At 39.0% G+C, this 60,948-nt stretch overlaps 2 protein-coding genes across 6 annotated transcripts; one reads left to right on the top strand and one right to left on the bottom strand.

Moving 5' to 3' along the window:
• The first annotated feature begins 9,696 nt into the window (after window positions 1–9,696).
• On the top strand, window positions 9,697–27,977 carry LOC102096306 (uncharacterized). The gene is made up of 13 exons (XM_065075902.1): window positions 9,697–9,935; window positions 11,324–11,390; window positions 11,964–12,028; window positions 13,233–13,260; window positions 16,077–16,132; window positions 17,035–17,074; window positions 19,814–19,875; window positions 21,048–21,140; window positions 21,866–21,947; window positions 22,863–24,442; window positions 24,980–25,043; window positions 26,218–26,305; window positions 27,301–27,977. Exons 1-13 carry the CDS (start codon window positions 9,864–9,866, stop codon window positions 27,362–27,364), a joined length of 2,361 nt encoding a protein of 786 aa, XP_064931974.1. The 5' UTR covers window positions 9,697–9,863; the 3' UTR covers window positions 27,365–27,977.
• Window positions 27,978–33,173: 5,196 nt separating this feature from the next.
• On the bottom strand, window positions 33,174–46,689 carry LOC102084577 (T-cell receptor-associated transmembrane adapter 1). Of its 5 annotated transcripts, XR_002413657.2 has the most exons (9): window positions 46,481–46,689; window positions 45,222–45,318; window positions 43,153–43,257; window positions 41,226–41,336; window positions 39,563–39,599; window positions 38,182–38,243; window positions 37,162–37,220; window positions 35,605–35,982; window positions 33,408–34,456 (listed from the first exon to the last, which is right to left on the bottom strand). XR_002413657.2 is itself a non-coding variant. In XM_021287710.2 (8 exons), exons 4-8 carry the CDS (start codon window positions 41,326–41,328, stop codon window positions 34,235–34,237), a joined length of 483 nt encoding a protein of 160 aa, XP_021143385.1. In that variant the 5' UTR covers window positions 41,329–41,336; window positions 43,153–43,257; window positions 45,222–45,318; window positions 46,481–46,689; the 3' UTR covers window positions 33,174–34,234. The 5 variants fall into 5 exon arrangements, 4 of the variants coding, with proteins under 4 accessions (XP_021143385.1, XP_021143380.1, XP_013222478.1 ...); XM_021287710.2 differs by lacking the exon at window positions 35,605–35,982 and having other exon boundaries at window positions 33,174–34,456; XM_021287705.2 differs by lacking the exon at window positions 33,408–34,456 and having other exon boundaries at window positions 35,279–35,982.
• Between the last annotated feature and the right edge of the window lie 14,259 nt (window positions 46,690–60,948).

Below are 60,948 nucleotides of genomic sequence, written 5' to 3'. Positions count from 1 at the left end.
TACAGCTCCAAGTCACACAATAAGTGCAGGTATTATAGCTAGGGGTGCTGGATGATGTGTGAAGAACCAAGCTGTAACGGTGGAGACTGGGAACAGGTCTTCAAAAGGGCCATTTTAAAGCATAAGTACCATGAGAAAGCGCTATCCTGGCTTGGGTAGCAGGGGCACAGCTGGAGCTACAAATCCATGAGTGTTAGATGCCAGATCAGACAAGTAGAGGTAGCTGAGGTGACTCAGGACACAACAGCTCTTCAGAGCCCTGTCATCTGCACTTGTCACTTTGACTATTTCATTCCCAGATAAATCAGGAGAGGAATTGGTCTAAAATCTTCCTGTTCATTTTGTGTGTGTGTTTTTTGGTTGTTTGTTTTGTTTTGTTTAAGTAGGGGGATGTAGTTTCTCCTCACTGCCATGAGAAAAGGCCCTCCAAACATCCACATTGTGTGCATATGTTGATGGCAAAAGGAGGATTTCCAGGCTTTCCTGGTTCCTCTGGGCCCTGCTTCTATTTGTACCCGCACCTCCCCCCAAGTTAACCCCACCAATACATCACATGTTTTTTTTTTCTACCTTAGCACTTGCTACCAGGTCTTTATCTTTTTTTCTTCTGCAACCCTATCCTTCAGCCAGCTTAGACCCTGTCTTAATTTTAAAGCCGTCTGCATATATGAAATTTCTTTGCACTTCTTTGAAGAGATCCCACCGAAGAAAGCAATTGAAGGGTCAGGGGCAAGAAACAGGAAGGTTAGAAATTCAGAACTCCATGAAACAATGCAACTGTCCATTGCACCTCAGAAGTGATAAGCCAGACAAGGAAAATTGAAGCCTACATGTCCAGAAAGGTTTAACTCCTCGCTTTGTGGTCGATGGTAGTCAGATGTCAGAGCTCTGAGACACGCAAGACATAACTGTAAAGCTATGCTGCCCACTGACTCCATTTGTAGCCATGAATCCCTATGAGCTTTGCAATGAGGGAAGGATGCCCAGCACACCTGATTTTGAGTATAAGTCAATATTATAACACATGGCAGTATATGCCACACAACTCTGATTTAGCCAGGTACCTGTTCCACAAAAATCCTTGAGAATACAGCAGCATGTTTGAGGGCTCCCAGGTGTGTTTAGGGGGAGCCCACGCTCTGTGCAACCCCACTGCTCTTGCTATTGCCAAAGTCCCAGCTATTTGGAAGTCCCTGGCATGTTCACATCTCCATTTGTAGGACAGACCCAGAAACACGTGACTTCCATAAAGCTTGCCACAGATGTAAGAGAAGCAGAGGGTGGAAAGAGGAGGGGAAATCATAGCTCAGGCATAGCTCTGTTATCTATCTGTTCTCCACAGCAGCACGTCTAGCTTAGAAGGGCGTGAATCTTCACAACTGCAGCCCAGAAAAAACACTTCCTGTTTTCTCCCAGCAAGCACTAACTTCTTCTGTGCTCTTACACCACATCCAGCATTTATAACCAGACACTGCCACAGCACTTGTGTCAACATATGCCATTCTGAAAAATGGCCTTGCAGTCTCTGCATAAAGTAGTTCTTTCAGGCAAGTGCAAATGTTTATGAGCAGTTTTCTAATAAGGACATGGACACATCCTTTTAACAAAACTAACATTTTCTAACGGAGGAACTGTTATAATGACCAGGTATATGTTGTTGAATCATACAGACCAAATATTTATTTTGGCCACTTCAAAAATACCTGGTGAGCTAACTCTGGTTTTCCCAGGTCTTTGTTAAACTATTGCAAATAGAAACATTAAAAAAAAAACACAGCTTTTTTATGCATAATTTGTACGCTCGCAGTAGAAAGGCCTCTGTATCTCAACTAAATCATTTGCAATGAATAATTCCACCATTCAGTACAGATGCAGAGCGTTGGAAGTTACAGAACATTATGGAAATGTATCTTCCATCCTCAGGAGATGGGAGAATTTTAATTCCTGGCACAGAAGGCAGGCTTGAATGAGAATATGATTAAACTTTTATAACTGCTTGATGTTTTCTTGGCTCAATCAATATTCTTTTCAATAAGCCCTTGGCCTGTTTCAGAACCACTGCCAATATTTGTTGTTGAGTAAATGTGGTTTTTTCACTCCCGCTGATCTGATCAACAGAACGACATTGATCACAATGAATGCTGTGTTCAAACATTTTAAAACAATTTAATCTGCTCATGCTGGACAGAGGGTAGGTAGCCATTTTTAGTGGCCTCTGTTACAGATGAATATGCTTTGATATCACCTCCCATGTATCTGACTGCATTCGTTCATTTGTGCAAGCTGCAGGCATGGATGGGGTCACGCAGAATGGTTGCTTCCTTTCCTTCAAAGGAAGACCAAAAGGGACACAACAGGCAGTCAAGTGCTCCTCAGGAGGACTCACATCTGGGGACAGACCCTGAGCCTTCCACCCTGATGTGGGAATTGGCTACGATCACTGACATGTTAACACTGTCAAGCAGAGGGATGCCAGACTAGAATTCAGGGTGTGCCTACGGCCTATTCACTGATCTGCCAATGGCACGTGCATAACCTTGGGCAAATCACTTAGCTCTGTGCCTTGGGTCATCTATCAAACAAGGTTAACAAATCTTACTATGTTTTGTGAAACAGTTTGACATCTATGCAAGAGAGGCATAAGTCATGGCATTCATTCAGCACATCAGTGACATTTATCAGTCTAGGCAGGAGCCACATCTACAAAATGTCAGAGAGAGCGAAGGGTTTGGAGCAAAAGCCAATCCAGACAGTTTCAGCTGGTGCTGAGAAATTGTAGAAAGTGGTGAATAGTGAAAGGGGCAAGCATTCCTCATTCCTTTGCAAGGAAAACCTCATTGTTTGCTTCAACGATAGTGCAATTCAACTAGGTTTGATTCCTGAGCTTTGTGCACTCAGTCTCCAACAACAAAAAGTTACCTTTGTTCTCACTTCTCCATCGCCACATGTAGTAGAAAAGAGGATTGACCATTTCAAAGTAATGGCTGCCCTAGTAGTTGCTTGTCCTTCTATTCACAGACATGGTGGTTGAACTTGGGATCTGCCTTTACAAATGAGCTTACAGTTGGACATACTTCAGTCATGAGAAGGCTTCAGAAGTAACCAAGTACTGTGGGTTGAGCCCTGTCACCAGACAAGACCCATACACACCCCCGTGGGCCAGGGGACAGAACAGGAAGAACAAATGCAAGAAAACTTGTGAGTCAAGATAAAGACACCTGAGAAGGTGAAGGAAAGAACAACAACAAACTCTACAAGAACATTGCAAAGGCAATGACTCCCTACCTCCTCTAAGCAGAGCTTGCTGAGCAATGGTCAACATGGAAGGAAAAAAAAAAAACTCATCTTCTTCTTCTGCCTAAGTTTTACTGCTGAGCATGACATTACATGGCATGGAATATCCCTTTGGTCAATTTGGATCAGCTGTCCTGCTGTGTCCCCTCCCAACTTCTTGTACAGCCCCAGCCTACTCATACTCACTGCGGGAGGAGTAGAGGGGGAGAGAGCAGAGTGGGGAAAAAGAGAAAGCCTCATGTTTGCAAGCACTGTTCAGCAATAGTCACATAATTAATATCTTGCCAACACTGTTTTAACCTCAAACCCAAAACACAGCACCACACGGCTGCTATGAAGAAAGTTAGCTCCATCCCAGCCACACCCAGTACACCAGGAAACTAAACAGCACAGTCCCATTCTGGCAGAGGACTGATTAGACTGGAACTGATTAAATTACTTCTTCACAAAATTAAACATGCTCTTGAACAACTGAGTTCAGTAAACAACCTTCAAAGAATGAGCAGCCCAGGAAGGGCAGCCTCAGAGCCTGCTCTGATTCCATTCCAGCAGGCCTGCACCCCATGTTTGGAAATATGGAGCTAAATAATGTTACTCTGCCCAGTACCACGCTTGGGAGCTTAGCAAAGTATTTGACTTGATGAGAGAGATTTGTGATGGCTTCCTGATGGCCAGCCATGGCTGGTTTGGTTTGGTTTCTTTTATGTTTTATATAAAGAGTTACGAGTGGTTGGGTGTGTTTAATTATGATAAGGTTTGGAAACAGTTGTCCATTTAACAGACACTCATGCAGGGACTGCCTTCTGTGACAGAACAAATTTGTGGCTTTGGTTACAGTAAAATACCATTTTCTGTCCTGCATCTAGAAGAGCAGGGAAGGCAGGACTCCACACAGAGGCAATGGTACATGGCACCTGCTGCAGCACCCGTGCCGACTAATTTACTGTGGTGTTTTCCAGTGATGCTCATGCTCCCTTTACCATAGGCTACCAGCTCTTCCACAGCTACTCCCCTCTCCACACTTCTCAGTCGTTTTTCACAGCCTCTGAATCTCTAATTATATTCACTGAGTTGACACAAGCTGAGCTGTGCAAGGGTTTCTGGAAAATAGCAGTTATTTTATGTTTTCATACAACCCTTTTGTACAAAGGGAGCAGCGTGCAATCCCGAACAAATGTAACGAAGAGACATGAGTTTGTCATTTCAAGAGTCAATGTGATGTTTTGGCTGTATCTGAAGATCAACATTTATAGAGAATAGATGTGTAAATCACTTTTTTATATGGTTCTTCAGAGATTATTTACTATTCCAGATGCCTACATACTCAAAGATATTGACTGTAAAGAGTTCAGAGTAGAACAGTAAAAATGATCACTTAGTGCAGATGTTTTGATTTATAAAAAAGTGATTAAAAGATTAAAAGGATAAAATACAGCTTGGGGCTGGACCAACTGATGAGCTAGAGTGGGCACAGCCCTCTGCAGATACGAATAAAGACCATAAATAAAACAAGTACATATGGCAGCATACCACGGGGTAAGCAATGGCACACACAACTCAGTCCCACAAATTATTCCTCTATAAGCCAAATTAATCCAAGAGAAGTTGAGGTTAAATCTTCTGTCAATCATTTCTGCACAGACCTACTCAACAGAATTGCAGAAGATGTGAAGCTCGGACAGAACTGAGGACAAGCTTCTAGCATTACACAGGCACCAAAGAAGTTTTCTTCTTGAAATGCCTGTGTTTCTGCATCATATTAATTAACAATATCATATTTTATAGCCAAAAAGTGGCACAATGTTAATTGTTTACTTAACCATAAGATTAAAAAGATGCTGGCTGTCTTTGCACCCTAAGAAATTTCATGTCGATGTCAGTATGGCCTTTCCCAGTGGCGGAGCAAGAGTGAGAACCAATCTAAAAGCAAAGCCTCAGAAGTCTGGCTGTGCACTGATGATGGGACCAGGACATCTTCATCTCTCTGCTGGTACCATCCAAAACCCACATTTCCTCATGCCACAGATTGCACAACTACAGCTTCACAACCCAGCCACCCCCACTCACATGAGGACTGCAAACCAGTCCTCCCAGTACTCGATTTACTCCTGACTCCAGAAATCATTTTAATGATTTATTGAGTATCTTTATGGGAGTAGAACATAAGACAAGGTCCCTTCCAATCCCTAACATTCTGTGATTCTGTGTGACTTTGTTAAACTAGGTGCTACATAAAGACAAATGGGTAGTCCCTGTTAATTTACAACTCAATTAAGCAAGGGACGGCAAGTAGCAGACGCAAAAAGAAGTACAGAGGAGCACTCAGAAAAGACAGGCCATTCTCAGGTCACACAAGACAAACGACAGCTGCTATTTCCTTAACATCAACATTTTAACATTATAGTTTTTCCTTGTTTCGTTTCTTTTGCTTGTTTATAGTTTGATGCACTATCTTGCTTTGCAGTCTGCATAAATGCATCCTCTGGGCTAAAGCATTAGCTAACGTTCGTTGACTTTGTGATTCCTAAGGTCATGGAGTTTGAAATTTTTCGTTATAACCTATCAAATATACCAGTTACTACTGCTATAGGATAGTTTTCATGTGCAACTGCTGAATGCCACTCTCATTTTCTCACAGGGGTGGTGTAAGAAATTCTTTGCAATTGAGGGCTCCTGTCAGTCTAGTGAAGTGTAGCATGAATTCCAAACAGCCAAAAGTAACTACTGGGTAGACTGGCTGAAAGACTGATCTGCTCCCAATGAAACTGAAACAACAGGAACATACCCTTATTTTCTCAGGTTAGTGATTACCTCAAATACAAAATGTCTGAGGCTACTTCTATTTCTAGTATAAAATTACATATTAAGAAATTAGAAGATGGTTGTAAACTGAGTGACTCCTAAGCTAGGGAATGTCAAAAGAAAGTAATTAATCTCATCCTGTGTGTGCACTGTATTTTGATATTTAATTACCAAAGCACTGCAAGGGGATCACAAACCACGATAAGAAAGGCCATGATGACCCTAAACCCTAGAGTCAAAAAAACAGAGACTTTATCATGCTTTTTTTTTTTCCCCACAAGTGACTTTATGATACATGTTTTCCCATGGGAACAGCACTTTGTTGAAAGAACTGAATAGTTCATTATCCAATACTTCTTTTTACACTTCTTTAAGTATGGCACCTCAGGTTTTATTTATTACAGATCATGTAAATTTTGCCCTGAACAGATACAGAATTACTTGTTTACTAATAAACTTTCTACTACTATTCTGACCTATCCCAATATTTGACCATGTTGAAAGTATCACAGAATTTATTTTTCCAGTATTTGGGGGAGTAAAAGTAGTAGTAGTAGTATTCCTCTTTTGCCCATGGGAAAAATTACAGGGACTTGATTCAAACTACTACATGCACACCAATTTTGTCAAGTCAATCTGAGCTACACAGAATCTGATTTGTTCAGGGTATTTACAATTTTTGGGTTTTTTTATCATAGAAAGTTTATGTATGCTTTTAGATATTCAAAGGCTATCTTCCATTAAAGTGAATAGCAAGAGAAAGTGCTGAGATCTTCTGCAAATCTCCTCCCAGATGGATATCAAGAAAATGAAGAACATGTAGTTAGGTGATTCTCAGTGATGCTCTGGTTTTTAGATTATTTGTCTTGCATTCATCCCAGTGGGAGAAGAGTGACAAATGTAGGACTGTGATCTAGTTCATCAAGATTTGAATTACCACACTCGTCTTTTCTCATCCTGCTAGCTGAAATCAACACTTTGCTACTCTCGTAAATGTGATTTAACCACTGACCACAGGGGCCTATGCAATGGTGGCAGAAAAATCATACCTTGAAAAACAGTAAGTCCTTAATGCAGAACCAGAAAAGGGGGAAGATCTGCTAAAAACAGGGTAAGGCCTTAACGCAAAACTTGTCAACTGTGTCTCCTGGTTTTGTTAAAAAACAAGTTTCTCTTTTAGTGACTTTGCCTGTCAGCTAAAGCCTTCATATTAGCTGCTTTCCTGAAAAGCTAGATACATGTTTTGGTAGACACAGCAATGGAATGTGAGGTCATTGACAAGGATGGATGGATGTTCATCTTGCTAGAGGGGCAACAAGAAACAGGTGACCAGAAACTGACCAACAGAGTATAACATCCCATTCACGTGAATACTTCATATAAAAGTGGGAGAACACAAGGATCTCGTTCCTTTTTCCTTATGGCTGACATTAGGAGAGGACATTGCGAGTCATCCCTGCGAACTGAGGCCTAGTGACAGACTGAACCCACTTCCAGTTGGCCGCAGAGTCCAGTCCAGGACTTCGGGTGCCAGCCCAACATCTGCCAGAGCAGTTGCCGGGACTTTCATAATTAGTTTTGTATATTTTGTATTGTTTTCCTCTATTTTATCAGTAGCATTAGTAAAACATTTTTAATTTTTCCAACTCTCTTCTCTCTGTCCTTCTTCCCCTCCTGATTGCCTGTCCTTAGTGGGAAGGGGGAGAGGGAGAGGGTGAAGGGGGAAGCGGGGAAAGAGGGGGTTAACAATACATCTGCCAGTTTTATTGTCACCCTGCAATCAAAACCTCGACACTGTGGAAATTTCACAACCACATAATACTAAGAATGTTTAAAAATGGATGAAAAAAGTATTTTTCTTTAGTTGTGTAATTTTAAAAAATAACATTTATTACAACTGAACACATAAAAAGTAAGTAGATAAGTAAAAGTCAGCTTTAGACAAGATGCCATTATGAAGACACCATTCTGAAAAGATGCATCTAAATCTTTATATCGGTGAAATAGAAAACGTTTTTGGAATGGGAGGTTCCAGGCAACTCGATGTACTGATAGCAATTTTAAAAAATTAAATCGTTATTTGTAGAAAATGGTTGGTTTAGGAACATTGGGAGAGGAACGGGATGATATCAAAAATACCAGTGCCAGCAGACTGGTAATGCTTTCGGTGGTGTCAGTTCCAGCCCTTCTCCTCGGTGGCCTCAGGCCTGCAACCCTCCAGGACCCAATGGAGAACAACCAGAAAGGGCATGCAACGTGGTGGCCGCTTAAAGTCCGGTTTTCCAGCCCTTGTTCCTCTGGCCATTTCTGCAGAACACAACAGGAAGTTTACATTCTGTATTGCTTTGCCCAGAGCTCCCCACTGGGAGCCACAGTTCGATATTAAGACACTAGAGAGTGTCCAGAAGAGGGCTACGAAGTTGTGAAGGGTTTGGAGGGAAAGCTGTATGAGGAGTGGCTAAAGTCACTTGGTTTGTTCAGCCTGGAGGAGACTGAGGGGAGACCTCATGGCAGCTACAGCTTCCTCACAAGGGAAGGAGGAGGGGCAGGCACTGATCACTTTTCTCTGGTGATCAGTGCCAGAACCCAAGGGAATGGCAGGAAAATGTGCCAGGGGAGGTTTAGGTTGGACATGAGGAAAAGGTTCTTCCCCCAGAGGGTGGTGGAGCACTGGAACAGGCTCCCCAGGGAGGTGTCACGGCCCCAAGCCTGACAGTGTTCAAGAAGAGACTGGACAACGCCCTCAGACACATGGTGTGAAGTGTGGGGTTGTCCTCTGCAGGGACAGGAGTTGCACTCAATGATACTTGTGTCTTACAGGACATTCTGTGATTCTATGACTGCCCAGTCCACACTGCTCCCCAGCTCGGGGGCAGCACAGCTTGCAGACCCAGGAAGCCCCAGCTAAGCCTGGCTTAAAACAAACAGAAAACAAAATCAAAACAAACAAACAAAAAAAACCCCACCTATTTTACATGAAGTGGCTCATGCTCTTTTTTAAAATATTGGCCTTTTGCCAACGGCAGGGCACCACTTTGCAGGGAAAGCAGAATTTCCTGGTCTCGGCACCCACTTTCACAGCACCCACTCCGCGGGGCCCCTGGGCCGCCACGTTCACCCCAGCAGCGTTCCCACTGGCAGAGCTCTCTTCAGAGCACCCGACCCCACACGGCCCACGACCGCTAAGCAGCGGCTACAGCCCGCAGGCGGGCCACGGCTCCAGGACCCACCCGACAGGAGGAGCCCGCGGTCAGGAAACAGCCCTAAGGCCGTGGCCGCCACCGCCCCTCAACCCAAGCACAGAGTTCGGCGGGCTGCGCCTGCGGCTGACCCCGCCTGCGGCTGACCCCGCGGCCAATGGGAGCTCACAGTGGGACACTGTTGCTAAGTAGAACAGAGACTTCGCGCCGCGTCCAACCCCCGATTCGCTGAGAGCCCCGTAGCCAATGGGAGGACCTTGAGGCGAGCTGGCGGTGAGGAGGGGGTGGGCCCTCGGCAGCTCTAGCAGCCAATCAGAATAAGAATTGCTCCTGGCCGCGTACTCGGATGGGCTGCGGCGCCTGTGCGAGACCCAATCAGAGGTGGGGTGGGGGCGGAGGAGGCGAGTCGGCGCGCAATTTGAATCGACGTGGGGCGGGGGGTGGGAGCGTCTGACGGCGGTGGAAGTCGGGCTGCGGTCGGGGTGAGCAAACGCGCACGGCTGGGTGCGTGTGCCGAGCGGCCGCCGCCATTCCCCCAGCGCCGCGGAGGAGCCCAGCCCGTGCGCCATGGCGCTGGAGGAGTCCCTGCGGCGGAGCAACGCCCGCTTCATGGCCACCATTAACAGCATCTTGGAGAGGGTGAGGGCCGCGCGCGCCGCCGTGGCCGTTGGATGGCGGGAGCCGTTGGCAACGGCTTTTTGTTTCCGTCGCTGTCCTGAGGCGGGCTTGGCGGGGACGCTCTGTCAGCGGCGCGATCTTCAGGCTGCTGCCGTCCGGCTTCGCCCCTGTCTGTCTGAGGGGCGCCGTGCGCTTTTACGGTCCCTCTTGCCGAAATGGTGTGCGGCGCGGCCTGGCCGCCCTTGTGCGTCTCTGTCCGCCTCTGGCAGGCTGCCGGGCAGCGTGGCCCTCTCTCTGCCCGCCTCACCTGGCGGGGTGGCCGGGCCCTCCACTCCGGTTCTCCCTGGCCGCCTCTTAAGTCCTGCTCTGTTAGTGCCGACACGTTCATTTTTCTTCCCGTGTGCTGATTTGCAGTAACTGGCACTGAAATCTCTTTGTCAATTAGTTATTTCTGGTTTCACAAGCTCCCGTTTTTCCTGGCTGCTGAGAGCAGCTGTCACCCGGGGCCTCACGCAGCTTCGCAGTTTGTGCTGAGCTTTGGCGTGAGCAACACTTAAATCAGGGGTTGCCAGGTTTTTTTGAACTTAGAAGTCCGAGTTGTCTTTGTAGTGCCCTTAATTCATTTTAGCTAGCATTAGATGAGGTATTTTCAAAAAAAATACACACAGAAGTGAAACTCCCTCCACAAATCCTCCTTACTTTAGAGCTATTTTCTGCTAAAGACGTGAGAACCATACACCTCCATCCAGAGATAGGTGTATTTATTCAGGGATGTCAGCTTTGCAGTTCAGAGAAATTGTTTGTGTTAATGTCTAGGTGCTGGCATAAGGCTATATTTATAGATACATAAGGCCATATTTATATACAAAGTACCTATTACCATATCAATAAACATTCCTTGGAACCACTCTAACAGCAGAGGTAAGAACAGGAGTTAGCCTGTTAGTACCTCAGCAATGGTTTCCAACAACTTAAAAAAAAAAAAAAAAGCTACAAGATTCTGTTTCTAGAATGTTTTCCTCATCCAGCATTAGACTGGATGACATTTTCATGTGTCATGATCTGTAGGTCTATGGTAAGTGGCTGCTTCCAGTTACGACAGAGGGAGTTTAGAAGCTCTGTAATTAAGTAACTTAACCATTTTTTGAAAACTCACTGAAGCCTCATTTTGTCAGCAACTGGCTTATGCCTTGAGATTGAACAACTCATACATATGCTTAAAATATGTATGTTTTTTCTAGGAATTAAAGTTTTGAGATTGCTAACTTCTAACTATAGCCAATAAAGCAGCATGTGGATAACTTCATGTTTTGGTCAAAACAAAATTGTGTTAAAACAATACTTAAAATGCATGTTAAAAACATCACTGTAAGCATTTATTCTAATCTTTAATGGTCCTTTTTATTTAGTATAATCATCCTTTTGAAGATGATCTACTTATCTCCATGGAAACTCTCACTTACAGTACACCTGATGGTAAGAACTTCATAAAGCTTCAATATTTATGTGCTGTATATTTATACTTAGTAAAACATGCAACTGATGGAACCTTTGATTTGTAAAGGCTGGCTTATACTTTTGGTTTACTAACCTCTATTCAGTATGGAATTAATATGGATCTCAGTCCTGTCAAGCCTTAACTATGGCTTTGACTAACGTCAGATACCATGTAGTCAGCATGCATTCAATAAAATTTTAAGAGTAAAACAATTTGCTTTTTTTCCCCTCTTCATGGCATGTGTGGCTGTAAGGCTCCTTGGATTTTAGCTTAGTGTTGTTAGATTTAGCATGTGATTTCTTGTTGTTGTTTTTTGGGTTTTTTTTGTTTGGTTTTGCCTCACTTCTCAATTAACTTAGAATTACAATTTTCTCTAGTCTTGTTTATCTATGTTTATCATGCTTCTACAATTGTACTGGAGGCTACTCAGATTTGATAATGTGTTGTTACTATGTAATATGTTCTTCCTAAATGTTTGTTAGAATGATAGTGGGTATATATAGTGTTATAAGAAAAGCTATGTTTATACTGATATCTCTTGTTATTTCTAGGACCCAAATCATGGGAGGATGTGTCAACCAATGACCTTAGAAAATGGCAGGAGGAAGTACTTGAGGTAGCTATTAATGTATTCCTACTATGCAGTTTGTAGTAATGTTTCTTTTTCCTTATTATATAATACATATAGGAATAAATTCAAATCTTGCTGTGCCATATAATATTTGCAAGAGGTATTAATCAATTAATTCAACATCTGTCATAAAATAGGGGTTTAGGATAAATTGGTTAAGACTGTCAGGTGAGACAGACTAAAATAGATGACCATTTACCAGTGCTAAGCACCACTAGTAAACCTGGAAAAAGAAATATTTTTTCTTTTTTCTAAATGCTGGCTGATGGGGATGTGTACTTTTGGATCTCAGCAGAATATTGTCATTGAAGTTAACAAGCGTTGGATCAATTTCTCTTGGTTCAGGTAATCAGCTCTTCAATTCCAGAGGGCTTACTGGTTTCATCATTAGATTATTTTTTTTTCCTGCAAAATAATGCTAAAGTAATTAAAGTATCTTTGCAGTCTCAGCACTTGCTGTCTTTGTCAGGCTAAAGCCATTACTGTTGTGTGATCTGTATTTTTTATTCTGAGTACTTACATTAAACAAGCAGTTACTTCTTTTTCTCTTTCCTCAACTCACTCGTAAGAACTCAACAGTGAATTTGTTCTAAATCTCAGTGTTTCTGCCATAACTGCAAAAAGTCACCCATTCTACATGCATTCTACATTCACCCATGCTACATTCCTAATATCTGCCTCAAAAGCTAAGTTATGTGGTGTGCCTTGGTAGTTAACACAGAAGCTGTTTTGAACCTCACAGAGTGAGGGGACAAGGGGTAAAATTCAGTCTTGGGAAACAGGAGAGTATTTAATGGAGAGAGCAAAGGGGCTGTATTTCCCTTTCCTTTTCCACTCCTGGGTAATACCTTGTGCATCATCTACTAATCATTGCTGCACAACTTTACAGGCTAAATACATTAAGGACTATAAGAGGAATTATCTGTCTTAGCCTGGGCCAAGGTAGCTAAAGCTTACATTCTTGTAGCAATTTTAACAGCAATAGTCTGACAAGAAGTAAGTGATCAGGTAACTTTTAACATGTATTGTATTTGTGGCTTTTCTAATCAGGCCATGGAAAACCCAATGGAAACTGAATTATTATTTAGGAAGTGCATAGTTGTGAGATGTACCAAAGTAAACAAAGGCATCCATTAATTACTATTGTAATATTCTTCTGATGTTTCTTCTTTTCCTGTTTTAATTGCAGTGTAACAGAAGAAGTGAAAGGAATGCAGGTAAAGTGTTTAAGAAAATAAGTGCCATAGATTATCTTATCCGAAGAGTCTTGACTTAATAGAAGACATCCTGGTTTTATGCCAAACTCTCTAGGATACTCACTGTTTTTTGTGGGGGGAACCACACAAAACCAATAATGTTCATAATTAAAAGTTTGAGTAAATACATTATAATTGATATTGCTGTCATCACAAGTTGTTTAAAATAATCTCACCTGATCAATTAAACAGATAGCTTTTTGTTGTATGTGTCAGTTTCAGCAAATGTTCATTGAATCTAAAAATTCCAGCCCTAACTTACATGGATGTTCAAGTGGACAGGTTTGGAAGTTGCTAACTTTTTGAAATAACTAGATAAGCGGGCATATTAGAAAATGATTGTTAAAAGAATCTCATGAAGTTGCATGATGAACTATCAAAAATTTAGCAGATTATTCTGTATACTGAATGAATCAGGCTGCTTGCAGGAAAAGGTTCATTAGAGATCAAGTATCACAATTAAAGTCAAATCAAGACTGCATACCTAAGTGTAATTCTGATACTACTTAGGGAGATGTATGACATATGAAGATTTTTCTCATTGTTCTGAAAAGGTCCTGTATGTTCCAATAAAATACAAGTTTTTACTGGAATAAATGATTGGGGGGAAAAGCTGATGTGTAGTACAGCACAGATGTGTTGGGCTTTATTTTCTTAAGGCATTGCAGTCTTTTTTTCTTTTTTTTGGTGTTGCTTATTTCGTGACATTTATCTAAGAAACTCTTAGCTGAACATCTGAGGACAAAACACAGTCTAGTGTCCCTGTCCCTCTGTAATCCTACCAAAAAGGTTTTCCATACAGGCTTCAGGTATACTTTGAATCAGCCTATAATTAAAATATTCAGCTGGGAAGGGTCTGATATAAAAAGATTCAGATGGTCCAGACATTTGCCTCCAGTTTTTAGAAAATATATGCCGAAGAGTCTGAAAACTACAGAAAATGACTGGTTACAATCTATGGTAAAACTCGGAAAGTAAGCATCCAGCAGTTAGTTTTTTAAAAGATACAGTGTTGGAAGTCTTTCAGAAGTAAGTTTTTGTTAATCTTTGTGTGTTGAACTAAGGTCTGAATACCTTAGAAGTTCTTATTTAAAGAATTTACTTGGAGTTTATTTAATACCATGAAGACTTGATCTAATTAATTTTAAATGTACTGCATTACAGATAAGGTAGAAAAGCAAAAAAACCCGATGTCTTACTTATTTTTTCCAACTTTGAATATAATTCGAGCAAAGTTTTTATTATTTAGTTATGTTTTAAGTTATGCTAGGGAAGATATGTTTAACTGAATATTGAAGGTGTTAACAGCTTTTGTTATGAGGAAAAACGTACTTTTACAGATTAGTATTTATACTTGTATATTTATATATGCTATAAAAGATGGAATCTCATAGATTTGTTCAATTTAAGAAAATCATATATTGTGTTGACTTTTTTAATTTGAAATGCGAAAGTAAATGGAGTAAGCACTTGAACTGGCTGATTATGGTTGGTGTAACCCTTAAAAAAAAAATAAGGCTCTGGCTATGGATTATTAAAGCTACTGTGTACATTTTACCTGTTCTTCTATATTCTTAAGTGGGCCTGATATGTGTTTTCAGTTAGGGTACATAAAGTTCTATGCTATTAAGTGTGAACATTTAGAATATCTTTATGAGATCCAAATACTTATTAGTGAACCCTTTGTTTAGTGACAGTTTTGAGTAGGGTAAACATACCTGCTTAAGCACATGTAGTATTTTTAAGTCACATGCATTCAATCATGAGAGGTCCTGCTACAGCTTTAGTACCAGCAGAGTCATATGTTTGGGGATACAGATCTTCTCTTTTGGGAAAGATCAAGTTTCTGTAATTTATGCAGCATTAGCAACAGATTTAAGCAATATTTTTTTATACACACCTTATAATCATATGCACTCTATACAGACTTGAGAGGTTGTGGCTTGCTATAGATATGTTTTTATATCTAACAAGGCAGTGGTTAGAAATGTAACTTTTTTTCTGCAATATCAAAACAGTTTTCAGTCGGATTAATTTTAATAGCAACAGTATTTGTCTTAGAGGTTCATAATGAAATAAATGTGTGTGGAAGTCACATTTATTTGAAGATAGCTGCTTCTCTGTGGATCTCTTTTCGGTTTTATTTAAATCCATTTGAGTTGCAGTAGCAAATGTAAAAAATAGAGGTCTCTGCTCAAATAGGCAGCCTTTACAGTCTTCGTATTTCTTCTGCTCCTTCTGAGATAAATGAAGGGGGAACAGCACAGAAAGATTGTGATTGGGCCTATCTGTGCAGGAAGACAGGCACAGCACTTTTGGAATGTCCCCTTGCCAAGAATCATTAAAAAGATGCAATAGAGGTTTGGGGCTCCATCCTCAGGCTTCACGAGTAGTACATCTTTTTCATATCCTTTTCAACACAACAAGAAAAATGCAGAAAAAGTCTGCAGTTGTCTTCCTTTTCTACAAGTGATACCAACTGATAAAAGGGTAAATTTTATTTTCTGTAATGCTTCATGGGTCAAGAAGAAAACAATATGGTAGATGTGTATTTCTGATCAGAATTAGTCTGCTGTATTTGACTAGAATATTGTTCTGTCACTTATCTGTTCTTTGTATCAGTCCTATGTAAGATCTCCATTTGCAAAATGTCAATGTTAAATATTTTTCCAAGTAAGAGTATATACAAATGATGAATTAATGAGTTTGGGTATAATATTGGTCTGTGACTTATCAAATTGAAATAGAATTATTTTTTTCCTCCTGTGCATGCTAAGAAATGTCAAAGCAACATAACAGTGATTTTGAGGATGGACATTCAACAGGACATCAGGTATGGGCACCACATTGCATCTACCGTTACAAAGCCTCTTTAGGAAGAAGTATTTATGTACTCAAAAGTTGAGAAAATAATCATGAACAGGTGATCCTGTACCATACCTATAAAGCTAGATTTTTAAAGGCCTACTCATTGCTAAATTGAATCACTTTGTTCTCCTTAAGTAAGAACTTCTGAAAAAAAATGAGGGCTTAAAGTATTTTGCTGCAGTTCTACTGCAGCTCTTCAAATTTTAGATACCTTATTAAACAATTGTTTTGTAGTTCCCCACATGTAGTTGCATTATTTTGGGAAAAATGTGTCTTTACTTGCTAGGTGCACAGAATCATAGAATTATGTTGGTTGGAAAAGACCCTCAAGATCATTGAGTTCAACCATTAACCTAACTCTGTCACTAAACCATGTCCTTAAGAACTTCATCTACACATCATTTGAATGCTTCTGGGAATGGTGACTCCACCACTTCCCTGGGCAGCCTGACAACCCTTCCTGTGAAGAATTTTTTCCTAATATCCAACCTAAACCTCCCCTGGGACAACTTGAGCCCATTTTCTCTTGTCCTATCACTTCTTACCTGGGAGAAGAGACCAACACACTCCATGCAACAGCCTCCTTTCAGGGTTGTAGAGAGCGATAAGGTCTCCCCTTAGCTTCCTTTTCTCCAGGCTGAACAGCCGCAGTTCTCTCAGCCGCTCCTCATCAGATTTGTGTTCCAGACGGCTCACCAGCTTCGTCACCCTCCTCTACACTCTCTCCAGCACCTCAATGTTTTTCTCATAGCGAGGGGCCCAAAACTGAGCACAGTATTCAAGGTGGGGCCTCACCAGTGCTGAATACAGACTAGTTAATATGGCTTATGCTACCAGGTCTTAAAATTCCTTTAATGTTCTTTTAAGGAATCTCCTGAGACCTCTTGTGTGAATACATCTGATACAGGTGGGTTTTTTAATTTACTTTTTAGATTTTTCTTGTTTTGTTTTTTGAAACTTGTATTACTCAAGATCTTTTTATTCTTGTGCATATAAAAACTTGCTATTTTGCACAAATTAAACTATGGCTAGGCGGTTACCAGCATGTAATGATGAACAAAGCAGCTGCAGCAAAATATGGTTAGCTGGTGTTTAAATACTCTGGTATATATTAGGTGCTTCACACGCATAGCTGTCACCAAGGGAGATGATTACTTCCTTCTTGAGGCAAAACAGAAAATAGCAATCTGAAATTTGTCCTCCTGTCATTTCAGAGTGTAATTTCAAATATCTATTTGAATGATAAAACAATTTCTGCAAAATTAGAAAATGTAACCTTGTGTTTTCTCAACCTGTGTAGTGAAATACAGGAAACAAATTTCAGAGGCATCTGTAGCTTAGCTTCTTTAAGTGTCCTTTATCTTTTGCACTCATGGGATAAATGAGTGATGCAGTTCAGACTCTGGTAGCTTCATAGCACTGTGCGATAATATGATTATCCACTCCTCCTCCTTCTTTTGTAAATGTTCTACTAAGAGACTGGAGAGGGTTTATAGCAGCCTTGATGAGTCCCAGCTATCTCCAAATGTAGTAGTTTCCTAGAGATGTTGGGTTGGATTCCTCACTTAAAAATTGAATTCACTTAGGTGTTCTGGTTTGTGGGGTTTGGTTTGGTTTTGTGTGTGTGTGTGTTTGGGGTTTTTTAATATACAGAAGGTTAGCAATAGGACATGCTAACTCTTAAGAAAAAGGAGTATTTCTAGCTGCTTTAGCTAAAATTTTAGTTTTAGCAGGTTTTTTCCATCTTTAGTATTCATACAGAGACACTTCTTAGTGAAGGCAGTGTTTCTTCCAGGTTTTATACAGTACTTTTGTTCTGAAAGTATGTGAAGCCTATCAACAGCAGGTACAAATAAACCAAACAGCTCTCACCTGTACATGAAAGTATTGTTCTTCCCTTAATCGGGAAAATTATTAGGTCTACCTTCTTTGGTTTCACAGGAAGTAGCATGGCAAAGTATAGTGATATCTGAACAATTCCTTGTATCTACTAGGATAGTATCACAGAATAATTAATTTGGAGAGAAAGGGGAAGGTTCAATCTGTATTGTATATTTATCGAAGTGTATTTAAGTTTAGAGGATTGGATCAAAGTCAAAACTTAATATTTACAGTAATCTCCCTACTAGTATGTTCAACTCTTATGTAAGATATCTTTTAGGTAATGATATATCTTTTAGATAACATTGTATTGAGTGCATTTCCAGTGAAATAACTTCCTGTATTATTGGTCAAATTTTTCAGAGAGAAAGGTGGAAGTTTTCATTTTTCCTCTCTCTCTCCTGCACTTGAGCAACAAAGGTGTTCCCAAATTTCCCTTTTGGCCCTTAAAAACACTTTAGGGTTCCCCAGAGAAGTTACTTGACTTTTTTTCTGTTTTGTGCAGTGCCATGATCCTCTGCTAATAATGTTCTAGTGATTTGAAGTATGATTGACAATACATTAAAAACATATTTAAAATTACACTTTTGTGATGTTTCACACCTAGAAGGATATTCAATTTGTATGCAGAACAACTTGTATGATACAACCTATTTCTAATCATTTGTAATTGACATGATGGAGTCAACCATTCTTGGACACTTGAGTTACCTTTATACAAGAACCTCTCATTTCTATAGCAGTCTAGTAATTTCTGACCGTTTAGGGAGCAGTATGCCAGTTTTGTGCCCAGTTCTACTGGATATAGAATACTGAATTGTGTTGTTTCCCACCAAGATACAGTTTCTTTCATATGGGTCTTTATTTTAGCTCTATGGCAGCAGGTGTCCACAAAGCTTTAGGTGATGACTGCAGTGACAGGGGACAAAAAAGGAAGATGGGATAAGTTGGAAAATATTTTCATTCACTTTTTAATAATTTAAGAATAGTGTCAAGAGGCAGTGATGTCGTAGGTATCATAACCAGATCTTTTTCACTCTTTTTTCCATTTTCATGGTTATTCTCCTTTTCTCTTTCCCTCCCTGTGATGAACATGATCATAGGACAAAGATATAACAGCCAGGGAATTTCAGAAATGAGGACTTACTATGCAGCTACATGTTTTCTGATCATGAAAGACTAAGGCTTTAGCTAGTGATGAATTGGAAGGTCTGATACATCTAGCAAAGAAATGCTTTATTGTGTTTCATTCACAAACATACCACATAGAATACCTAAAAATTAAGTTGGAAGATTTGGACTTGCTTTAAGTCTGTCTTAGTTCTTGCCTTGGCAGTTTTAAGGCAGTCTTGATGAGAAGCAACTAGGAAAAGGAAGCATAGTAGAAGGTCCTTTCTATCTTTGTTGGGAAATTTAGGAATGTATTAGGAAATAAGTGGAAATTATACATTAATAGTGAATCTCGCAGTTCAGTACTTAGAAAATATTCACCATCTGAAATTCTTAGCATAAATCTTGAAGAACTGGTTGCAAACAAGTTATCTCCACTCTTTGTTCCACTCATGCCATTTAGGACCCTATAAGCCATGCTTTTAAATTTGACTTGAAATGGAAAGGTAATACAGATAAACAGTTTTAGTGTAGAAAAGACTTTTCTAAAATGAAACCTGTTAGCAAATGAGTCATACAGGGTGTGTTTAAAAACATTTCTGGTTTGGTTTTGAGTTCAACTAGGTTTTATTTAGTATTTATTTTCTAATTGTAGGTGAAGAAAGTGATACCGATATAGTGTCAGTAAGAAGAAAATTTCAAGACATTCACTTACAGGTAAAAATTTCTGATGTCTAATACAATGGAATAATTTTATGTTCAATAGAAATGATTGAATTATTTGAATAGCTTACATATGCCTGAGGTGTTGATGCAGTCAGCAGAAGACTCCATGTAGCCTGCATATTAATGCGTATTTTCAGCAAGCATAACGAGAGAGGTTCAATAAATAACGTCATGAAGACCAATATGAAGTAATATCATGTCTTGGTATTATTAGTATACCAGATAAAGCCATACAACATATTGCATAGAACAGGCAACTCTGAGAAAGGCTACAATAGGTATGGAAAAAGAATAACCAGATGAATCACAAAATGAAAAAACTTATAAAAATATGATCATTCACCTGAGAGCCTAACATAAACAGGTAACATGGTGTTTTGTTTTTTAAAAAAAAAATAAAAAAAATCTGAGATAATGGCTACCATAACAAAAGCAGACTGGAATATCCTGCTGTTATTTCCCGAACTAGACTATGGGCTACCCAGAGTAGTTACGCTGATGTGGAAAAGTACAACACACATTTTGTGTGTGCAGCCATACTAATCCTGTGTTCTGCTTGCTCTAATACCAATTACTAAAATTGAATTTACTGTCCTTGTTTGTTCAGCATAGTGCTAGGCATTGTCATGTCTCTGACAACAACTAATACAAACCACTTAAGAAAGCAAGAGTTTCACTAATGAAAAACATCTGCCGTTTATCACCAAATGCTTTTAGATTTTACATGGAGGTGAATTACAGAGTAGGCCTTAATTTGTATATGAACTCAGGGAATATTAATAATATATGTAAAGATTTGCAGCTGTAATTACCAATGATTTGTAACCTAACACTAGGACTCTTTTATTTTCTTTTTTTCTTTGTTGTTTGGGGTTTTTTGGTTTTGTATTTATCAGTAGGTCTTCTGAGGCAGTGTGTGCTTTTTGCTGCATCAAGAAACTAGCTATTTATCTCTTTTTTTTTTAATATGTCTTCACATACGGTTCCCTCTTGGGATATTTTTAGCATAAAATATCTTCATTAAAAATAAGTTTATGCAGGTTGGATGTCCTCATCTGAATAATAGTTATTTGAAACAAATCTCAGTAATATTGTTTGGGTTTGTCAGTGTCAATAATTTCTGTGTGTTGAATTTAACTTTTTTTTTCTTCTCCCCCACTAAGAATCTGTATGTACGTGATGGGAAAATACAAGAGAAAGTAAAAGTGGATGTTATAGTTCAAGACAATGTTAGAAAAATTCCCGGATGGATTATGGTAAATACTTCACCTGTTCTAAGTTATTAGCTAATTAGAATAAAGAGCTCTCTAACTGTGCAGCACCATGAATTCTAATACAACTTCTCTGCTGTTCTATCATTGTTCCTCTCTTGCTTGCTACTTACATAAATATCACAGCATCTTAGGTCTCTGACAGCAATGATTTGTAAGAAACAGTGCAGACTATATCCAAATTTTTTTTCTTTTTTCTACTTTGTTCTTTGAACCCTGATGTGCGAGTTGATTCTCACTTCAGTAAGTTTTCTGAAAAGCCTAAATTTGAAGGTTGTAGAGAAAAAGGGAGATTTAGCTTTATTTTGGGTTTGGGGATAAGGGAGAGTAGGGGCACGAAGGATTATTTTACATGGTATGGCTTCTGTTTCCTACTGAAGTTGCCAGGGATGTATAGATTATCCAGGTATATATATCCATGCATAGATTCTCATATTTGGGAAAGGGATAAAAATATGATACATAATGTAGAAGTTGCAAAAATAAGTAGCCTTTCCAAGAATAAACTGGTAACTCTTAAAAGTTGTTACTGAAGTCTGACTAGACATTTTCTTCCTTGTCTGAAACGTACGAAGGCCCTTAGGACCATAACTATACAGGATCTATTATAGTAAGGAGAGAGTAGGAGAAGTCACAAATAAGGTTTTGTTGTTACTTCTAATGTGCAAAAAATTGAGGATATTAGATGGTGTCTTCTGTTTGTTTTTCAGAGAGAATGTCAAGGTTCATCAAAAGGTCTGCATTTAGCTTCACCAGTGCAAGAACTGATTGGTACAGCTAAATCTTTTGGAGGTTGGTCAAACATTTTAGTTACAAAACATGTTTCTATTAAAATTTATTAGAAATATTTAATTTATTGAAAACACAGAGGCACTGTTTATCCAACAGAAAAGTTCAACAGACTGGATTCTTGAAGAGAAGACAGACATGATTTTGCTTATGGCAAAATGTGCTTGAAAAAATAGAAAATAAATAACTTGTATACATAAAAGCAGCTTTTCTTAAATAGCCCCAGGAAAAAGAAAATGCATAGTTAAAAAATTCAGAAGCATTACGCTCCATTAAATGAAAGCGTAGTTTTTTGTTTCTGGAATGTCATGAATGGCTTTGGGTTGGCTGGTAACTGGTACTCAAAGTGGTACTTTACTAGTAAACTTTCTTTTTTCAGAAGTTCTCCAGACTTGATGCAAACCTAAAATAGAATTTTGGTGTAAATACTTCAAGCCTAACAACTACAAAAAGCATTGTGTTAATCATGCTTTATGGCAAGCAAAGCTGCGCTGGTACTAGCCAACTACAATGCTTTAAAGTAATATAAAAATAGAGTAACAAAACCTGTTGGATAAGGCTGTTCCTTCTGATCAGAAATCACGAAGAGCAAAGCAGTCTTCCTCTACAATGAAAACATTTTAGATATATATATAGATAGATATAGATATATATAAAGCTATTTTAAGATGGGGGGAGGGGCTCCAACACATCTCTTTTCTGTCTTCTATAGTCTGTGAAATCGATATTTATTTTTTTCCTAATAGATTGTATGTTAATAATCCATTTAGCCTGGCAAAAAAGCTTAATGAAATATGATATTACAGTAAGACTTGTTTCTAAGTCATATACATTAGTGGAAGTGCCCTAATAGATTTGGGGCTTTTTTTCTTCTTCTTGTTTTGTTTTGTCATTAATTTGGTTGGGTTTTTTTAACAGGTAACCAAGCTGCTGTTTGCAGAAGGAAAGTAGAATTGCCAAATGAATGTTCTTCATCCAGACCTCCACAGTTACGATTTTCTGATGTTCCCATGTCAACAAATACAATAACCATACCCAGGCATCAGACTTCCCCAGAACTGAATAAAACTTGGTGTGATAGTATCTTGGAAGAATACCAGTCTGCAAATGAGGAATGCTCCTGGAGCAATGTAACTCTTGCAGACTTGTATCCAGGGATGTTAGAGTCACTTACAAGGCTCATGACAAAGCAGACTCGGAGAAGAGAGTCAAAATACATGTTTGGACAATTAAGGCACAGAAGACACCCTTCTGGAAGACCAAAGCTCAATGTCACTTTAGTCAAAATAAGAGGGTTCAGACCTCCTAAACTGAAGCGAGCACAACCTAGCATATGCAGCAATAGACATGAAGACATCCAGAATCAAACTTTCAGAAACAAGAATAGAGAACTTCATGATGACAAGAGTTCCATTAATAATTTGTCTGGTGTATTACCTTATTCTTACAGTGATACAAATGAAATCAAAATGGACTGTTCCGACTCAAGTTTAGTACCTAGAAAAGGCCCAAAAGTCTCCAAACGGACTGTTTTTCCTGATGTTATAACTACAATGGGAGAGACATTTCTAGTTGAAGATGAGTTACAGACTACTGTCTCACTTAATCCAAAATGCAGAGAAAGTGAAAAATTTGCCTACCAGTGTCCTTCAGAATACTGTTTTATGATGTCTGCTGCCAGTTCAGGGTCAACAGGACTTCATCTGGTAAAAGAGAGTAAAACTCAAAAAAGTTACTTTTCTTGTGGTGATACCTCAGAGTTGTGTTCATCTACTTACAGTTCCTATGGCAGTAGTGATGCTTTTACACCTGTCACAAACTGTTCTCTTGCAAGAGCACCAAATACTTTGCTCATAAATCCTGAAAAAATAACCTCTGGAAGACAAATTTCTTTCGAGTACAAGCACTTATCTTCCTCGTTGTCTACAAAGCAGAGTCCTTCAAAGATGCCCCAGAAATACAAAGATGCATTTGAAAAGCTCTACTACAAACTGTGTCCCAAAGAAGTACAAAAGCCTTTGACATTGACAAGACCTCTTGCAAATTCACAGAACCTTGAAGATAAAGGAAGATTAGTGAAGAGTAATTTAGGTCATTCTGTGAGGTCCCATACACAGTGTGATAGAGAATTTGACAGGATCTATGAGCAATTGTTTAGTGGGGGTGTTCCAAAACTTCCTGGGTTTCAGAGAGCTTCAAATTTAAAGAAGTATGAAGGAATACAGATGTCTGAAACTGTAAATGCTCTTGTTAACTCGCCTGTTCGAACTTTATCTGCATCTCCCAGAGTTAAAAGACTGGGGAATTTCCAAAATGATCCTCTTTGTTCACCAGTAAAGCGACTGAGAGATATACCGGAACGTTACCTTTCTTCAGCAAAATGTGAACAGATTGCTTGCAGAAGAAACGCTGAACTTCAGACCGATGTCATGAGGTTTTTGAACCCATACAACGTCAGTAACGCCAGCATTTTTGACAGTCACAACTGCCAGAGTCAGGTACTAAAGGACCTTGTAAAACAATAATATTGTGCTATCTTTGATATTTGGAAAAGGGCTTAAAAATAGATTAGAGCTGGAAGCTTTTTAAACAAGTGGCAGCTTAATTCTTGTGCTATTTGGTCAGTAGAGTTGTTTTACAACTTTGGGGTTTGGAGGATTTTAATTTGCTAAAATAAAAGTCGTATCAGGTCTCCTGGATCATGTGAGGAAGTTCACTATATTTAATAACCTTGAAAGTGGTTATAAAATGCTCAATAATAGATTGTTTTAATAGACTGTGTCACTGGTTAAAATCTCAGACAGGGAGCCTGTTAATTAAGGTGTTGTCCTTCTGAAATGATAACACGTTGTAGGTGAATGAATTGAGACAAACAAATTAAACTTTACCAGGTTCCACTGGAATCACTAGACTTGTTGATTTAAATATTAAATCCAGCCCTTATTTCCAGGTTCCCAGCCATTTCTTCCGAGGCAAGCTGTGACATAATACATGAGTTTTTCCATCAATGTAATCTGTTAATGCTTTATTCTCAGGGCTCTGGATTTCATGCTGCAGCAGATAAAACTTTTCTTGGTGTTCCTGGTACTTCCTTGCAAGGTTAGTTTCAGAGACTTTATGAATTACTACTTTAGCAATCACAAGCACTTCCCCAAGAGTAGATCTATAAATCTCAATAGACCGCTGTCTAGGTGACAGCTCTTCTTCCTCAGTAATAGTTGGGTATGTTCAAGTGTTCCTTTAAGGAATCTATACAGAAAAGGTTTTCTGAATCACATGTAAACAGCAATTTAAGAAGCTTTTCTTTAGGTTAACTAAGACTTTTCCTACTAAAGTGTTGCTTATACCCATTGGTTTTCTCCCTTCCTTTTTTCTATTTTATTTAAAATTTGCTGTTGCTTTTACTTTACATATCTACATGTTCAGCAGGAAGTGCATAGTTTATTAATCCTACACTTGAGTAATCACATGCTTTTGTTTGGATTCTTCAGCTTTACAAAAACTTGCAATTGAGTTGTTGCATGCTACTGTCACTTGCTTAGGTGAATTAGATTGTTAGCCTGGATAAAAAGACTTTTGCTAATTCAGGACAGTAGAATTTTAGAATTTAAAAAAAAAACACCACCAAAACTACCTTAGTTTAAGATTCAAATATGCTAATCTTCTAATTTTCTTTTTAAAATATGATTTTGGTTTACAGCATGTCTGTAACATAACATGAACTTTTTTCCTACTAAGTAAAATGTTTGTTTTATTTTTATGAACCTTGTCATCAAGATAACAACTAACATGCAAAGGAAAATACTGAAGAAGGTTCCTTGAAATATTGTCAACTGGTATACAGGAAGAAAATGGCAGAAGAAATGTATTTCTTTGCATGTTTCTTGCCTTGTTGCATTTTTGTTGCTGGTTAATTGTCAAGAATTTATTTGAGGTAGACATCTGTTTATTTTGCCTTCCTCAAATTTTAACTAATACTTTATGTATTATGTTTTTTCTGGTATCAGCAGTTCCTTCTATGTTTTTCTAATGGCATAAGCATTTTTGAAGAAATATAGCTTATATTTAAATACAGTGTGTAAAATGTATTTGAAATTAAGTTTTGCCAGAACCTTTTGCATTAGAATATTTTTGTAAGGAAACTTGCTCATTGAAGTATGCCAGTGAAGTATTACCCATGTCTTAACAGGCTAATATTTTAACAACATACAGTAGCGTCCATGCTACTCAGCATTGTTCTTACCCTTTTCATACTACTGTTTTCTACCACCAGAATCTGGGATTGCAGATACCAACTCTGGTTGGCCTAGTGCAGTGAAGAATTACAGCAGTCCCAGAAATGCACAGTACTGTTGCAAAAGGTAAGTTCTTCTTCAAAAAGAAAATCCAAAAGAAATTCTTGGTGCCTTACATCTATATTAAAGGTGTGGAGGCTGTTGCTTACATGTGTACTTCTAGAATGAAAATCACAATGGATGCTTGGGAAAGCTCAAGCCAATCAAACCTGCAGACTCAAACACTGGGAAGCAAGTGTCTGGACAAAACTAGCCAGACTTCAGCATGGCTGGCCAGTGAACGTAAGTTAGTAAGATGGCTTGACTGAATAGCTACTCTAGTCCTTCTTTCTGTTCCTTGTAGATGCGTTTATTATTTTAGATATAACTCAGATGGACTGTCAGCTGACAAGCTTCCTTGGGCCTGTAGTGTGTCGTTCTTGTATATGGTTCCAAGGAGTGAAGCTCTTGTTTAATGGCTACAGAGCCCTCAGAATTTTTATGCTTAAGCCACGTGGCAAAATGCTGCATTTGTAATGAATGGTGGTGGAAAGAAACTAGTATTGTCTTCCTGTCTCAAATATGATAGCCTTTATGGAGAAGGTGATTATGAAAGACGCATTTCAGAAAAAGAAATGTTCAAAACTTTTCTTGAGCTCTGCATGACTGCTGTTGTACAGCTATAGTGCTATACTGAATTGACAGATGTAAACTAAAATGGTTCAAAATATGCCATTTCTCAAGTAATATGCAAGGAAATAATTATATTCTTACTTGTATCTTTCCTTTATAGCTATTGGTGAATACATTCCAAGCTTACATCTGGAAGTTTAAGAGATACTTATATAATTTAGGTTAAGATAGTAGCATTACAGAGACATTAAAATGACATAGGATGAAAAGTTTTCTCTCTAGCTGAGAGCACATAGGAATGTGGACAAGAAGTCCTGCTGCTGTTTACAGTCAAGATGTTCAGATATCTTGCTTTGATTTGTTTCAATTTCATTCTGTTCATCAGAGTTTTGGAAGGCATAGTATTTTTGTGTAATTTACTTTATAATCTTAACAATTCTTTTCTATAGGGTATCCAGAAAACTAAGCTACACTGTGGGTAAAGATGACAAATCTCAGCAATCACTTGGGTGACTTCCTGGTTGAAACCCACCAAGGAGCATTCATGGACTGCTACAGAAAAAACTTTGGTTTATAACGTTTGGGTTTGTTTTGTTTTTCTTCTTCCAAGAATCAGGGATGTATTTTGTGTGTGTTATGCAGTTAGTCCTGTTTTGGGCTTACCTGTAACGTAAATCTTCAGGAGTGGTTCATCCCTTCTGACAGGGCACTTAGTCGGACTCTTTGGCTTCATCAGGTATTGCAGGGAATCAGGGTTACGTTCTATGGCAAAGTTTAAATTTTGTAGTTAGTAATGTTTGTTCTAACAGTGTGATCAGTATTTTCTTGTTATCTGCTAATAAGCTTTGATTCTTAACATATTAGTCATAAGATAAGAATCAAGCTCTTTTTGCTGGATTCCTGCCTGTTTGTGCTTTATAAGTGTATTGACACTAAATGGAAAATTCTAAACTGGGATGGATGATTCAAATGCAGTATTAGATGCTATGACTTGTTACATGCCTGCTATGTTAAATTTTCTACATAGCTCACAGAGTGAATTGTTCAATAAAACTTTGTTTCAGTGAATTTGACAGTTGTGTTCTGACAAAATACATGTTCTAAATAAAAACCTGTTCTCAACAAATATCTGCTTTCAACATTTTATTTCAGGTATGTGAATTCTCATGAGTTTGTATCCCTACAGCAAATACATCAGTGTGATGTGGCTGGGTCCCACAGGTTTTCATTGCTGCATTCTTTCTTGGCAAGGAGATTATTTTAGTGGTGTCAAGTACACTCTGTTTTATCAACCCTGCCCCTTGTCAGCTTTCTGAGTTCCAGAAAAGGAAAAAAATCACATTCCTTAGGCTTTACTTCATTTCTGGGCACACAGGAGTTTTTATGTTATTTTAGCTCTTAAACCAAAATCTTGTTATCTAAAGTGTTTTTCTTGAACAAGAAGTCAGTTTCAGTGAGGTTTACAACAAGACAAGAACTTCTGCAATATACACACACATTCTGTCCCTCACAATTTGTGTATTATGTTTCCTTCAACAACAGCAAAAAAGATTGTCTTTTAGAAATGCTTTGTGGCTCATTTTTCTTCCAGTTCCAGACATGAATGAACTGTAGGGAATATGTTTTATGAACTACCTTCTCCTTGAATTTGTTGAGGTAGTTATTTCCCAATATTTCTTGATACACCAATACTGAGAGATTACATAACTCAATGTTTTCTGTTCTAAAGTAAATTAAATGTAAACTGGAATTGGGTTTTGGACACGTTCTGACTCTAGATATGTCTACACTGCAACCTGAATGTAGGCTTACCAAAGTAGGAAGGTAAGTTTGTTTAAGCTACACAGCAATAGTTCATTGTCTCCATGAAAATTACTTTGAAAGAATTTTAAGAGGTGGTTCTTGAAAAAACTTGAGGTGTTGGGAGACAAGCACATCCCTTTTTATTGCTAGCAATAGCAAAAAAAAAATGGGAGAGGGTTACACAATTATTTTTACAGTTTGATCCTCCAACATCCACTTGAGTCATAAGACTCTTAAAAGTATGATATAACCAAAAGTCTGTGGTGATTTTTTCCTAACAATACTGTTTAAACAGATGCATCTGCAGTGATTGTCAGATGCTATAATGACTACTGGAGTATACCTGTGTGAGACTTACAAAAATTTTGTGGTGATACTTGATATCTCTTCTGGTTTGAGCTCTATTCTTCTTCCCTTCCAAACAATTTTGCTTCTTCCATCATGTTTCATCTTGTTTACTCTTTCTTCACTCTTTCATTGAACTGATACTTGAATGCAAAGCTTACTGTTTACAAAAACAGCTTCATCCTGCTTCCCTTTGCTTCAAAATTTTTATAAAGAGCACTGGAAAAACAGGTTAGGTTACTGAGACAGTATAAACCTAGAACCTAGTATCTCCTTATTTTGTTGTAATTAGTTGAAGCTAGAATTTAACTAACCTGTGATAGTTTATATAGGTCTTTCTCCAATGACATGAAGATGAAGCAATGTTGAATGTGCTATTTCATGCAAGAATTCAGTAGTCATTTGAAAACTATCCCAAAAAGTAATTAAAAAAAAAAAAGGTCATTCAGTTGCTTATTTAAGCAGACAGAGGGTAACAAGCTGGAGGAATAAAACTAAATCTGGAATGTGGTAGCATTATTTCATTGGAAACAGTTGATAGGCCATTAAAGATGATCCTGAAGTGGGGAGAGTCTGTAAGAGCAGCAGTGAATAACTTAGTGGAAGCAGTGACTGAATGTGGAAGGGAAGTACGCACTGAAGGAGAATATTTACAGAAGTGCCCTGCTTTTACCAAGCTATGTTGCAAGGGAAAGCAGCCGCTGAAAATTGGCATAAATAAATAGCTGGACTAAACAGTAGAGACTATGAATACAGAGGAAACGAGATGTACCTAAAGGCTGTGAAGTGGACTTATTATATTATGTATACTTGGATGAGAGGAGTGTGTACTTTATTTCCATTAAATTAATGATCAGGCTGAAATGATGGATGGAAGTTGGGTAACTCGTAGAAGTTCTTTGGCTTTGGGATTTTTAGAGGAAAGGCATAATCAAGAGTGCAAATGCTGTGAGAAAACTGGGAAATAGCAACTTTTATACAAAATGTATGCAAATTGTATTAAAATACACATGAAACAAGAGATGCTGTATGTTGGAAAATAGTAGAAAATGGACTCTTGGGCATGTGTTTATTTGCTTGAGAGATTAAGACAGCTTTTTCTTTTAATCATCTCAGAGGGCTGAGTATTGGATCTGATTGGTGCCAGCTAAATTGAAGTATGCAAAACATTTATAGAAAATATTAATGTTATTCAAACAATTTTGATATGCAGGTTTAAGCAAGAGTGTCTCTTCTCCCAGGCAGTTAGCAACAGGACAGGGGGGCATGGGCTTAAACTCTACTAGGGGAAATTTAGGCTGGATATTAGAAAGAAATTCTTTACAGAGAGAGTGATCAGGCATTGGAATGGCCTGCCCAGGGAGGTGGTGGACTTGCCGTCCCTGGAGGTTTTTAAACTGAGATTGGACATGGCACTTAGTGCCATGATCTAGTAAACGGACTAGAGTTGGACCAAGGGTTGGACTCGATCTCTGAGGTCTTTTCCAACCCAGTCGATTCTGTGTGTGATTCTGTGTATGATAAATATTTTACTACTCATTTTGCTCCTACTATGGAACAAAGTAGAAGTCTTTCCAATCTAATGAAATTAAGTTAGTATCTCATGCACTGATATCTCTGTGTTTAGCTTTGGATCTTTCGCATTGGATTTGCCTTCCTCCTTCCCCCCCCTTAGGCTCTTACTAAGGGTCATCATTTAATGTTTCTTCATTAAAATGGTTTGTATTAATGCTTTGACAGTATTTACTTTTGCTTATCCAATGGTAGTTGGTTTAAGACCATGATAATATGGTTGCTTTAATTCCAAGTCTGCCTAGTTTCTTCAGTCTAAGAACTGAGTGTGTATTAACTTGATTTCTGCACACAAAAGCAAGTGCTAGTGCAAGACAGGCAGTGACACTGGACAGCTTTGGATGCAAGGGCTGGCCTTTTGGTCTTGCATAGAAGTTAAGGCAAGTCGAAGAGGCACATAAACTATGAGCTAAACGAAACATGAACCAGGCTGTTAAAGAAATATTTCTTTTTTTTTTTTTTTTCCTTGCTAAATTTGTCACATTTCTGGATTTATCCACCCACTTCTGCCTTTACAAGAGGTGTTGGTTCTTTGTACTGTGGGCTTTTTTGTTTGATTCTTGTATCGCACAGTATCACAGTATGTTTGGGATTGGAAGGGACCTCAGAAGATCTAGTCCAATCCCCCTGCCAGAGCAGGAACGCCTAGGTGAGGTCACACAGAAACATGTCCAGGTGGATTTTGAATGTCTCCAGAGAAGGAGACCACAACCCCCCTGGGCAGCCTGTTCCAGTGCTCTGGCACCCTCACTGAGAAGAAGTTTCTTCTCAAATTTAAGTGGAACCTCTTGTGTTCCAGTTTGCACCCATTACCCCTTGTCCTATCATTGTTTGCCACTGAGAAGAGCCTGGCTCCATCCTCATGGCACTCACCTTTTATATACTTATAGACATTAATAAGGTCCCCCTTAGTCTTGTCTTCTCCAAACTAAAGAGACCCAGCTCCCTCAGCCTTTCTTCATAAGGAAGATGCTCCACTCCCTTAATCATCTTTGTTGCCCTACACTGGACTCTCTCCAGCAGTTCCCTGTCCTTCTTGAACTGAGGGGCCCAGAACTGGACACAATACTCCAGATGGTGTCTCACCAGGGCGGAGTAGAGGAGAAGGAGAACCTCTCTCGACCTATTAACCACCCCCCTTCTAATACACCCCAGGATGCCATTGGCCTTCCTGGCCACAAGGGCACAGTGCTGGCTCATGGTCATCCTGTTGTCCACCAGGACGGCCAGGTCCCTTTCCCCTATACTGCTTTCCAATAGGTTATTCCCCAGCCTATACTGGAACCTGGGGTTGTTCCTGCCCAGATGCAGGACTCTACACTTGTCCTTGTTAAATTTCATCAGGTTGTTCCCCACCCAACTCTCCAGCCTGTCCAGGTCCCGCTGGATGGCAGCACAGCCTTCTGGTGTGTCAGCCACTCCTCCCAGCTTAGTGTCATCAGCAAACTTGCTGACAGTACACTCTATTCCCTCGTCTAAATCGTTAATGAATATATTGAATAATATTGGCCCCAGTACTGACCCCTGAGGCACTCCACTAGACACTGGCCTCCAACTAGACTCCACACCATTGACTACCACTCTCTGGCTTCTCTCCTTAAGCCAGTTTGCAACCCACCTCACTACTCTATTGTCTAGACCACGCCTCCTCATTTTAGCAACTAGGATGCTATGGGAGACTGTGTCAAAGGCTTTACTGAAGTCAAGGTAGACCACATCCACTGCTCTGCCATCATCCATCCTTCTTGTTACATTCTCATAAAAGGCTATGAGGTTGGTCAAGCATGACTTACCCTTGGTAAAGCCATGCTGACTGCCCCTGATAACCCTCTTATCCTCAATATGCCTTGAGATGGCACCAAGGACAAGCCGTTCCATTACCTTCCAGGGACAGAGGTGAGGCTGACCGGTCTATAATTACCCGGGTCCTCCTTCTTGCCCTTTTTGAAGACTGGAGTGACATTTGCTTTCCTCCAATCCTCGGGCACCTCCCCCGTTTCCCAAGACTTGGCAAAGATGATGGAGAGTGGTCCAGCAATGACTTCAGCCAGCTCCCTCAGCACTCCCATCCCGAGCCATGGATTTATGGATGTCCAGACTATTTAATTGCTCCCTAACCCAGTCCTCATCAACTAAAGCAAACTCCTCCATTGACCTGGCTTCATCTGGGGTCTCAGGGGTACAGGGCTCCCCAGGACAGCCTCCGGCAGAGTAGACAGAGACAAAGAAGGCATTCAGTAATTCTGCCTTCTCTGTATCTTATGTCACCAGGGCACCCACCCCATTCATCAGTGGGCCTGCATTGCCTCTGGTGTTAGTTTTATCTGCTATGTATTTGAAAAAGCTCTTTTTGCTGTCCTTGACCCCTCTCGCCAGATTTAATTCTAAGGAGGCCTTGGCTATCCTAGCTGCCTTCCTACATCCTCTAACAGCAGCCTTATATTCTTCCCAAGTGGCCAGCCCCTGCTTCCATGACCTGTAAAATCACCTCTTCTGCTTGAGCATACCCAACAGATCCCTATTTAACCACGCAGGCCTCCTGGCTCCCTTCCTTGACTTCCTTCGTGTGGGGATGCTCTGATCCTCAGCTTGGAAGAAGTAATCCCTGAATGCCACCCAGCTATCTTGGGCCCCTTTACCTTCAAACAGTCTTGCCCATGGCATTTCCCCCAGCAATTGCTTGAAAAGGCCAAAGTTAGCCCTGCTAAAGTCCAGGGTTGCAATTCTGCTTATTGCCCTGGTCCTACCACACAAGATGCTGAACTCCACCATCTCATGGTCACTGCAACCCAGGCAGCCCTCAACCTTCACCGCTTGTAACTGCTTTCAGGGTTTTATTTTTCAGGACCTGAAACATTTGCAGGGCTCTATGTCCTTGAGAGTTTCAAACTCCTTGACACTGTGTTCTGCATGGATTTTAAAGGCTCTAACATCCTTATTTTGAGAAGGCAGAACTCTCTGACACTTAGAGGTAGGCATATTATTAGTTGGTGCAAAAGTAATGGTGGGTTTGGACCATGAATTTTAAATCGTTATAACTAGACTCAAACACATCTTTATAAGTCAAAATAGGAACCATTACAGTCAACACATTTTTCCAATAATAAATAAGTTTGTTTATTCCTCTGGCATAAAAATCCATGCTTCGGGATTTGACAAACTCTTGGAAAGCATTTTCTGCATCCTGCTGGTATTGGAAGCATTTTTCCCTGCAAAAAATTGTCAAGATGCTTGAAGAAGTGGGTGTCAGGGGAATATGGCAGATGAGGCAAAACTTCGTAGCCCAATTTATTCAACTTCTGAAGCACTGGGTGACATGCAGTTGGGCATTGTCGAGGAGAAGAATTGGGCCCTTTCCATTGACCAAGGGCTGGCTGCAGGCTTTGCAGTTTTCAGTGCATCTCACTGATTTGCTGAGCATACTTTTCGGGTTTTGCCAGGATTCAGAAAGCTGTAGTGGATCAGACTGGCAGCAGACCACCAAACAGTGACCATGACCTTTTTTTGGTGCAAGTTTGGCTTTGGGAAGTGTTTTGGATGTTCTTCTCTGTCCAACCACAGAGCTGGTCATCGTCAGTTTTTGTACAAATTCCACTTTTCATCAATCCATCACCTTTTTCACCTTTCCAGTTTGCTTCAAATGCCAAGCATCTGTAGGACGGTTCACACTAAGTTCTTCAGCAACTTCTCCTGTAGTTGTAAGATGATCAGCTTTGATGATTGCTCTGAACTGGTGATTGTCAACTTGCAATGGCTGGCCGCTACCCTCGTCATCTTCAAGGCTCTCATCTCCTTTGTGAAACTTCTTAAACCACCATTGTACTGTACATTCCTTAGCAGTTCCTGGGCCGAATGCCTGGTTGATGTTGTGGGCTGTCGCCACTGCTTTATGAATAAGAAAACCGCTCAAATTTGTTTTTTGTCTAACATTTCCATAGTCTAAAATAAACATAAAATATACAGCAAGTAATAAGTCATTAGCAAAAAAAAAAAAACAAAAACACAAAAAAAAAAAACCACAAAAACATAAAGCAAGAAAAGCACATTAAAATGATGCATAACATAACCACATTTATTTAAGAATGTATTCCAATATCAAACGGAAAATTTCAACAATGCAAAAACCACACTTCCTTTTGCACTAGCCTAATACATCACCATGCCTTACTCTTTCCTGCTTCTACTACTTAATGAATCCTGGAATATGAAAATAAAACCCCAGTCTATAAAAGATTACCATCTGATGAGTTTAAAGTCTTAAGATGAATGTGCACACAATATGTGAATTATTTGGGGAAATAAAAAGGCTCTTTCTACTTTTGTAAAACAGATGAAACAATCGCAGTGAAAAACCCTCACAGAATATTAAACATCACATCGAATATTAGAAGGAAAAAATCCTCCCTAGGATATTTAATGTTACAGATATTTGGCTATTATCTTTGTGGACTCTTTAATGTGTGCTGAATACAACATTACATTAGTAGAGGAGTTGAGATTTGAGATGTATTCTGGTATAGCTCAGAGAAGGAAACTAAAGATATATAAGGATATTGTTAAGTCTTGCAAAATGTGCAATTACTACTTTAAACAAGCTATTAACTTATTCTCCAATTACCTTTAGATATGTTGTGTTATTACTATAGACCAGTCACAGTGAGAAAGTATAAAATGCCGAACAGATGATCAGTTTTTAGTTGGGAAAACAACTAAATCGTTAAGTGTGCAAGCATGAAACACAATTTCCTTCCAAAGATGATGTTAAAACCTATATAGAAGAGTAGTTATACTCTGCTAGGGCTCTACAGACAACAGGGTGGGTCTTTTGGGACTGTTTGAAAGTTGATGGTTGTTTTAAACTAAGGATTAATTTTTACTGGAATCAATACCATGTGAATGCTGAGAAACCAGCTTCTACAGCTCCTTTCCAAAATGTCTTCAGAAGGGCAGGTCCTTCAAAGTGGCAGTCTGGATCTTATTTCTTGCTCAGTCTGTAAATGTGCTTGGAAGACACTTTAGAACACTTAACTTACCCATTTTATAACATGGTTTGGTATGTCAGTTTGTCAAGTTATTGCCACTGTTTTTCCAGAATGAAGAAGCAGATATCACTTTATGATTACATATTTGGTTTATGAAGCCACTTCAAATGTTCTCTCCTTTGTAGTATGAATCAAGCCCATTAATCTCATGGGATCATCATGAATGGCTTCTACGTTTGTCGTGTTTTCAGCAGCCAGCTGCTCACTGTTGAGATAAATGCTAACTTTGGAAGCCATCATGGTGGGGTTAGATGATCTTTCTTCTTCATCCTCCTCTAATGAAGACCCTTTCTTTCTCCTCGGTTTTCTGCGTTTTCCCTTGACACTGTGATCAAGTGAGGCATAACACATCTGATTGGCAGACTCCACCTAGATGAAAATTCACTTTAACATTCAGTAGTCATGCTTGCTTTAAAGTTATGTCCAAGACTTTGAGTATGTCTACACCATAATCATAACAGTGGCTGAAGTTTACCCAAATTAGCTCATTAAAAGTACAAACAATTCACCTGTGGCAGCACAGAAAACAGACCAACATAAACTAACAGTAAATGACTCGTGTTCTTGGGGTAGTGGCAGCTACTATTGGAAAGATTCACTGTGGGAGTGAGGGTACTTTATAAAATTGGTCCAAGTTCTTTGGGATGAAAGACATTATTTGATCTGTTTTTCTTCTTACTGTTTTTGTTTGTTTGTTTTTTAAATTATAATCCAGTTACTAGCAACATTTTTCATAGGCTTGGTCTCTGCAGAAAACTAAAGATGGGCGATTCTTGTCTGTAAATAAGATCTCATTTCCAGTGCAAAATGTATGCTTCGTGTGTCTTTCCCCTGCTTTTCTCTGTGTTTTTCAAGCCAAATTATCAAACATTTTTCATATTGGAATTTCCATAGGTTAGTCTGTTTCTGAGAAGTTAATAAAGCAAATGTCTAGATTTAAAAAGAAAAAAAAGATAAAATTTCCACCACCTGGAGGTATCCTGAAAGAGAAGCTGGAAATCAACTCAGGAAATTGATGCTAGGAATGCTTCAATTACAGACAAATTTCAGCTGAAGGTTGCATGCTTTTAGGCATCCAGGTATCTCAACAAAATATAAATCAATACAAAAACAGGCATTTATTTAAGGCATATAGATTTTGTGTTGGGCAAGAGAAAGCCAGTCAAACTCATGATTATCATGTGATGCCACTTATGTTTTCACTTGACTGATGTCCAAAATAAATACAATTAATTCTTTACATAAGCCATGGCATTAAGTGTAGGCTCAATTCAGCCTGATCTGCATGCCTGTGACTGAGCTTTATTATGCCATATGGATGGAAATGAGCTGTCTATAATTCTTCTGCTCCCTCATTAATGTCGCAGATGGAACAAAGGGTCAAGTCCGTACTTAAATTTCTTGATGAACTACGACACTAATGCATGGTAATTTTCATGAAGAGCATTGTGAAGATTTTTGTTATATATTGTCATGGGATACACACAAAAATTCTAAGACAGACCACATTACCCTAATTCAGAAATCCAGAATTAAAATTAGAGATACCTGTAGCTGGTTAACTGTCCTTTGAGGCTGGGACTTCATCTGCTCATAACAACATTCCTCTATAATTTATCAAAGTAGAAAAACGTTTTCGTTATTAAGGCACACTACCTAAAAGTCTTAAAAGATCAAATGAACAGATCCTCACTGTTACAAAACCAACTTCCCCATTTTACTTTGGTAGAAGTTTGTTTTGTTTTGAAATCACACACAGATCTCTTTCTCTATTAACAGAAGGGCAAATAGCTAAGAAATTCAGACATGCATACTGTGAAAATGAAAAGCATTTTCTGTTCATATGGATGGAAAGTTTCTCATTATTCACTAAGTGGGCATCATTTTAGACTGCTAGGGGTACATCTTGCAATTAGAGGGTAACCACATAATAATGTATTTTTCAGCACAGGCAAATTTATATTGGGCCATGAAAGAGGCTGTGAGTTGCAGCAGCTGGTGCTTAAATTGTATTCCTGACTCTACTTCCAGTTTTCTGAAAAATCTGGTGTAAGTCATTTTTTCATCACATATCTCATTTTAGCCATCAGTAAAACAGATTGTTTCCTCACAGTTTTCAGACTCTTGTATTGTCAATGCATTCGAGTGTTGGCTTAGTTAAATTTGTTGGGTTTTTTCCCTGCAGTTCAAGTACTTCGGTTTAGTTTTGCTTAATCCCAAAAAGTGCTAGCAAAAATTTGTGTTCACATTGCTTAAATACTGCTTTAACACCACAAGGCCTTCAAGAGACATACTCTCAGCATATCTAGCTCTAGCTGCAGTTTTATGATGTTACTGCATTCTCTGCCAAGGATTATTTGGCCGAACAGGATCATTTGGACTGCAAAAAATCCAATTCAGTATGAGATTTGGACCTACAAATAGTAGTGCACTATGATGGTTTGCAGTTCTGTCCCAAGTAGGTATTAATTCTGTGTTGAGAAACACAGAAAGTGTTGGTCAGTCAGTTTTTAACTACACATTTATCACAGCCTCTGAACAGACACATGTTCTCAAAGTGAAGCTTACCTAAAATCTCTTGATTGAGATTGCCATAAACTGGGTCATCTTCTGTGTAGTAGCCATCATAGCTAGAAGGGCAACAGGAAAATACTTTTAATTCACGGAATATGCTTTGTTTAGGACCTCACTATTATACTTTAAATATTTTACACACATGTGGTAGTAGCAAGCAGATTGTATGTGATCTGAAAAACAAGACCAAAAATATCAGGGGGGGAAGCAAGTGCAGGAACACAGCACAGAAATGGCTATGTGCATGTTCTGAAGAGAGATTTGTTATCTAGCCAAGAATAGAACTCTTCTTTCCTGGAACTTACTTAAGTATAAAGCTAATCTCAAGACCACTAAGCTACCGTTTGATGTAGTTCTAGAGATATTATTGATCACTGAAATGAACCCACTTCATGTCCTCTGAGCCCACTTTGCCATACAAACTAAAGCACTAAATAAGTCTCTTGGGGCAATGTTCTTAAAAACTCCAGTCTTGATTCAACTAAAATGCTTATGTTGACCCAACTAGAGAAGACCAAGGCAAAGTTCAGCTTTGAATTTTTAATGGTATTCTGTGTTTTATCAGCCCGTGTCACTTGAAAATATTTTTAACCATGTTTGTAAAATGGGAATTGTTAGTGGGAAGCACTGAGTAACCTTGTTCCTTTTGCATTCATGTACTGTGCCTTGTCAAGGGAATGAAATAATGGAATCTAACACCACTTTTACCGTGATATTTTTCAACTGAACAGGCAGCAATAGACAGAGACTTCCCAACTTCAGGTAAATTTGTAATTGAGGATTGGTTTGGGGAAACAGGTGAAGGCTTTTGCATTTTTGTTTCGAGGGCCTTTTATATTTGGTTGACATGAGACCCTTAGCATCTCTGTTTTCTAAAGTCTGGCCTATTTTTTTTACTGTGGGATAAGAGAAACAGACTTGTAACAGATCATTAGGTATTCAGCAGCTGTATACAGACTCCATTTCATTGCTTTTGAACATAATGTATAAAATAAGGGTATGAAATGTAAATACATGGTTTTTTATATTGTAACTTATTGTTTTCTGATATTTATTTTAAATTATCACAGACTTATTGAGTTTGAGTGATAGTAAATATTGTTTTAGCTCAATATCTTGCACTTCAGTATACAAAATTATCATATTAACATGCAATTATTTCATTTTTCATGAAATGACTGGAGTACATCACTTCCACACGATTTTTTCCTGTTTTCTTTGGATTTTTTTTTTCCACAACCAGCGTGCTCGCTGGTGTTTCCAGGCAGGCTTCATGAGATACTGGATTTTTCCCTATGCTGTCCCTCCAAAGCCATCTCTCATTATTTATTCCTTATTTCAACCTTTCCAGAAAGAAATATATTATCAAACTTACCTTGGACTGTTCTCTTCATAGTCTTTACACTTTTTAGCTGGAAAATTTGTTTAAAAAAAATAAAGAGCAAATGAAACATACTATTTTTAGAACACTTCAGATAATTGCCCAATTCACATGCTTTTGATTTCACTGTAGACAGTAAAATTGAATGCTCTTGGCTCTGAGTACCTTCATTTGTCCCCCTGCTTTTCTCAAATACTTTTGACTAATACAAGAAATGTTGATGTGCTACCCTGTGCTGCAGCTGCAAAGTCCACATCAGTTTACAAGTCCCCCAAAATGTATTGTAACACCTGTGATTAATTTCTTATTTCCCCCTGCTTCTGCTTCTACCTCATCTTTTTCTCTGCCTAGGGAGGTGCATCATGTGTTTATATTACAAGGCGAAGAGTTTATTTATTTTGCTAGTTCTGCTGCTTGTATCTCTGAAAGAGAGATATATATCCTGTGACCACGCAGAAAAAGAAACTGAAGCAGAGAGGCATTGGCTCCAAAGAGATCTGTTGCTAGAGCTTCATTAATAACTCAGGAATACCTGACTTTCTATCTTGTGCTCCAGAACTCTAGAATTTAGCACAGTAAGCTCCGATTACATGAGCAATGCAGCATCAGCCAACCTTACCAAAACCTTGCTCAGCATTAGTTTTGTAAATGACTGTGATCGTAGAAATATCTGCCTAGCAGCACTAAAAGACAAACCAAAAAGGCACTCCCTCATCCCACAGCTCTCCAGCAGCTCTTTTAATATCCTGTCATATTCTAATTCTGTTGTACTTGGTGAGTTCAGTTTATAAGCATAGGCCTGTTTACGTAGGTTATGTACGTATGTGTGTTTAACGTGGTTGAACCCGCTAGTGTTTGTCTGAATTCCCATGTGCATATATCACAGGTGCAGTTTTCCCTGTGGAAATGCACTTTTTCTCTGAATGGGAGTGGTGAGGATTATGCAACTTAAAAACTACAGAATTGCATGCATAAGAGAGGTTGCACTGGCATCATCAAATCTGTTGAAAGTCACAGTTAATTTTAACCAAAACGAGAGTATGTCTGTAGTGACTCTCTAACGTGAATTAAACAAATCAGTTCCTTATTGTGAGCGACACATTGATTTAAGAGCTACATTAGCATCCCATGATGAAAAGCAATTCAGACTTTTTCAAAACAAACTAATTAAGCATAAAATGTGTATGAAAACTGAAATTCAAATAAGCATTCAGGAATTTTGGGAAGATAAAATTTTCTCAAATGTATTTTGTATCAGTGCAGCTACTTAAAATTATTTTTAAACTAAAGTACTAATAGTAACCAGTTACATGACAAGTACACCTTAAAAAAAGGAAGTTACAGATATTAAAAATGTACATTAAAAATACAAATTTAGCCAAAACTTAATTCCTCAACTTGTACATGTTCTGTTGGTTTTTCTTCAGCGAATGGACTCAGGTAGCTGTGTTTGGCAGTGGACTGGGCAGCTAGCAACCATTGTATAATCATACCTGGCTCCCCTAAAAATGTTTAAAAGTTACATGGTCTCTACTAGAATCATTCTTGCCGAAAGATAATTAATCCATTTGTTGGCTTGAAACCTCCCAGCAGTGACGGCTTTCTCTGCAAACATTTTAAACGCTCAAACTCCATTCCTTACAGAGACATTACTTACCTTGCTTCTTTTTCATATAGTGTGAAATGTTCAGTATCAACGAAACAACAAGAGCCAAACTCAGAAAGGCCAAGACTCCCCAGACAGAAAAATGGCAGTCCATTTCTGCAACTGAGAGAAAATAATTCCATAGGTTGTGTTGTCAACAATTTTACTGTATTCCTTGTGGTGGGCTGATTTTTGCTTTCTGTAATTGAAGCTACTATTTTGTTGTTTACTCTGTGACAGCCATTGCTATACAAGCTAAATAATTAATATCAAAACCAGATGCTAAATAACAAGAGAGCAACATCAATAAGCTGTTAACAGAACTACTATTTCATAGGAATTCAGCCAAAGGTTGGACTATTGGTTTACCTGTAAGATGCAGTAAAAGTCAGAAATCGATAAAGAAAAAAGTCAATAGCTTTGAAATTATTTTTGTAATTGTCTTTAACTTATTATTTGCAGTAAATTTTGGGCTCAATTCTGGAGTTCATGAATGTAGTTCTAAAGATTAATTCAGTCAAAACAACTTCACTGGAAATGTCTCTGAATAACAGCTAAGACCATCAGGTTTTAAGAATCTCTGCAACAGATTTCAAAGGTTGGTTATGTCTTTTCTTGCATCTCCTATTAACACCACTCGTACTCATATCCTCGCTCTCCTTCCTGAGAAAGCAGATGTTGTAGTGGCAATGGATGAGAAGTGGCTGGGAATCAGTGAACTCCTACAGAGAAAAACCTGAACAGCTTCTGAAGAATCACTTGGGAAAAGGTGTGTCAACTTAAACAAATAAAGCCTCCTTTTGCACTGAGCTTGCCTCTCCTTGGAGCCCTGTTAGAAATACAGGAAGGAATTCCACCTGCACCAAATTAACTTTGCCATTTAATTAATTCTTCAATTAACCTAACTCATACAGATGTTCCATCACAAACCATGCTGAAGAAAATAGCCTATTTGTGACAGTCTAGTGGCCAAAGTGATCGGTGGTGCTGCAAATGGCTTGTGAAAACCCCTCCTTTACAGAGGAAATGCTGAGCCAAATACATGAGTGAAAGGAGCTTGAAGCTGGATTTTTCACCTTCCCTAGAGGCATGTTTTATATTTTTCTAGATTCAGAGTGTTTGAAATAAAGCCTGGTCCCCAAAACTAATGAATTCCACTAATATTGCATTAAAAAGTCTAGCTGGAACAGAGCAGTCAAGGGGAGAGACTAGATGATACTCTCAGAATGAGATTAGAGCAGGTCCTTAACACACTTATTTGGTTTTGCTGTAGCTGGATTCCTTCAGGGGGCTGATGTTTTGTTTGCTCCTTAAAGGAAAGCTGAGGTAAAAGAATACAGGAATACACATTCCTGTGTTGCCAGCCACAGGTGGTGGAGGCAATGGATGTGCTCCTGCTGAGAGGACAGAGATGTTTTCCCTCGTTGACTGGCTCCAGCTCTTCTTGGGGACAGCCCCTTTACGGGCTTTGTTCCCTAATTATGCTGGGTTTGCAAAAGCTGTTTTAGTTTTGTTTTATTTCAAGCCAGAGATGTATTTATGATGTTGAAACAAGAGAAGATAATCTTTGGTAGTAAAAAATCACAAATCACATGTACTTCTATGATGCAGGCTTCCTTCCTATCAGAACTCTCTTTTAAAAGGGATAAAACAGAGATATAACTTTGTGACAGGCTTGTAGCTGTTTTTATCACATTGTACTTCCAGTGGCCATTTATCCTTCCTTTTATACTAAACATCCAATTTCCAGTCCTTTCTTTTCTCCTAGAGTGTTCCCAAAGGTGTTTGAGGGTTCTCCATCACAGCAATACTACTTTTCATGTTGAGAGGCCCTTTTGGACAGGTACAGACATTCTTGAGGAGGGATGACATCTCCATGAAGCAGCTACATATTATTCTGATTTTTCAGAGAAGGAGTTAAAAGAAAGGTACATCCTACCTTGAGAAGATGTTATCAAGGCACGTCAAGAACCATCACTGTTTGGAACCTGGTTAGTCTACAATTAGTCACTCAGCATTTGCATCCTATGCAACCTGTCCAAAACTACAAGAAGTCTGTGTCAAAGGCAAGAGCTTTTAAGTCTCAAGGTAGTACCTAATTAATGAGTCATCCTTGTTCTCCTTCCTTCTTCTCCCACAAACTCTCTTTATTTATTTTTCTTTTCAGGGAGCAAAACCAGTATTGTTGCATAAGAGAAGGGAAGCACGTGTAACTGTGATAGGAACTACAACCTTGTGACTGGTTTGAAAGAGAGTCGATACCTAAAATAAAGTTCTGATCTAAGTATGTACCTTTTTCTTGATCCTGAATGCTGTCATTTATTTTTCTGATTCAGGAATCCTATTTTTCCCTGGTGTTTCCAGGCAGAAGGAGAACTCTTACTTTCAGTTTTAATATTTTCAGCCCTTAATTGAAGTGGAGGAGGACAACAAATTTTTGATGACAAGTATTATTTTTGTGTTTCAGATTCTGATTTAAATTGGAATGATTGTCTGGAAAAAAGTAAAGGTTTGAAAAAAAAGTTGTTTCCCTTTTCAGTCTCAGGTTTAACATCTACAGTATTTGAGCAGCCCCACTTCTCTAGGACTTTGAAAATATTCTAGCAAAACAAAAGGCATGAAACTTGGATTTCTAATACAATGTACCAATGTGTTAAACCACACTATCTATAGTTCTTTCTTAAACATGATTTAGGAAATTGCATAGGTGTGGGGAGATTAAGAAAACAATATTTATATTTATTCCTAGCTGAACACAACTGAGTTTATTTTTAAATTTATTTTTCACAACTCTGACTTAAAGAACTGGTTGTATTTCAGGGGAATGTATACAAACATACCGGTGACTTCTGGTTGTTTTGGTTTTTGTCTTTGCCATAGGAGCTATTTGTTTGTCAGACAACACTAGTTATATCTGAGAAACAACAGCAGTTTTCATTTACCGTATAAAACCATAGTAATGGCAGGATCAGAGACATACAGGTGCCACTCTGAGTTCTCTATGTTTTTCTAATGTCAGTTTCAAGTTAATCTTACTTTACAAGTACAAAATACGTGAGATTTTGATTATATATCTTAGCTTTACAGATATACAACTCGCAGCTCTTTCCCACGTGTTCTTGTACTACCCTTACAGCTGTTGCCAGTTTGCTGTTTACATTTATAACTGCATAAATTAAATATTTACTACTTTGGCAACAGCAGCAGTAGAAGTAAAGCTGAATACCTGTGTGAAGAAAAAAATTTGTCTCCTCAGATAACTACACTGCTGTCCCTGTATGTATAATAGCAGATGCAACCCATGACAGTTAACTGGTTGTGCTGGTTGTTGATGGAGAGTGAGAAATAAACAGAAAGAGAAGTCTATTAGACTAATTATAGTCTGTTCTGAAATAGTCTCTTGTATTCTATACTCTAATTTTAATTATCATTCAAGTAATTTAATGTCAAATGTAGCAAAAGCAGATTATTACTTTTTACGTATTATATATTTATTCCAAAGAACCTGTAGCACTGTGTTCAGGGGCATTCTCACTCTATTGCAATCAAATTGCATATTTAAAAAAAAACAAAAGTTATATCTTTGAAAAAAAGTCCTAAGAAAAAAATAGGCCCCTGGAAATAGTACATTATGATTCTAATGGGATAAGCTCAAATTTCATCAGGGTTTTCTGTAATAGTCTATCTCCAATGGGGAAAAGTAAGAGCGATGGTAGTTTGTTCATAAGAAACTATATTGAAGCTATTCTTAGACTAATGTGCTCCTCTGTGAAAGAGTTCATCATATAGCCAAAGGTTTCATGAGAAGGACGATTCCCATTTTATTGTTACAAGCTGGAAAGTGTGAGTGGCAGAAGTACTATATTTAATCATTATAAAGGTGACAGTGTTTTGACTATCTAATACCTGAATCTCTCTAGTATTAATTATATATTCCTGTTCTGCTGTTCTTTCACTTCTGTTTGGAAACAAGGTCAAACTTGGAGTTGCACCCAAGTAAACACCTACCTTAGGTAATTTGCTCCATCTGGATGATGTTTTTATTTTTCTGAGTTTAGGGATGGAGTTACTTGTCTCCTCTTAGTATATTTTACAGTGCTGCAAACTAAAGGTACTATATTCAACAACAAAATACAGGCATGTAAAAGACTTTCTAAAGACACAGTTATTTGTGCCTTTTCTCCTTTTAAAATCTATTGACGACTTTCTCTACCAACAGAGAAAAAACACAGGAATAAACAGACTTTTGGTCACTTGTCAGGTTTTCTCTTTGCAGGGCTCATTATACTGTAATTGGAGGGGGATGGAGAGGAGGAAGCAAACGAAAAAGAATAACCAAACAGAAGCCCCCCAAACATTCTAAACTTTCCTGGATTAATTTCTGCAATTCAATATTTTTGCAACTCAAAGGAGTAGATATAATCCTACACTTATCTTTGGGGGCAGGGGACAGATTTAACAATTTGGGGCTAGAAATAGGTGTTCGTCCTCCTAACAGCATAAGAATAGGTAGCAGAAGTACTGTGTTTGTTTCCTTCTTGTTCTAATGTATTTTGTTTAGAGAATCTCTCACAAAGGCTCCTACTGAAAAGGAACATGAGGTGCGGAATATAGATACATGTCTAGCTGGACATGTCATCTATGGATTGTTCATACTCATTGTTCATACAAGCAGATTAATTACTTTGGTTGCTACCGGATTTAAAATGATCATCTGGAGCACAAAATTATTTGTTTCCTGTTCTTTCTGCAAATTTGTCAAGATGAGATAAAATTAGTGTTTTCCCCCCTCTCCAATTGAATGGTGAGATAAATAATATTACATACTAATTACCCTTAGATAAAGAAACCCATTAAAAGACTGATGAATGTTAAATTAGCATTAAACATGCTTCCACCTGTGTGAGTTTTTAAGACAAGATTAATTCTCCGGAAAGGATTCCTTAAACTGCAATTAATTAGTGCACAACTAATTGCTTTGTAAGTTATCAGCTTTATACTTCAGAAGGGAAGCAGCGCATTGTAAAATAAGCCTTCAGCACAGTAAATATATTAAGCACAAAACTAGGACCAATCCTTAGTCTTCATTAATAAACCTTAATTAAGAAAGGTTTAAGCTGTTGATGATGACTCATCGTCATAATGATTATTATTAATAATTTGAATTCAGAACCCTGACCAACTTTCTTGGAATACTAGTGCTCTACCAGTGTGTTTTTACTGCTGATTTGTTTACAAGTTTATAATACTCAAAAGATAAGACTTACCTGGTTTTGTTGTTTCTAGGAATACTCCCCACCCTTTATCCAACAGACAGTCAAGTTATGTTGGCAAACATTGGATGCTCTTTTGCGTTGGACCTGGCAGCATGAATCTATCTCTACAGCTGCCACCAGTCTTTAAGGTCTCCAGCCTTTTTTTTCCACCAGCTTTCTTAAAAACAGGAAATGTGGTTCAGGCTTGTGTCACCTCACTAGCAAACTGACAGTCTCCTTCAGTGTTTGCCTCATTCAAATGTGTAATTTCATTCAAATGAATTTGAAATTCATTTGAATATGTAATTATGTATGTATTTATTAGTGTATTTATTATCCACCTGTCTTGCCACAGAAGAGCATGTACAGGAATATTAGTTCAATTTTATGTGATACAAACCTGCTTTTGTGACATTCATATGAGACCCATGCTCTAAGTCTTCCTGTTTGTGATGTTGCGTTGAATTCAACAAAAGTATTTAGATACCTCTTAAACTAAATTACAGATCTATATTACCTAGGTGTGCTATTTGACTCTTTATCTCTAGAGGTTTCTAAACCAAGTCTGAAAGTTCATCGCCGAGAGAGACTATGGCTTAGCTGAAATAGGATTCGGAGGCACGATGCAAAAATTATACCATTGCCAGCTCTGGAAGGTCAGGTTAGGATATCATAATATGTTTCCTCTATTCTTTAAAGTCTATAAATCTGGACCCACAATCCAGAACATTTGTGGAAAGACAGGGTACATCAGCATGTGGCTTACGGTGTGTATTTATCTTTAAAATTTAATGAAACATGCCCGTGTTTAGGTAGAGAAGCCATTGGAGTAGCTTCTTCCAGAGGAAGATTGCACTCTGAGCACTGTCGAAGAAGTTTTCTGTTAAATTCTGAGGGTTTGGTTTTTTATGGTTTTTGTTTATTTGTTTGTTTTTGCAGAGCAGAGGATTTTATTTCCAATCGTGCATAATGTAGAAGGCAGAACAGTTTCTTAACAGAAAAAGTGAATCACATGACTACATTTATCTTTCTTGAATACATACACTGAAATAGCCCTCAGCATAGTCTAAGGAGCAATGTAAAACATTGTTCTTCAAGAAAAGTTCTTATGTGAGAAAATATCCTTTGCACTATATGTTTATTTGAGATGTTATTACTTTGGAAAATTATTTTTACATTAACTGCCTTAGATCAATGCTCAAGAAATAATTTACTGGATTAGCATCTTATTTGAACATGAAGGAGCAGGTTAGTCTTGATTAATATAATATAACCTTCCATCTGAGTCCAAAGGTGATATAGACTCTTAACTATTTAGAGCTTTATCATAATGAAGAGAGTTGATGAGGAGAAATTAATATAAAAAAACTGAAAATTGTGGGAATTCTTCCACTTTATACAGTTCTTGAGGTTGTAATTAACATGATGAAAAATCGCATGAAAATGACACTCTTTTAAAGTGGGCATATCTTTGGCATCTGCCAGCAACTGAATTTAGAGACACAAATACGAGTCGAGTCAAAATTTCTCATTGATAAACCAAAAGGCATGGGTCCACCACATTTCACATTTCACAGCTCAGGGAAGGAGAAGGACCCAACCAGTTATATGGACTGGATTGAGCCATTCCATTTGTATGATCAAGTGAACAGAAGAGTCCCAGGGCCATCTGATAAGAGTCTGCACTTCAAGAGGAGGCCTCTTGTTAAGCAAAGCAGGATCTTGTACTGAAAGAGAAGCTGGGCAGAGTGGGAGATACGCATTGTAATACTGGAGACAGTTGCTTAGTTTCTCAGCTAAGAGCATGAGGAGTAAATCCGAGATCTGCAGAGGATTCAGACTGAAATGCTTATCAGCCTGAACAAGAAGCTTACAAGGAATAAACTCCTTTGGAGATAATTAGGGGCATAATGGAAAGGTGAACACTGAGAATGCAGCAAAGGATTTCTGGGTTTGTGGTCCTGGTGGTGTGTTAATAAATCTGCTCTCCAAGAGCAAATCACCGTTGTACAGTGTCAGCTTTGACTGGCTACAGAAGCAAAGTCTATTGGATTGGACACGAGCTTGGTATGCTATTTTGAGCAGCCTGCAACAGAATGAAAGCTCTGTTCAATAGCAAGAAATTATTTGCTGCAGGCTGTAAAATCCATTGTGAATATAAAGGACTTCTTACTGTTCTTTCTTGTCCTTTACATCAGTGTTACGTTAAAAAACTTAGTGAGCCAGTAGTGTGGTTAAAGTGCTGTTATTTGGGATGATAAAGACAAGGACAAATCAAGCCCAATTTTAGAAAGATGGGATATAAGGTAATATTATTCCATCCACATCTATTGTGCACAAAGACACTTCCTCTTCTTTTCAAAGTCCCCAAGCTATAAACTGCTGGATGCATATTCTGGGAAAGTATCTCTGACTGCTTAGCTACTTATGTGATCTTTGGTAAACATATGCCGCTGATGTCTCCAAGGTAAGAATCTATGTCAAGTGGACATCTGACTTGGCTGGGAATAGCTGTTGGTATTTAAGTGCCTGGAGAAGGTAAATGGAGTATTGTTAAATATTGACGTGCACAGCTGTATATGAAGGAGTAAGTCTGCTCAAATGGAGTCAAGCAAACAATAATGTTTGGCAAAAGACTTACATGATTGAGTGAAGCTGACTGAGACATCACTTGGCAAAGTAAAAAAAAAAAAAAAAGAGCTTATGAAGTAGTATTTTGTCTGTTGTTTTAGAGAAAGAACAGGAGAAGCATCCTGAAGTAGGCATGAAAGACAACTCTACCTTAGGGAGGAAAGGCATACTTAGAAAAGGGAGGGTAGGCCTCGAATTCTTTCTTTGGGCTTAGCTAGGTCTTCCTAAGCTTGATATTAATGTAGAGAAAGGGGGGCAGGAGAGAAGTATGTTATGGATGTAGGGGGGTGTTGTTGCTTTTTTGTTTGTATGTTTTTGTCTTGAATATACATTGTGCCATCTACAGAGTGGAATAGTTAGAAAACCTGGAAGTGCCTGTATTAAGTACTCATGTTCTAGTAGATGACTATGAAGTAGTAGACTTACTATGAAGTTCCTTCTACGTATGTGTTTATCCATCAGTGATATATATGAAATTGGAAGCTTTACACTATTTTTTTGAGGAAGGAGATACGTGGCAGCAGCCAAACGTTAGATATCTGTATCTAACTTTTGTGATGAGATAGCAGAGTGTTGCCATGGAGCACGGAGCTAAGGCAGTGGCTGATCAAGGAAAGATTATAATAGTGCTGAGATCCCAATAGAGGAAGTGAGCAAGTTTCCAGAAGAAATACAGTTATCAGAATTTTTATATTTGAAGGGCTTTTCTGGTTCTGGATGAAGCATGGAAGGATGGAATGTTTTACTGTTGGTTTCTTAAAGAGGTAACAACGCCCTTAGCAGTTGCCAGCAGGCTCTTCCAAGCCTGGAATTTGCTCTACATGACCAGAAACCTCAAGGGAAAAGAATTTTCAGCCTTATTGACCTGAAAGTAGTTTCAGAGTTTTTTCCTTCCCTTTCCTCCACCCTAAAAAATCAAAAAGCTGTCTTGAATCCTTCCTCTTTGTTTTCAAAGAAGGAAGTATTTTCTATGCCACTGAAAGACTTCTGGGGACTGCCTTAACTCTTTCTCAGAAAATGAGCGTTAAAACTAAATACTACATTTTTCAAGTGTAATTGGAGAAAATGCAAATTTAACAGGCAGCTGGCACAAGGCTTCAATGCATTTGACTTGATAAATCTGCATCTCTTATTTACTTAACAAGTAATTTATTTCAGTACATTTTTGCAATGTGTGCATGTTGCCAGCAAGTTGTACTTTCCTAAGACCAAAGAATACATGTTTATGCAGGCTTCCTGAAGGTGAAATAAATTGCACAGCTAACAATTGAATCAGGTTTCAAATGCCTATATTCTCTGTCACTACTCAAATTACAACCTTTCTTTGAAAAATGTAATTTTCAATGCTAAGGGGTGTAGTGGAAACCCCTTTGCAAAGAATGAAAGAGAAACTGTTTATAGTAAAAGTCTTGAAAAGTGTAGGTATTCCTGCAAGATGTAAATGACATTTCTGTTTGAAGTGGGAATATATTTTTGATAATGAATCTTCTTGGATTTGCTGAGGAAAGTGACTACATCTTACACTGAAGTGGAGTCTGCTCTGGTTCTAATCTCACAACTACATCAGAGAAGTAGAACCGTTCTTTTAAATTTAGCGCATGGCTCTCTGCTTAGATTCAGGTGCAGACCTGATGTTCCTTCTGTAGTGAACATAAATGAGCAACAAGACCACAGAAGAAAAGTTGACGTAAAATAGCTGCCACAACGAGTGAGGCCTTTCAAGCCAGCCTCAAATGCTGCAGAGAGCTTTTCTGACTCTTACAGTGAATTTTGTTCTTAATGATAAAATTTAAAAAAAAAAATAAAAAAAATCGGTGTCATTTGGTTATTGTAGACAAAGTCCTGAATCTCACTATTTTACTTACACCAGTGTTAATAACTGCCCCTGAAATTATGGCTTCTATTACAAGCAGTACCATGGGTTTCCTGTGGGGAAACCACAGGGTTTTTTTCCGAATGTTACAAAACCTTATTATCAAGGACTGTAAAGAGAATGCATCTTATCTTGGTAATTCTGCACTGTCAAAATTTCCATTCAAAGCAAACACTGCATACTTGTGCAGCTTTGGGTGGGGTTTTTTATGTTGCATACTGTAAGATAGCTGAGCAGGCTCTGCATGACTAGCAGAGAGAAAACAGGACCATCCAAAACCTGCAGAAGTAAAGTGTGGCCTTCCCAATGACTTAAGCGGATTCTATTTTCTGTTCAGACAGACACGGTATGCTGAGAGAGATGTAATCACTAGTGATATGTCTTTCAATAGCCACAAGAATAATGCATTTTGTATTAAAGTTGTCATTATCCATTTGCCTGGTTTTAGGATGTTTTTAATTCCCCCTTGACACAGTTATACAAAGACTGTGGACAAATATTTTCCCCTGGGCAGCCAAAGACCTGATCCTGTAACTATTCCTCCTGTGAGACACCCTAGTGAAACCAGTAGGCTCCACTCTATGCTCAGTAGCAAGCCTGCAACTCTATCAACTCTGACCAAAGTGCAAAAAGAATTTGAGAGCAAGATAGTGTCCCTAAAATACTGAGTTTGTGCTTTTAAAAGGAGTTGTTTGGGACTACCATGAGCATGTGCATGTGACTCAGTTGAAGCTAGCATAGAAAACCCAAACTTGTGTGTATGTTGCCTGCAGCCTTGTGGACATTCTCCCCAAAGTCCCTTTCTACAGCACTAAGGCTGAGTAGGTAAACCTGACTCCCCCTCAGTTGTGCTCATTGCTAAAGTGATTAAGCTGATTCCAGTTCTGCAGTGCACTCTTTAACTGGCTTAGCCTTCATAGTGGACTTCCTCATCCATTGCTTCTGGCTTTAGCATTTGGCTACAACAACATCAGGAGCCTGTCCTCTCTGTTGCAATGAGTTAACCTAGCTCTGCTTTGAGTGAAGTATTGCCAGATAAAATTTTGAATGAAAATAACTCTTGCTTTGAGCAAAACAACACCTGCGCTCTGGTGAATGACTGGTACCCCAGCTAATGAAGTGTCGTAACTCAGGCTGCCCTCTCTGCACTTTAAACTTCTTCTACCACTTCTCAAAGCCTGTATTATCACAGCAGAGTTCATCTTGGGTCTTAACTGGACTTTGGCCTGTCCCTCTTCGTCACGGAGGGACCCCGAAGTTAGTGTTAGGCAAACAACAAGGTCCAAAACAGGCTTTTATTTCGTCTGGAAAAGTCCGGGAAAACAACCAATTAGAAAAGGGGTTTATAAAATCAGTTATTTCTCTAATAACATAAAATACAGATTCGGATATCAACTTGAGGAAATATTGGGGTACAGCAAATAAGAATAATGGAGATCCACAGCGTGCATACACTCAGCTCACCATAAACAACACCAGAGCCGTCCCTGACTCCAGGAAAATACATGGGCTTATATTTAAGCACGGAATACACTCACTGGTCTAGTAAGGAAAACATCCACCCAAGCGGCAAGGAATTATTTAATACACTCACTTTTCTGGTGATAATACACTCGCTACTGTGGCTACGCGCACCTCTGCACCCCCCTACTGCAGCTACGTTGGCCCCCTCCTCCCTCCTAACGACTCTGGCCTGGGTCTCGCAATAGGAGCCATTAACTTGCCCCATTACAGGAGAGGGGGGAAGAGCGGGGGTGTGCAGACATGCAGCTGCCACATCAGTTCTCAGCGGAGTGGGGGATGGGGAGAGAGTGTACTGCCACACTCTTCTAGGCACAACAGAAGTTTTGGGGACTTTAAAAGCTGCTGGAAACCTAGGCTAGGCTGTCTTGTTGGGAGTTCTTGTTAAAGTTGTGCTCAGAAGTGTGCCGTATATGTGTCTGCTCCCACCTCCATTTGCCATGACAATGCAAGTAAAAAGCATTTGAACCACATGGTTTACTGCTCTCAAATCATTGCTGCATTTCATCTCAGAGGGAGATGTTCCCCTAACATGACACAGTTCCCAGAAGGCAGCAGGAGAACCACAGCAGTGGAAGTCAAGGGATGTGTCCATCCACATCTCTGCAAGGTCAGAAACAGTGTTGAGGAAATAAAAAAATGCATGAGCCCGCCTCAACTTAGTCTGTGCAGTAGTCTGCAGTGCAGCTGAATGACCATTTAGAACTAACTAGTGTGCAGTAGGTTAAGACAAAGATTTGCAATAATGACTGTGAAGCTAACCTTTCAAAAATGGTTCGGTGATGCATTAGAGCATAAGATGCAGCTTAACAGTGCTGTGGTTGCATCTCTATTTAAAGAAATACCTGGTAAGCAGATAAAAGTGCCCTTCTCGCCACGTTCACGGATGTTAAAACATTGTTTTCTTACTACTTCCTGTTCAGCAGCACTTTTGCGCACAGCAAAGTGTGTGCTGCTTTCCTTGTAGTGTAAACTGTCAGTGATTCGTTAGCATTTGCAGAAAGTAAGAGCACAGGTGTGTGGAAAATGGCTGTCTTGCCCCACAAAATGTTGTAAAGCTATAAAGTGATTGTTTTACATTGACATGCACATTTTGGCATTTCTCAGAGGCCCAAGTAAGTATTATATATGTTTAAGGTGTTTTCTTTGGGCATGAGAGTCTGCGTGGGGAAGGCAGGACATGGACTGAACTTCTGTCTGCATGTGATAGCTGAAAAATGTAGTCACAGACCTTGTTAGGTGTCGTGGGCGGCCTTACTCTGCCACACACAAATGCTGCATCCTCAACAGGAGGAAATTTTCCCAACAGAAGTGTCATGCTGCATTTCCCTAAGCATCCTGGTATGAAAAATGCAGTTGTGGTTCGTGCTAAGATGTTTAATGTTTACAGGTAGAACCAAATGAGGCACAGACTCTGAACTTGGAAAAGGGAAAGGTGGTTAAGATCTATGTAAAAATTTATGAAACTTGTTTAGGAAGTTATATTGATAGAGCGAACTAACATTTTAAGGGTTAAGCAACTATATAATAAGGGCCTACTAACAAGCTAACATTTTAAACCACGTAATTAATATCTAGTTTAGAGCTGTATGTAACTAATTGTGCTAAAAAAAAAAAAACAGGACTTCATTAAATGCCGAGATAAGAAGTTTTACAGCACCAGCTGCAACCTTGAGGAGACAAGATAGCCAAGATTTACAGCAAAAAGGGGGTGCCAGTCTGGTTTCAGTCGGTTTGGTAGCTTGGGTTCCAGCCAGTTCCTCCTAATGAGCCAAAGGTAAAAAGTCCACTGTGACGAAGCTGAAGGAGCCTTCATCCAAAGACCCCTAAAGACCCTTCCTCAAATTCACCAACAGGGGAGGGTCAAGGAGGGGAATATTTAAATGGTTATCTGAGACTCATTTTAATAAAAAGCGGGAAAGGTCATGGATATGTATAGGCGTTTCTGGGGTCATTATGAATATGTAATACCATACTGTATTTAAGCACACTTCTTATTGTTAAAAGTGTGCATGTTGGGCGGAGTGAATCCCCTGCGCACCCAGCGCTGTTTTGCTTATGCTCTAATGAACACATGTTTAAGGAATACAAGGAATTGGATTAAATGTTTTTTTTTATCCATAGAAAAAACGTAAGTTATTTATTTCACTGGCTAACAAGCCCGTGTTGTCTTGGAAGTCTGGCACTGCTGAAAAACTGATTGGCTCTCAGGAACCTCTGTTGTTGCTACTTCAAATTTATAAACAAGCAGAATAATCCCCTGACTTTGATTATCACTTTGTTTCTAATCTAGGCTGCTAGCCTTTCTATTCATGGCCTGTGCTTAATAACTCTCATTTTGAGTCTGACTGCTTAAGAAAGGTGTGTTTCTTTTTTATGAAAATATGCTACTTAGGCATATTTTTTGTCTTTTTTTTTTGGTGAATGTGCATCTCCCACTTCCATAGTTGATGCTTAGGAAAGAGTTACTCTGCATGCTACTATTGGTCCCAATAAATTCCCTCTATGTTGCTTAGCTTGTACTTCGTTTGTAGCACTGTCCAGGGATGTGGAGATATTTTCACGAGTGGCTTTTCTGCTTTTATAATCTAAACAACAAAATTACTTCATATTTCAAGGTGATTATGTGATTTGGTTGCTATTTAGAAATTTCTCTTCAGATGCTGATTCAACCAATGAATTAAAAACACACATCCTTCTGCATCACCGTTGATGTACATGTGTGTGAGTTCAGCTCTCTATGTCAGACATGACCAGGGGGAGCAAAGAAATTGTGACTGGGATAGGAGTTGAATGACACCAAAGTATCCAGCAGTGCTACCCCTCTGTGTGAGCACTGCAGGAATAGATGGCGTTTCTGTCTTTAAAACTGGTTGACTTTTTAGCAGAAGGTGTGCTAAACTGCATAGTGTGTAGAATATCCTTAGGCCATGCTCTGCAGCTGCTGCAAAGAAAGATATTTCTAAATGGAGTTCAGAAACTTGATAGCATTCCCTTCAAGCAAAGGAGGCAAGTAGAGCAAGTCGTTTTCCAACCTTACCTACACTTCCCTAACAGGGAGGTGGCATACTACTAAGTATTATAGGGGGGTAGAGAGGTGTAGGGAGGTGGATTATATGCTGTACCTACACCTCAGTGAAAGAGAAAGTGCCAGCACCCTATAAGCTTGAAAATGAAGTGAGGCAAACAAGGGAATGGTTTTAGTGTTACTATTTGATCTTTGTGCACTGAGCTTTATTTTCTTCTCAGTACATGACTAAATGCATGGTTAAAACTGTTCATCTTTGCTGTGAGCCAAGCATCCTGGATAAAGCATGAGTTTCATATCTCACTGTACCTTTTACTTGAAGTGAAACTTTGTTTTAGGAGTTATAGCACCATGCTAAAATGGAGAGAAGAATGTAAATTATTTTCTGTGTTTCTCATGAACAATTCTCTGTTTTAGCTGAGCAGTCACAACCTGGTTACTACTGCTATTTGGGGAGAAAAAAAATGTGGTAAAGGCTGACCATTCTGGTTTGTGGTTTTATCCTGCTGAATACTTTTATTCTGTGTTTGAAACATACACGACTTTACATTGTGAGAGAGTTCACAGAGGGTCATTTAATCACACAGAGATGGCAGGTTCTGATGTGCCTTATACCAGTTTTCCTGGAGTTGTCCTAAAACGCAGTAGCAGTAACAGAACTGTGGGGCACAAAGACAAGCTGGAATTTTCTCCATATGTATATAAGTCTGCTTTTCTTTTAACCATTGTTAATTTCCTGTATACATCAAAAGTTTGCACTGATAACACTTGAACAAATGTGCAGTGTTGACATTCAAAACCCAGAGTTTCTTTCTCCATAGCTAGAGGCTAAGGGGGTTCTTTTAAAGAACATTTTTATCATTCTTTTGTTTTGGTTTGGGTTTTTATTATTTTTTTTTTAATTGAGAGAAGATCTCCGAGACCATTTGTAGCTCACAAAGGTTTCTATTTCACTAGTTAAACGTGTATAATTGGATGCATTTTTCATATGCTAACGCTGTGACTTGATGCTAATTTTTTTTCTCCTGCTACCATATAATGGAATTCTGTATTTTAATGTGCCAATCCGCTCAGCTTAGGTAATGCTGAAATCCAGAAGTGAACTATACAGAAATGAATCTGTACTGAAGTGCTTTTTAAGGCTTGATAAAAAAGACTTCTTACAGGACTGTCTATCCTTGAAACATATCAAAACACTTTATAAAATGAAATCAATAAGTGCTGTGTATCATACACAGCATGATCATACATCCAACATTCACCTGCAGCCAGTTCTGATATGGAATACACCTCTTACTCAGCAGCAGCTCTGTGAGATTGTTTAAAGCCATGATGGAAAGATGACATCAAATGAGGAAAGCAGATTGGCTTCCCCTAAATAGAGGTAGTAACACACAATTTCCTCCGTACACTGAAGGAAGTATTTTCTCTATGTGCAAACAGTTCTATAGTATATGTGCAGAGTCTTGGCTCTGAATTTCCCTTGAGCATTGGCATATTTGCAAGTTCAGACCTCCAATGACTTGCTAAGAGCACTAATTCACATTTAATTTAACACAAGAGAAATCCTGAGATTTAATGCATTTAAAGCTAAATAAGTGAATGTTTTCAGGAATGACATTATACTAGTAGTTATAAAATTCCTGGAATAAGGGAGTTTCTACCCTTCCTAGCATGCTTGTGTTTTATAACATGACTCACATATCAACTCAGTAGTATTTCCCTGTGATGGCAGAAAGCCCGAAAAAGCAACTGTGAAATACTACCTGTACTTCTCACTTTGATGCCAGTGTTTTTAAAGATGTCGCATTTAATGATTTATTTGGTTAAATTTTAAGTATGGAGAAGAAGGAGGGGAGCAGAGCACTCTTATAAGGAAACACACTAATGCATAGCGAGCAGCAATTGCAGTACAGTCCTTTTATGTCTCTGCTTTCCCAATGCAACACCTACTGCTTTGACCATCCTGGTTCTGAGGTGGATGAGGGACTCCTTCCCTGGACTACACAATTACCAGTTTGTTGTGGGCAGGCTACCTTTTGAGCACTGTCTTTCCTGGCACGACCTGCCTCCCTAGCTGCAGCGCAGGTCTGGAGTGTTTCTTCTGCACTGATTCTCAAGATAAAGCTCTAACAACAGTGAAGCGTGTGATGGGAGATGATTGGCAAGGTTGTCTGACCCCATATGAGAGACCTGACAACACTAACAGGAGAAAGAACAGAGGCTTGTCTAAATGCATGAGCCTTTATCAGCATGTCATTGATGTCTCCTATTAGGAGGCAAAGGGGACGGCATGCAAATCTTTAAAGCTTAGAAAATTCTGGCCAAGTAGTGGGATGCCACCTGTGCAATTAGTACTTCTTAGAGCAAATTAGTTTCTTCTGCAGTCAGAGAGAAATTATTACTGGTTTGCAGGGTTATTTTGCACAGATCGACTGTATACCTCCCTCACCTCGCCAGCACACTGAGGCTGCCAATTAACTGGGAGCTGCTTTGCTGTAGCTCAGAGATGAAGATGTTTGTTATCCTGAAGTGGGATCAATAACTGTGCTGCTTTACATCCAATGTCTGTGATTTCTGGCAAGCATAAGGATTTTTCTGCTTTATTAACCCAAACTATGATTTAATTAGAGGATTTTAAAACGGTCAATCCATCTATCTGTACTGAGTGAAGCCTTTCTTATGATGATAAGCAGCCAGAACTTCAGATCTTTCTAGCAGACACCTCTGTTAATTTGGAGAGCTTTCCAAGCTCCTTCCTTTCAGGCCAGCTCTGTTCTATTCTCTTCTGATCTTTCTGCCTTTAAGCACAGAACCAGTCCCGTGCCTTCAGCAAGAGACAGTCTTCTCCCAGTGCCAGAGAATTGTCTCATCCGCCTTTGTTTCTGTTTCCTCCTCGCATCTCTGTTCAAAGGGTGGCTTATCTTGAGAGAGCAGAGCATGGAGTGAAAACAAACTGATATATATGTACCATAAACATCAGGTCAAGGTACATAATTCAGTTTACCACAGAGGGTGGCATTTCTGAGATATAGGTGTTTAAGTTACAGGAAGGGATTTGCTGGGCTATCAGATATATGGCTTCTGTTGGGAGAAAAGTACTGGCATTTCTGTTGCTTCATGAGAATGACAAACGAAAAAGCACAGTGCACTGAGTGCCAAAGCCATATTATCTTAATGCCATATGCAGCACTTTCTCAAGGTGAATGTTCTAGCTCAGAAAGGAATTGTGAAAATGCCTATTGAGGCAGCGAGTTCCTAAGTCTCTGTGTATGCTTTTCAGCAGCATATTTCGAAGTTGAGTTCCTTTTCTCTCAGCAATCTCCTCAAGTTATGAATGCTTCAGTTTAACACCAAACCTGTTACATTGAAGGTTGAATGGGTCTTGCTGGAAAGGGCAATTTGGTAATACTGCAGAGAGAAGAGAGGCAAGTTTTAAGATGATGAAGAAATAAGGAATAAATAAATCTGTAGGAGAAAGACACAAAGCAGTACTTGAATCATTGCAGTAAAGGACAGACAACAAAGGTTCTCACTGAGCCTTGGATGGTGATGCTAACATGTCCTTGAAATCTCTGGGAGGCTTGCTGCAAGAGCAAAACTGAGTCCTTACATAAGGACTGTGGCAAGGTGGGGGCAGGAGGTTGGAAATGGGTAATGGATGTATAAACCTTATCTATTTATGTGGAAAAAAATTGTGGAAGTGTTGAATCTTGCCACTCAAGAAGGAGACTCATGTTCCAGTTACATGCTTCTCCCCCCTCACCTGCTCTGGGGAAATACTCCACCTCCTGCCAAGGGCACAGAGCAGGCTCTGTACATGAGGGCTAAAGTCTAACAACCGACAAAACAACAGAGGAGCTTTTCTAGGTTTAAAAAAGGAGCAGCTCTGGAGGAGCTAGTTCTTGAGGAAGTCTTAGTTCTCACCACATGGCTTGTTGTGGGTTACTTACCTTCACTGCTAGAGATGAAAAGAGTCAATCTCACGCTTCTGAAGAATAACACCTGACCAGGTTTACAATGGAATTAAAGTAGCAGTAAATGTAATAGATACTTCCATGGGCTTAGGGGAGACTTTTGCTTGTTTGGTTTTTTGCCTGTTTATTTTCCCTCTGGTGGGAAAGCTGATTGACAAGCACTGCAGTGTATTGCTACCTCAATGGTGTTGGTGCCACTGTTTGTGGTTTGTGGTCTTACTGTTATTGTCGTGGGTCAGATGCATTTTGTGGTATAGGCTAATTCCTTTTTAATAAATCCAGGTCACTTCATACAATACATTGTCTTTAGAGCAGCTTCCAGTGCCAGGCTCAGTAGAAAGCCATGAAATAATGAATGCCGGTAGTGGAAGGCTATAGACTTAAAAGGCAACTTGGAAAGAACAGAGAGACCTGTATAGTATTGCATCATTCATAGCACTTTTATGTAATGGTGCCAACTGCCTTGATTTATGTGTGTGCATATTTGGACTTCTTTTCCTCTTATTCTCCCAGAAATTGATTCTGTTTGGTTATGCCTCTGAGGCTATTTAAAGACTGCGTGATCTCCCATCACCTGCCTGAGTTACAGTGAGTACACTGGAACAAATGCCCAGATGCTTCATTTCCAGAGAATAAGGGCATTTATGCCTGCCTGTGAGGATGAGGACAGCTGGTTTTGCTACTGGCTGGACCACAGATGCTTCTGTTCTGGGGATCAGAAAAGGGGCTGATATTCATGTGGATTTCCCAGGATACATCTATCCTCATTCTGCACTTGAAAATTTTATTTGAATGTGGTGGTTTGGGGCATTTGGAATTCTGGCAGCCTAATAGAGGTGAGTTGTGTGACAGAAACATACAGGGTGGTTTCGATGTGTCTCAAATGTGTCAAATTCATATGCTGGTGCTAAACACTGTGCACCCACAAGCACTATGTTTGGGCTTTGTCAGACATGGTGTCAGTCTGCTGCTCAGCACAATCCTGCCCAGACAACCAAAGACAGAAGCATGGTGAGATGCCTTCAGTGGCACTTATAAAGGAAATAACACGTTAGTACTTACTGAGTGGTAGCCTTCCAGAGAGCCATAGAAATTCTACATGTTCTCTGACTCCTTTGGTTATTTACCTTGACAGATTAATCTAAAGTTCCTGGTTGAACCCATTGAGAGCTAATATGATTATTGTCCAACCACTTTAGCAGGAAGAAGGTCTGGTAATTTAAGGAGATGAAGAGGGGCATGTGGAAAAAGCACTTAGAGATTTCACCCCCAGGCATGGAAGCCCTGTTTCTCGGAAGTAACATGTGATAGAATATAAAGAGCACCACCTACTGATGCAGAAGAAAATAAACTATTTGTGTACACAGTCTCTTTTTCTCTTCTCCTTAGTCAAAATGTTGGTGGCTTTCTGAATGCAGACTTTACTCTGGATTTTGGTTGGTAGTCGCAA

This window comes from Columba livia, chromosome 1, assembly GCF_036013475.1.
Source record: "Columba livia isolate bColLiv1 breed racing homer chromosome 1, bColLiv1.pat.W.v2, whole genome shotgun sequence".
Classification (NCBI taxonomy): Eukaryota; Metazoa; Chordata; class Aves; order Columbiformes; family Columbidae; genus Columba; species Columba livia.
Note: the sequence above shows the minus strand (reverse complement) of the source record. Positions and strands in the feature narration are given on the sequence as shown.

Coding starts and splice junctions, on each gene's coding strand:
- LOC102096306 (XM_065075902.1), top strand. CDS start 9,864: ATGGCGCTGGAGGAGTCCCTGCGGCGGAGCAACGCCCGCTTCATGGCC. Junction 9,936..11,323: donor TTAACAGCATCTTGGAGAGG/GTGAGGGCCGCG, acceptor CTTTTTATTTAG/TATAATCATCCTTTTGAAGA. Junction 24,443..24,979: donor GTCACAACTGCCAGAGTCAG/GTACTAAAGGAC, acceptor CTTTATTCTCAG/GGCTCTGGATTTCATGCTGC.
- LOC102084577 (XM_021287705.2), bottom strand. CDS start 41,328: ATGGACTGCCATTTTTCTGTCTGGGGAGTCTTGGCCTTTCTGAGTTTG. Junction 39,600..41,225: donor CTATATGAAAAAGAAGCAAG/GTAAGTAATGTC, acceptor CAAATTTTCCAG/CTAAAAAGTGTAAAGACTAT. Junction 38,244..39,562: donor TATGAAGAGAACAGTCCAAG/GTAAGTTTGATA, acceptor TTGCCCTTCTAG/CTATGATGGCTACTACACAG.